The sequence below is a fragment of the Triticum aestivum genome, chromosome 6B (genome assembly GCF_018294505.1).
Source record: "Triticum aestivum cultivar Chinese Spring chromosome 6B, IWGSC CS RefSeq v2.1, whole genome shotgun sequence".
NCBI lineage: Eukaryota > Viridiplantae > Streptophyta > Magnoliopsida > Poales > Poaceae > Triticum > Triticum aestivum.
Window position 1 is genome coordinate 281,750,439 of NC_057810.1, and position 72,089 is coordinate 281,822,527.

Consider the following 72,089-nt stretch of genomic DNA (forward strand, 5'->3'; position numbering starts at 1 on the left):
CCTTAACCATGAGGTTAACCTGTGAAATTGTAAGAGAACCAGTTAAGCCTCCGTAACCTTGCACAACACTGGGTTCATGTGACGCCCGGATACTTAAGCTACAGTAACCCTTTATGAATGATGCCACATCATCACGATTACTGTTGGTAACCTCGCAACGATCCAATCACGATCGAATTCAAAATTTAGAATTAAGTCAAAGAACAAAAGTTTTTTCAAACATAAAAACTAAAGTGTTCAAAGTGTGAAAAATAATCTCTGGTTATTTGTCATGTTGAAACCTATATTTTAAAATGTGTTTTTAATGCCCTAAAATAAATAAAACAGGGGCTAAAACTATTATTAAATGCTTTTATTTATTAAACAAATGCAAACTACTTTTTTTAATGTGCCAAATTATATGTGGCAGTAGGCTATTTTATAATATTATTTTAGGTGCAAGTCCTCTATATAATATAATTAGTTTTGTTTTAAAAAGTTTAGGAAAACATGAAAGCTTTTAAAAGAAAAACAAAAGTAAAAAAACAAATAGAAAAGGCCCCTGCCCCCTGGGCCTAACCCACCCGGGCTAAGCCCCACAAGCCAGCCGGCCCAGCCCACTCCTCCTCCTCCTGTCGTCTTCCCCGCCCTGTTTGACCGACCGAGCGCCCGCGCCCGTGGGCCGCAGCGCGACCACCTCACCGTCCCCACCGACGAGGCGATAAGATCGCCACCCCCACCGACGCCTCGAACCCTTCCCCCACTTGCCTACTCCCCCTTGCCCTCCCCCTCTGCCTACCCACTCAGATCCCCTTCCCCCACACACTGCTGCTTCTCCTCTCCGCCATGGCCTCGCCACCATGAAACCGCAGCCATCGTTGCTCGTTCGCCACCCCGACAAGTCCAGGAGCTCTATCGTGGTCCACCTCTTCTTCCTCAACACTAGATCGGCACCGGGAGCGCCACCACCGTTGCATTCTTCCTCTTCCTCATCTACAGCCATTGGATGACCTCGCCGTTGATCTGCTCCATCGGTTCTCCCCGCACCCACTGCCTAGACCCTACGCTCTCACAGTGAGCTCCGCCTCCCTCTCCCCCTTTTCCTCGTCGTCGATTTCGACCGATAGTGCCCGGTCCTAACTCGCCCGAGCTCACCATTGCGCAACCTCATCGCCGGCAGCCGGCCGGCGACCAAATGGTCATGTGCAGCTGCTCATCGTGTTCGCCCGCGCGCGTAGATGCTTCCTGGCCTAGCCGTTTAGTTCGAACGTGCCCGCTTTGCCGTTTTCCTCTCGTGACCGATTCTGTCCGTGCGCCATTGTGCTCGCCGCCATCGCTACGCTGCGTCCCCGGCCTCGCCACTGCGGCCATCCGATGCGGCCCACCGCCAGCTTTCCAACGCACCCGAAAACACGGCAGATGGCCACCCGTACGCGAGATCCGGGCTAGCCGCAGTCTTCACCGCCGTTCGACCTCGCCGGCGCACTCTAGTGGCCACGCTGACTCGGCGCCGACGTGGCGCCGCGGGCCCCATCGCTCAGCCACTGACCCTGGGTCCCACTTGGCTCAGTTGACCCAGCCAACACGCTGACGTGGTAGTACAGTGCCACTGACGAGCCGGTCCCACCGCTTAAATAACTAATTAAAATGTTTTATAATTAAAAGTAATTAGTTTAACTAATCAGCCACTAACATGTGGGGCCCAGCAGCTAATTAACCTCGGTTTAGTTTAAAATAAGCTTTGTTAAGTAACAGAGGCTGGCAGGTGGGACCCACTGGTCAGGTTTGACCTGGTCAGCCGCCATGCTGACTGTTGATGTCACTGTGATGTCATGTTGGTGGAATAAACCTTTTCTGTTAATTTAAAATAATTCCAGAAAATGTTTTAACCTTTGAAAATTCATAGAAAATTAACCGTAACTCGAATGAAAAAGTTTTCTACATGAAAGTTGCTCAGAATGACGAGACGAATCCGAATATGCGGTCCATTTGCCTGACACACGTCCCTAGCATAGCGAACATGCAACCTTTACCCTTTGGTTCATTTGTCTGACAGATGTCCGGAACCGGGAAAACTTCCGGGATGTTATCACCCTTCACCGGTATTGTGTAGCACCACGTTAGAACATGTCTAGCTCTGCATGTTATCCTGTTATGCTCTTGCTTGCTACGTATTTACTGTTTTCTCCCCCCCTTCTCTTCGGTAGACCCCGTGACGGCTGCCTATGCCGCTGTGATCGACTACGTCGACCACGACCCCTCCTTCTCGCCTGAGCAACCAGGCAAGCCCGCCCTTTGAGCATCCTGATATCGCCCATTCTATACTCTCATGCTAGCATTAGATTTTGCTACTGTTATTTGCTCCTATTCTGATGCATAGCCTGCTTTTGTACCTGCTATTGTTACCTACCTGTTTATCCTAAACTTCTTAGTATAGGTTGTTTAGTGATCCATCAGTGACCCCCACTTGTCCTTGTTGCCCCTGCTTCATCTTTGACGACTCGATCAACATGATCGATGACCAGAGCCCGACACCTCACATCACATCACGTCCCTTTAGTTACTCAGCTCTGCAGAGCTACTATCAAGTGCTGAGGGTGATCCCTCATAACGCACTCCTGATGATAATTCTGTAGTGTAGCTATTTGGTCATGGGCAACAAGGCTGGTTCCTCGTTCACCATTCCCAATATGGCTCTTTCGTGCAACACGTCAAGTGTGAACCTCGAGGGTGGTCCCTCGTACGTTTACCTTGATGATTACACTGAGTGGAATCCACCGGGGGTGATTCCTCGGGTTTTCCCCTTGATGTTTGGACACACGGTTACCTTGACTTTACTTGAGACCTTCGTGAAAGTCGGGTGGGCCCGGAGAGCACTCGCAAGATGGTTACGTGGCACGGCCGGGCAATCTAGGCCCTTGTCGTAAGTCCATGAGACGGGGCGACGGGGTCACTTGCGATCGTGAGTCTCTGCTCGTCTCCGCAAGCTAATAATACACTATGGTTTGGGTACTTGTTCTGAGTTGGCCTCTGGCCTTTACAAACCAACCACCACGCGAGAATGGTTATGGGCCTCGGCATCGTGGTATCACCCGAAGCTTTGTCAGATGTCCAGTTCAGCAGTGCGGCACGGCTGGGCCGCCACCATCCATGTAGAGGTGGAGCCTGGACCCGCCCCACGCGCAACGACCCGGAGTGCAACGGGCGATGGGCCCAGACCCCGGAGTGCTTAGGAGGTAGATCGGCGGGGACCTCTCTACTGAGCCTAGGTAGGGCTGCGATGTGTTGATCTTCCGAGGCCGGGCATTGACCCCAGAAAGGTGTGTCCGGCCAGAGTGATCGAGCGTGTTGGAAAACATGGTGCACCCCCTGCAGGGAAGATTATCTATTAATAGCCGTGGCCATGGTAAACGGACGTTCAGACTTATATCCTGATCTTATACAACTACAAATGGATACTTGAGATATGTGGCTCCGGGATTAATTTCTCGCAGGAAGTCGAGGAAGGATCTCTGGGTATTAATGTTACAACATCCTTGTTAATTATAAACCGCTATTCTTTACTCTCCTACATGCTGCAAGATGCTTGGAGTTGCTTGAAGATGCTAGTCTTTGATAGGCTAGGCCTCCCCCTCTATTCTGGTATTCTGAAGTTCAGTCCACAGATATAAACCTCCATTTGATACCAGTGCATACCTAGTATAGATCTGATGCTTGCGAGTACTTTTGATGAGTACTCACGGTTGCTTTGCTCCCCCTTTCCCCCTTCTTTCTTCTTTCGGGTTGATGCAACCACATGGTGGATCCCTGGAGCCCGATGCCACCGCCGACGGATTCTACTACGTGGAGACCGCAGACGACTAGGAGTAGTTTAGGAGGTCCCAGGCAGGAGGCCTTGCCTCTTCGATCGCGTTGCTTTTGTGCTAGCCTTCTTAAGGCATCCTTGTTTAACTTATGTCTGTACTCAGATATTGTTGCTTCCGCTAACTCTTGTGTATCGAGCTATGTATTTGAGCTCTCGAGGCCCCTGGCTTGTAATATGAAGCTTGTATTATTATATTTGTGTCTAGAGTTGTGTTGTGATATCTTCCCTTGAGTCCCTGATCTTGGTCGTACACATTTGCGTTTATGATTAGTGTATGATCGAATCGGGGCGTCAGAAGTTGGTATCAGAGCCGATTGCCTGTAGGATCCCCTTTCCAACTCCTTGGCCGAAGTTGAGTCTAGTCTTTGAAAAACTGTTTTACTAACATGGCTGTGTGGCTTACGGGCCCACGTCGCCATTGGGTGGTATTAGGATCTTTTACTCCGCATCTATACTCTGGGACTCTAATCTCTCTTCTATTTGGGTTAAATGATTTTGTCAACTCTAACTCTAGGATCTCGTAAATACTTTCTCCCGGAGAGCGCCTCACTCCAGATGATTACTTGGTGCACCAGAAGATTCTGAAGATACTCTCCGATGTTTTACCAAGTCCCTTGTACCTTCGCCGTTGCGATCCCTAGCACTGATAATTCCTTATGGGTAACTACCTATAGTTGTCGTTCATACCTTCATCTCCAGTTGCCCTTGTTATTACAAGATGTCCTGAAATACTTGCTGATGTTCCGAGAATCCTTTATGCTTACTGCCCTGCAGTTCCTTGCCGCATGAATACCCCCATGTATAATTCCTCACACTTTTTGAGGATTTGTTCATTCCTAGTTGATTATGTGAATCATACTTTGAAGTACTATCCGATCTTCCGATAATCCTCTCCAAATATTGCTCGGCAAATACTTATCTGCTTGCATTATGGTTACTCTATATGTCTATTAATACTCATCAACATCCTTTGTCATCGTGATTTCGAGCATTTGATTCAATTTGTTTACGAATGCTCACGATCATCAATCCTATTTATAAATTCTCCCCTTGGTTCAGATATCACTCCAGACATGAGCTGGTGTTCGACAGATCAAACCTTGATTGATTGTCGATCTATGTCTTTTCAACTTACTTGTCTTTGGGCAAAGCCTCTGCTTCTGATGCCCCGATTTGGGAATCATAATTCCATTGCATTTGAGCTTTGATTTGGTCTGTTGTTTCTATAACCTGACCTCCTTGCATTCTTTCTTCTTCTGGTTGAGTACCGATACTCACATCAGATCCATTGTGGATCTCCAAGTCCTTTGTTGGGTTCTTTCCGACAACGTCCTTCATTTTTAGTAACCTTGTGAGCTTTTCCTTCGATACATAATGCCTTATATCCCCTGCTTTTGTCAACCATGCTCTGCTTCCGAGCTTGAGTTATTTATTCCTAAGTTCGTGGTATATGCTCCTAAGATGCCCCGATGGGTTGAATCTATGTCTTCCCTAAATCTGTGTGAACTCGAAAGTTATGCAGGTTACACTCTACTGGCTTTTCGTTAGGTAAAATTTCAATGCTACAACTTCTTCGAATGCGAGAAGTGAATGGGAAGTTGTTCATTACAGAAGTGGGAGTCGACCTTGAACCTTTGTGTTTATGCCCATGGACCCGATGTGGAACTTATCATGGAAGCTTCTTGTAATCATAATAATCCCCCTGTGATAAGTTCATCTTGAATCTATATTTGATCCTTGGCAACCGTGGTTCTGACCATGATTGTTCTCCTTTGATTCCATTTCTCGGACAAGTTAACATACTTGTCTTCTTCAGATCTTTTCACCCGTCCAACCTCTACTTTGATCTACCTTCGAGTATTACCCTCTGGTATCTCGAGAATATCATGGAACTACATAACCTCTTATGAGTTCTTCATCAACCATTATTTCTTGCTGATTCCAATTTTCCACGGTTTTTGAGTTGTTAGACACTCGAGAACACCAATAATTAGTTTGAGTCAACACTTTCCTTTCCATTGTTTTGTTTAACCTTTCATGCAACCTAACATATCCGAGCAGTGATGATTCCCTGCTTATGTAAACACCTCGGTGTACAACCTCTGTTAGTAAGACCTTGTTGCTATTGTTGATGACATTCCGGTAGCCACTGATGGACGAGAACTTTGCCTATTGGTCCGCCTCGTCTTAACGAGCAGGAAAATGGTTCTCTTCGTCACTCGCCCTTGGTACCAATGTTGTTACCAACATAACTGACAGGTTGTCCTCTGACCGGCCTTTCTATCATGACCGTGCAAATGTTAGCACCCTTCCTTCTCTTAACCCACATGGTGGGCCCATAACCCATAGTTCCACATGATCGAAACCTGACTCTCCTGTACATTCCAATTTTTCAAAATTGTTTCTCGTGCTTGGCTTTGTATGTAAATCGCGAGCCATCTTCCTAGTGATCTATTCCGGTATCAGACGCAATACTTATTCCCATTGCTCTGAACCCCTTTCACCCTCTGTTTCAGGTAAGGAACAATTTCCTACCTGGTTGAAGCTTCTTATTGCACCTTGCTCTCAATGACTTTCTTGAATTTCAACTCGACAGATACCTCTATGCCATGTTCATTGAGATAGCCCCCAGGTACCTATCTTGTATCGAGCTTCGCCCTTCCCGAGTCCTTCCACCTTACTCCATCTCTTAAATCTTGGGACGAGATTTCTTGTAGTGGAGGAGAATTGTGACGCCCGGATACTTAAGCTACAGTAACCCTCTACGAATGATGCCACGTCACCGCGATTACTGTTGGTAGCCTCGCGATGATCCAATCACGTTCGAATTCAAAATTTAGAATTAAGTTGAACAGCAAAAATTCTCAAACATAAAAACTAAAATGTTCAAAGTGTGACAAATAATCTCTGGTTATTTGTCATGTTGAAACCTATATTTTAAAACGTGTTTTTAATGCCCTAAAATAAATAAAACAGGGGCTAAAACTATTATTAAATGCTTTTATTTATTAAACAAATGCAAACTACTTTTTTTAATGTGCCAAATTGTATGTGGCAGTAGCCTATTTTATAATATTAATTTAGGTGCAAGTCCTCTATTTAATATAACTAGTTTTGTTTTCAAAAGTTTAGGAAAACAGGAAAGCTTTTAAAGGAAAAAACAAAAGTAAAAAAAACAAATAGAAAAGGCCCCTGCCCCTGGGCCTAACCCACCTGGGCTAAGCCCCACAAGCCAGCCTGCCCAGCCCACTCCTCCTCCCCCTGTCGTCTTCCCCGCCCTGTTGGACCAACCGAGGGCCCGCGCCCGTCGGCCGCAGCCCGACCACCTCGCCGTCCCCGCCGCTAAGGCGATAAGATCACCACCTCCACCGACGCCTCGAACCTTTCCCCCGCTCGCCCACTCCCCCTTGCCCTCCCCTCTGCCTCCCCACTCAGACCCCCTTCCCCCACGCGCTGCTGCTTCTCCACTCCGCCATGGCCTCGCCACCATGAAGACTACGGCCATCGTCGCCCGTTCGCCGCCCCGACAAGTCCGGGAGCTCCGTCTTGGTCCGCCTCTTCTTCCTCGACACTGGATCAGGACCGGGAGCAAAACCACCGTCGCATTCTTCCTATTCCTCATCTACGGCCATTGCGCGACCTCGCCGTTGATCTGCTCCACCGGTTCTCCCCGCCCTTGCTGCCCAGACCCTACGCTCTCATAGTGAGCTCCGCCTCCCTCTCCCCCTTTTCCTCGTCGTTGATTTTGACCGATAGTGCCCGATCCTGACTTGCCCGAGATCGCCACTGCGCAACCTCATCGCCGGCAGCCGTCCGGCGACCAAATGGTCATGCGCAACTGCTCATGATGCTCGCCCGCGCGCGTAGATGCTGCCTGGCCTAGCCGTTTAGTTCGAACGCGCCCGCTTCGTTGTTTTCCTCTCGCGACCGATTCCGGCCGTGCGCCGTTGTGCTCGCCGCCGTCGCTATGCTGCGTCCCTGGCCTCGCCATCGCTGCCATCCGATGCGGCCCACCGCCAGCTTTCCAACGCACCCGAAAACACGGCAGATGGCCACCCGTACGCGAGATCCAGGCTAGCCGCAGTCTTCACCACCATTCGACCTCGCCGGCGCACTCCAATGGATGCGCTGAATCGGCGCCGACGTGAAGCCGCGGGCCCCATCGCTCAGCCACTGACCCTGGGTCCCACTTGGCCCAGTTGACCCAGTCAACATGCTGACATGGTAGTACAGTGCCACTGACGAGCCGGTCCCACTGCTTAAATAACTAATTAAAATGGTTTTATAGTTAAAAGTAATTAGTTTAGCTAATCAGCCACTAACATGTGGGGCCAGCAGCTAATTAACCTTAGTTTAGTTTAAAATAAGCTTTGTTAAGTAACAGAGGCTGGCAGGTGGGACCCACTGGTCAGGTTTGACCTAGTCAGCCGCCATGCTGACTGCTGATGTCACTGTGATGTCATATTGACGCAATAAACCTTTCTATTAATTTAAAATAATTCCAGAAAATGTTTTAACCTTTGAAAATTCATAGAAAATTAACTGTAACTCGGATGAAAAAGTTTTCTGCATAAAGTTGCTCAGAATGACGAGACGAATCCGAATATGTTGTCCATTTGCCCGCCACACGTCCCTAGCATAGTGAACATGCAACCTTTCCCCTCCGGTTCATCTTCCATCACCCTTCACCGGTATTGTGTAGCACCATGTTAGAACACATCTAGCTCTGCATGTTGTCCTGTTATACTCTTGCTTGCTACGTATTTACTGTTTTCTCCCCCCTCTTATCTTTGGTAGACCCCGTGATGGCTCCCGACGTCGCTGTGATCGCGTACGTCGATGACGACCCCTCCTTCTCGCCTAAGCAACCAGGCAAGCCCCCCCTTTGATCATCCTGATATCGCTCATTCTATACTCTCATGGTTGCATTAGATTTTGCTATTGTTATTGTTTGCTCCTATTCTGATGCATAGCCTACTTTTGTACCTGCTATTGTTACCTACCTACTTATCCTAAACTGCTTAGTATAGGCTGGTTAGTGATCCATCAGTGACCCCCACTTGTCCTTGTTGCCCCTGCTTCATCTGTGATGACTCGATCAACGTGATCGATGACCAGAGCCCGACACCTCACATCACATCATGCCCCTTTAGTTGCTCGGCTCTGCAGAGCTACTATCGAGTGCCGAGGGTGATCCCTCATAACGCACTCCTGATGATAATTTTGTAGTGTAGCTATTCGCTCGTGGTCAACAAGGATCGTTCCTCGTTCACCATTCCCGATACGGCTCTGTCGTGCAACACCTCAAGTGTGAACCTCGAGGGTGGTCCCTCTTACGTTCACCTTGATGATTATATTGAGTGGAATCCACCGGGGGTGATTGCTCGGGTTTTCCCCTTGATGTTTGGACACACGGTTACCTTGAATTTACTTGAGACCTTGGTGAAAGTCGGGCGGGCCCAGAGAGCACATGCAAGATGGTTACGTGGCACGGTCGGGCATTCTATGCCCTTGTCGTAAGTCCACAAGACGGGGCGACGGGGTCACTTTCGATTGTGAGTCTCTGCTCGTCTCCGCAAGCTAATAATACACTATGGTTTGGGTATTTGTTCTGAGTTGGCCTCTGGCCTTTATGCACCAACCACCACGCGAGAATAGTTATGGGCCTCGGCGTCGTGGTATCAGCCGAAGCTTTGTCAGACGTCCAGTTCAGCAGTGCGGCATGGCTGGGCGGGCACCATCCATGTAGAGGTGGAGCCTGGACCCACCCCGCGCACAATGACCTGGAGTGCAATGGGCGATGGGCCCAGACCCCGGAGTGCTTAGGAGGTAGATTGGCGGGGACCTCTCCGCTGAGCCTAGGTAGGGCTTCGACGTGTTGATCTTCCGAGGCCGGGCATTGACCCCAGAAAGGTGTGTCCGGCCAGAGTGATCGAGCGTGTTGGAAAACTTGGTGCGCCCCTGCAGGGAAGATTATCTATTAATAGCCGTGGCCATGGTAAACGGACGTTCAGACTTATATCCTGATCTTATACAACTACAAATGGATACTTGAGATATGTGGCTCCGGGATTAATTTCTCACAGGGAGTCGAGGAAGGATCTCTGGGCATTAATGTTATAACATGCTTGTTAATTATAAACCGCTATTCTTTACTCTCCTACATGCTGCAAGATGCTTGGACTTGCTTGAAGATGCTAGTCTTCGATAGGCTAGGCCTCCCCCTCTATTCTGGCATTCTGAAGTTCAGTCCACAGATACAAACCTCCATTTGATACCAGTGCATACCTAGTATAGATCTGATGCTTGCGAGTACTTTGGATGAGTACTCACAGTTGCTTTGCTCCCCCTTTCCCCCTTCTTTCTTCTTTCGGGTTAATGCAACGACATGGTGGATCCCTGGAGCCCGATGCCACTGCCGACGGATTCTACTACGTGGAGACCGCAGACGACCAGGAGTAGTTTAGGAGGTCCCAGGCAGGAGGCCTGGCCTCTTCGATCGTGTTGCTTTTGTGCTAGCCTTCTTAAGGCATCCTTGTTTAACTTATGTCTGTACTTAGATATTGTTGCTTCCGCTAACTCTTGTGTATCGAGCTATGTATTCGAGCCCTCGAGGCCCCTGTCTTGTAATATGAAGCTTGTATTATTTTATTTGTGTCTAGAGTTGTGTTGTGATATCTTCCCGTGAGTCCCTGATCTTGATTGTACACATTTGCGTGTATGATTAGTGTACGATCGAATCGGGGGCGTAACAGTTCATTATGGAACTAGTGGACATAGTGAACAAGCACATTGTCATCCTAGCATAACACAAGAACTGGTGATGCCATAGGGAAGAGAATTTGAGGATATAAGAATAGAGGACAAATGACTTGATGGAGCTATACTGGTAACCTTGAGGAATTATCTGACACTCTTTGGTGGATTATGAGGTTTTCATGTTGGTAAATGAACTTGGTTGGATCATGATAATAGGGTAGCATAACCTTCGTTTCCCCTGAGTAAATTGGATTTAGATTAATGACCTCTATCATCATACCATGTTTATCGATGGACAATGAAGTAGGAGATTGATTAATTGTCGGAGTTTATTTAGGAATCTTTACGAGCTTGACCTTGGAGTTTACTTAATCGTGATAATGGGAATTTGTGGACTTACTATAATACAGATAGCCCATTCAAGTATTTGGGGATTATAGGACATTAGTAGATCATGTGAAACACCATAGACATTGGATTTGTAGAATTAACGGATTATGTAGTGATTGATGCAGGTTAATGGGCTGTTGGAGTTGATTCATAGGAAGGAAACAAGATCTTGGAGTGGCATACGACATGTTTCCTTAGGATAGAGATGCAATATCTTGGACCTTGTAAGAATAGGCTGAGCACTTGTATTGTCATGTTCAATTCAAGTTTTGCAGTTGTATGTTCTACCCATGGATTTTTACATCAGGATAGCGAGACACATGAGTTTGGGGATAGTAGAAATGTATGATTTTGTTAAGACCTCCTCTCGGGAGCCATGAGGATATAAACTGCATGAGAGATGATTGGAATTGACCTATACGGGATGTTTCTTTCAGAAATATGATGTGATTTGTTTGGAAGACTAGATAGAACAATTGGCATCTCAGAAACTGTGCTCAAGGATAAGATGACAGACGTTCACTCGCACCGTAGAATCCTTGAAACCCTTAAGCCTTACCAAGCCACAACATGGTCAGATCATGACCATGGGTTTTGGATCTAGGTCGAGAACACCTTGACCCATACTCAACCGTGACCACCACCAGTACCCCAACCTACTTTATGTACCCCATGAACAAGTCTTCATAGAGTACTTGGACAAGTTGGTTGTCATCTTTATTTGGTGACCTACTTGCCTACCCGAGGATGGAAGAAGAATTGTTCATGTGGTTAGGGAACATCTGAAGACCGCCATGTCAAGGAGGAGGAACTATACCAACCACCATCATCAAGAAGTGAGCTTCCTCGTCGAAGACCGTGCGTATCTGCAAACCAGTCCTCTCAAAGGAACCAAGCATTTCCATGTCAAAAGGAAGCTCACACCAAGATTTATCGTCCCCCCTTCGAGATCAATACAAGACGAAGAGAAGACGGTCACAAGCTGGAGTTACCACCTGAGTTACCCACTGTGCACAACGTTTTCCACACGACACAACACCAGAAGTGTTTCGAACTTCCTAACTAGCCCGATCACTAACAAGGACATCAATCACCAAGCCATCGACCCCCAGCCCAACCTGACCAATGCAAGAAACCCCTTAGCAACCTAGATCAAGCAGAACGTCATACACAAAGCCACACCATCAAGTACCTCAAGGTTAAATGGAGCACCACTCGGAAGCAGAAGCAGTATAAGGACATGAAGATCACCCTAGATCCAAGTCTCCATACCCTTTTCCGCACCTAGTTTGGGAATCTCGGGGACAAGATTCTTGTAAGGGGGGTAGGTCTGTCACACCCTGATTTTCATGCCACTACACTTAAGCTAACAATCATGATAAAATGTGGTTTGACAAAAACTTTTGCGTGCTTTGGACTCTGCTTGATTGATTTTTTGTCTGCTGTTTGCAAGTGCTCCAAAAATCAAATAAATCCTCCAACTCCTATACTTCATCTCCTTGCTCAAAACTCTTGAACCAATGATCATGCCATATGTATAATACATTATAGAATTTTCTTACAAAAATAATTTGGCCAAAAAGTATTTTCTAAATTTAGTTTTCCAAAACCCCCTGAATTAAGGTTTGCACTACAAGTACTAGATTTGGGGTATGAAAAATCTTTCCAGAAACATATTTTACTCCTATTAGATATAATACTACCATAAACCACTAATATTTAATTTTTAAAAGTTATTTTCCTATTTTATTTAAAGGCTTTTTCTTAAGGCCAGAAATGGTCTTTAATAGGATAAAATTATTTAACTCTTTCAAAAATATTTTTACAAAATTTAGGGAAACTCAGTGGACATATATTGGCCATATATAAGAGTTTCAACACATGGTCATGTTCAAAATATTGGTCAAATCCCTCAAAAACCCTTTATAGATATTTCAAGATTTTGAAATATTTATAAAGGAAAATTTCTCTGTAAATTCCAAGAAAATTCTAGCATGTCACAAATGCCCTATTTGGTGTTCTTGCGAAGTCTCATGTCTTGGAGAACAATATAACATCATCCAATCCCCTCAAAACCATTTATGTCCATTTTGAAGTTTGAGCAACTTTACATTGCCAAACATGTCCAAATGTTCTCAAACTTGGTGCACATGCTCAAATGGTCTAATTAATCATCTATACCAAATGGTACAAGTTGGGGATAATGTTATCTTGATCAAAGTGCCCCCAAACCCTCTCTGTCCAGAACCAAATTTGAACAACTTTACATTGCCAGCTTTCTCCTTTTGCTCTTAACCTTTGTGGGCATGTTCTAAACCCTCAATTATGACAGTACACCAAGTGGTGCAACAAGGAGAATAGTTTTGCACGACTAGATCTTGGAAAACTCATTTTTGTTGATTTATAGGGTTTACAAAAGTTGCATTGGCAACTTTGCCCAAATGGACTCTATATTGGTGTAACCTCTTAGTTTCTCATACCATTTGACCCTGTCAAGCCTTATGACAAGAGGAGTTCATCTTCTTTCCCAAATCATCAACAGACACCTTCTGCCATCTTTCTAAAAACACCAATTTGACCACTTCCACTAATCTCCATGAGTTCTACTTTTTACCACAACCCATCCTAGTCCCCCTCTAGCACATGTATCCTTTTCTGCCCGAGGAAGCAATGATGAAGGGGGAGAACCCCATTTTTCCTCTCTGGACAGCAGCATTTCCCCTCTCTCTCAACCTCACCTCTCCTCCAGAGGCTCCCCCGCGCGTCCAATGCCATTTCCACTTTGTTTACTCCCTCATAAAGCTCCCAGACACAAGTGGCCGCGCCCACTCCACAAAAATACATGCCCATGTTGGCCAAAGTCTCGCTCTGGAGCACCAGAACAATGTGGCTCGGCCCTCCCGAGGTCTCCGGCAGGACTTGGGCAGAGGGATGATGTCCCCCAAGGTAGCCTCGAGATCCTCGGTGCGTTAGCATGCTGGCCCCTCCTTCCCCTCTCCCTCTTACCTCCTGCGGTGCGTGCCTGACGCCGCCCGGCTAGGCCAATGCATGGCCTCGCACGTGTGAGCGCTAGAGCCCTGCCCTTCCTCCCCTCTCTCTCCCCCACGACCTAGACGACTCCCACGTATGCCTCAGACACGCTCACCCCCCCTCAAACGATCGCCAGCGCCGTTGCAGCGGAGGCCGAGTGCTCTGTCCATGGTGCACCTCGCCCCTCCTACTCAAGACCGTCCCAGGCCCTCCTCTCTGCTTCATTTGCTCCCTCTCTCTCCCGTACACCACCCAGAACATGTCATTCTCCTCCCCATGCCCTGCTTGCTCCTCCATGGCTGAAACCGAGCCACCAGCCATCGCCTAAATTCACATTGTCCGAGCCCCCTCCTCTCCACCTTTGGGGGTCATTGCATCACCACAACCACCACGGAGCTCTCCCGCTCTCCATTTACACTACCCGGAGGCTGTGGCGTCAAGTTCATCCTTGACGATACCCCGGTTCGCCGCACCCGAAGCTCCTTCTCTTCCCGGGCTCCCCCATGGGCATGAAGCACCTGGATGGGCACGCCTAGTCGCGCTGGACCCACCGGTGTGTCGTACGCTGCAGGAGGTAGCCCGTGCCGCCCGGGAGAGCGCTGGCGCCCGCTCGACCTCACCTTCCCTGCCTCTTCTCTTTTTGAGTGGGAGGTAGGCGATGGCCTGAGCGCTGGGCCCCGCGCGTTAGTGACCCAGCGGCTGGGGCCCGCAGTTGAGGTGGAGATGGGCCGGGAGAAATCTGCTTTCCCCGTGCTAAGGCGCACTCCTGGAACACGCCTCCGACGTCACCTCTCCCCACCCGCGCGGCTGAGCCACTAGGCCGGCCCACTGCTAAACTGCGTCCAGTGTGCTGGATAAGGGTAAAGCCCTTCCCCTTTTTCTTTTTCCTTTTCTTTTCCAGATAACTGGTAAAATCTCAATAGAATTCAAATAGTGTCCAAATTTGATGAATCAAATTTCTACTGACTCCATAAATCAAGGTCTATTTAATGGGCCATAGTGGACATTTTTGGTGTTCTTGGTTTTCACCTGACCCTTTAAAAGGGTCATTTATCCACATACGTCCACTTCAAAAATCCATATTATATTCATTTCAACTCCAAATCCAGTGAAACCATTTTTCTAAATGTTTCTAAAATCATGCCTGATTTAATGGGTACTTTTACTAATTTTTTATAAAAAGGCATTTTGTAGACAACTTGCGGATCCATTAAATCACTTGTTTCCATCATATTGAAATGTTCAAAAGTCCTCACTGATCCATTTCCAATAAAACAACTTTGGTAATTTTTCATATGACCAAAGGCATCCTAGAGAAGTCCAACTCACATTTTTAGAGCACTTTTATTTTTTGCCTTGTTGTGTTGCTTATTGTGTTTGTTTCCGGCGTTAGTTGACGAAGTAGACGGAGTACTTGGAGAAGGACCAGAAGGATTGAAGACTCTAATGAACTAGGCAAGCAGCCCTTTGACCATGACACCCTCTTGTTCATCGGTACCCTTTTCTGATTGCATGATGATGAAATATGACGGTGGTAGACTTGTTGTGAACCACCACATGATGCATACCCCTACTCATGACTTTACCTTGCTCATGAATGCAATGTCAAAAGACTAGTTGATGCATAATGATGCATGTGTACCATGAACTCTTCGTGGTTACATTCTTTTGAAAACCCCATCGGGTGCCCCTAATGCCCTTAGGAGATGTTGAACTAAGGCCACCACTTGAGGAACAAGTGGTGTACCAAAGAGAGATTTTGGTGTGTGTGTGTGTGTGTGTAAAATGATGGATTAGATTATGTGTGATTACCGTCCCAACCATACATGCACAACCACTCTACCCTTATATGGGAAAGGGCATTATTGATTAACTAGTTCGTGCTAACATGGATGCCCGCATTACTAGTGACGGGAGTGATTTGTGGTCACTCTCGGGACGGGGTCGTGCTAGGTAGGGCGGCCATGACTGTTTTTACAGGGCACTAGACACACCGTTGGTACCCCGTGCTTGTGATATGTGATGAATATGGGAGCGAGGCTCCACAAAAAGAATTTATTTTGTGACGATGTTGGGCACGGGGGCTACTACCAGTGGAGTGGGTTCCTTGTTAGTCACGGCTAGGGAAAGGTAGTGATCGGGGGCTTACCCCGGGTACTTGAGGTACCGCGGGTCGTGGATGACACGAAAGTTCCCCGGATCTTGTGGGTAAAGTGTGCAACCTCTGTAGAGTGTCAAACTATTCGAATAGCCGTGTCCACGGCCATGGACAGTTGGGAGGTGCTACATAAACTATGTCCAGAAATTTTACAATCTCAGTGCATGTGTGTGTAGAAGAGAACTAATTGTGTCAAGGTGGTGACTTAACATGTTGAATGAAATGACATTGATCCAAACTCTATTTATGTTGATATCTGTAACCTGTTCTCAAGGTTACCCATGTTCATCGATGCATATATCACAAGTTGATAGGACATCTCAACTAGCTTGAAGCTAGGTTGCTTACTTGTTGTACAATTGCATTTTACTTTGAACCAAATCATGGGTTGCTTGCGAGTACATTCAAAGTACTCATTGGCTTGCCACTAGTTATTTAATTGGCCAGGCATGGAAGAACATGAATTTGAAGAAGAGTCCTTCAGAGACGAACATGCGAACTAGGACGCTTCCCCTATCAGAATGCCTGTAGGGTTAAGGCAGATGGCATGGGTCCAAGTCATCGACGAAGATTTCCGCTGCAATGTTATACTCAAGACTTGACCGTAATTGTCATAATTTATGTAAGACGGTATGTACGGACGTAAGACTCTTGCTATTCAGCTCCTGTGTGTTTAGTGAGCATTGATCTCTAGGATCACTGTACACGTGCATTCAGTGATAACGACTTATGAGTCGGGGTCCCCACATGGATCTTGGGCTTAACCCCGATAAGTGTGTGTTCGGGGTCCCTTCTAGCAAGCTGTTGGGCTTCTTGGTGTCACACAGAGGGATCAAGGCCAACCCAGAGAAGGTCAAGGCGATAGAGGACATGAACCCCCCACAGACCCTGAAGGAGATGCAGAAGCTGGCGGGCTATGTAACCTCACTTGGGCGTTTCATTTCCAAGATGGGGGAGCACGCCCTCCCTTTTTAAGTTGATGAAGAGGAAGGAGCCATTCGAGTGGACCCCAGAGGCAGACACAGCCTTCCAGGACCTCAAGAGATATTTGACCAGCCCGCCAGTCATGGTGGCACCGTGCCCTCTCGAGCCCTTGGTGCTCTATCTGGCAGCGACCCCTCACTCAGCCAGCGCTGCCCTGGTGGCACTAAGGAAGGAGTGCCTAATCAAGAAGCCGCAGCAGGATGCACAACCGTCAAGCAAGGCGCAACACCCCCAGGGTGAGGCATCTGATGTCTCGGCTGGCGTAGTGGTCGACATTCCTCCTGAAGCCACGTTTGACCCCATGGCCGTCAAGGCTCTTGAGAACGGGCCTTGTGAGGCCATAACAGACCTGTGCCCTCGTGAAGAACAAGATTCCGCTGATGCTTCCCCCCTCGTCGAGCACCCTGTCTACTTCATTAGCACAGTACTGAGGGAGGCCCGGGCGTGCTACCCCATGCCCCAGAAACTCTTGCTCGCACTTCTAGTCGCCTCCAGGAAACTGCGCCACTACTTTCAAGGCCACCCCATCAAGGTTGTTTCACCATACCCGCTGGAGAGGGTGCTCCGGAGCCTGAATGTAGTCGGGCGAGTTGCTGAATGGAACATTGAGCTTCAGGCATTCAATCTCGAGTTCAGCACCACCAGGGTCATCAAGGGCGCGAACCTCGCAGACTTCATGGCCGAGTGGACTGACGCTCCTGACCATGGAGTAGGCGAGGATTGCTCCCTCCTGCCAGGAGACGAAGAGCCGGACAGATGGGTCAGGTACTTCGAGGGGCGTTTGCGTGACAAGGCGCAGGAGCGGGGGCCATCCTCATCACACCCACCAAGGACAAGCTTTTTTATGTAGTGCAACTCTACTTTCAGCAGGGCGAGAAGGTCTCCAACAACATCACATAATTCGAAGGCTTGCTCGCCGGACTCAGGGTCGCGGCCGCGCTGGGAGTGAAGCGCCTCACCATCAAGGGTGACTCTCAGCTTCTCGTCAACTTCTCCAACAAGGAGTACACGCCTAAGGAGGCACACATGGAGGCGTACCTGGAGGAGATGCGCAAAATGGAGAAGCGATTCATGGGCGTGGAGCTGCAGCACGTGCCGTGCGGGACGAATAAGGAAGCAGACAACATCGCCAAAAGAGCCTCTCGCAGGCTCCCTCAGGAGCCAGGGGTGTTTGAGGAGCGTCTCTTCAAGCCGTCTGGGACCCCACACATCATAACTCCAGCACCACCTCAGGAGGACTAGCCACAGGCACCCGAGACGGGCGCCCCAGACTATGGTCACCCCACGGGAGCCCGCCTGCTACTCATGCTCGAGCCTCGGGAGGGGTGCTGGACCGAAGAGTTCAAGGCGTACTTGCTTCAAGGGACCCTGCTGGAGAAGGAGGATGCCGAACGCATGGCCCGTCAGGCCACCGCCGCGTACTACATCAAGGATGGTGACTTATATCGCAGGAGGCCCAATAACGTTTCGTTGCGATGCATCTCCAGAGAATAGGGGCTCGAGCTACTGGCGGACATACATGGTGGGGACTGCGGGCATCACTCCTCGTCGCGCACCCTGGTGGGCAAGGCGTTTCGCAGCGGCTTCTATTGGCCCACCGCACTCACCGACATTGCAGAGCTGGTGCTCTCTTGTGAAGCATGCCAGTTTCATGCCAAGCAGATCCACCAGCCCGCGTAGGGCCTCCAGACGATCCCGCTCACGTGGCCGTTCACGGTCTGGGGGCTGGACATCTTGGGACTGTTCCCTCGGGCGCCAGGGGGCTACCGATACCTCTACGTCGCCATCGACAAGTTCACCAAGTGGGCGGAGGTAGAAGCCGTGCACACCATCCTAGCTGGATCGCCTGTCAAGTTCATCAAGGGAATTGTGAGCCGGTTTGGGGTCCCCAACCGCCTCATCACCGACAGCGGCTCGCAGTTCACCAACAACCTTTTGAAAACATACTGTGCTAACCTTGGAGCGCAGATCTACTACGCCTCAGTAGCTCACCCGCGGAGCAATGGGCAGGCTGAGAGGGCCAATGCAGAAGTCCTGAGGGGCCTCAAGACCCGGACCTTCAAGAAGAAGCGCAAGGCCTACGGCAGGGGCTGGCTCGACGAGCTGTAGTCCGTGCCGTGGTCCATCTGCACCACCGCGACGAAGCCAATAGGAGAAATTCCGTTCTTCCTCGTCTATGGAGTAGAAGCGGTTCTCCCTCACGAGGTCAAGCATCGCTCCACGTGGGTCCTGGCATTCGATGAGACGCAGCAGGACACCACACGGGGGATGGATCTCGTGCTGGGGGAGGAACGCCGCCATCAAGCATCACTCCGAGCAGCGAGGTATCAGCAGGCACTGCGGCGGTACCACTAACTCAACATCCACTCCAGGACGTTAGAGGTGGGCTACCTCGTCCTGAGGTGGGTGCTCTCCAGGGAAGGGCTGCACAAGCTCTCTCCCATTTGGGAGGGACCGTTTAGGATTGCCCGTGTCTCCAGGCCTGGTGCCGCGCGCCTGGAGACATAGGACGGGGTCCCCATCCAGAACGCCTGGAACATCCAGCACCTCTGGAAGTTCTACCCCTGAAGAAAGGCTCCGCCCTGTGAATCAAGGCTCCGGCCTATGAAGGTCTCATGTCGTGACACTCTCACGTAATAACGAGTGGGGCTGTACATGCCCCGGAGTCTCCTGAGAGCCGCCCTGGGGCCTCATGGGGGCTCCCTCCCACGTCCTAGTGGCAGCACTTAGCTCCGCGCTGGTGAGAAGACTAGATTAGGTGTCGGACGCGGTTGTTCATTTGCTTTCTGAAGTTGCTTGCAGTTTCTTAGTAATCTTTCAATGGATTCGGTAAAGTCGAACGCTGGTCCCTCGAGCTGTTTTCTTCTCCTAAGCTATTTTTGGTCTAAGGACATGAGAGAGGTGGCAGTCGCCCACCACTTCTCCTCACGCTCCTCGTGCGTGGGGCTAGGTAGGTGTGTGCCAGGGCTTGCCCTTGTGCGCACACACCACGCTGAACCGTGGTATTTCGGCTTCATCCTCGCGAGGATCCCTCGATCAAGTCCACGGGCACCAGCATCCTGATATGTCTCCAATGTATCTATATTTTTTGATTGTTTCATGCTATTATATTACCTGTTTTGGATGTTTATGAGCTTTACATTACACTTTTATATCATTTTTGGGACTAACCTACTAACCGGAGGCCCAGCCTGAATTGCTGTTTTTTGCCTATTTCAGTGTTTCGAAGAAAAGGAATATCAAACGGAGTCCAAACGGAATGAAACCATCGGGAGCAATCTTTTTGGAACAAATGTGATCCAGGGGACTTGGAGTGGACGTCAAGCAACAGAGAACGCGGCCACGAGGGTGCCCAGCGCGCCCCTGGAAGTGGGCGCGCCCCCCACCCTCGTGGGCCCCTCGAGCGTCCACCGACCTACTTCTTCCTCCTATATATATATCCACATACCCCGAAAACATCCAGGAGCACCACGAAAAACTATTTCCACCACCGCAACCTTCTGTATCTGCGAGATCCCATCTTGGAGCCTTCGTTGGCGCTCCGCCAGAGGGGGAATCGACCATGGAGGGCCTCTACATCATCTCCAAGGCCTCTTCGATGAGTTGTGAGTAGTTTACCACAGACCTTCGGGTCCATAGTTATTAGCTAGATAGCTTCTTCTCTCTCTTTGAATCTCAATACAAAGTTCTCCTCGATCTTCTTGGAGATCTATTCGATGTAACTCTTTTTGCGGTGTGTTTGTCGAGATCCGAGAATTGTGGGTTTATGATCAAGTTTATCTATGAGAAATATTTGAATCTCCTCTGAATTCTTTTATGTGTTATTAAGTTATCTTTGCAAGTCTCTTCGAATTATCGGTTTGGTTTGGCCTACTAGATTGATCTTTCTTGCAATGGGAGAAGTGCTTAGCTTTGGGTTCAATCTAGCGGTGTCCTTTCCCAGTGACAGCAGGGGCAGCAAGGCACGTATTATATTGTTGCCATCGAGGATAAAATGATGGGATTTATATCATATTGCATGAGTTTATCCTTCTACATCATGTCATCTTTCTTAATGTGTTACTCTGTTCTTATGAACTTAATACTCTAGATGCATGCTGGATAGCGGTCAATGTGTGGAGTAATAGTAGTAGATGCAGGCAGTAGTCGGTCTACTTGTCATGGATGTGATGCCTATATACATGATCATGCCTAGATAATCTCATAATTATTCTCTTTTCTATCAATTGGTCGACAGTAATTTGTTCACCCACCGTAATACTTATGCTATCTTGAGAGAAGCCACTATTGAAACCTATGGCCCCCGGGTCTATATTTTATCATATAAGTTTTCTATCTGCTTTTATTTTCATCTTTACTTTTCCAAACTATATCATAAAGTACCAAAAATATATTTATCTTATCATATTATCTCTATCAGATCTCACTTTCGCAAGTGGCCGTGAAGGGATTGACAACCCCTTTATTGCGTTGGTTGCGAGGTTCTTGTTTGTTTGTGTAGGTGTGTGGGACTTTTGAGTACCTCCTACTAGATTGATACCTTGGTTCTCAAAAGCTGAGGGAAATACTTGCGCTACTTTGCTGCATCACCCTTTCCTCTTCAAGGAAAACCAACGCAATCTCAAGACGTAGCAAGAAGGATTTCTGGCGTCGTTGCCGGGGAGATCTTCGCTCAAGTCAAGACATACCAAGTACCCATCACAAACTCATCTCCCTCGCATTACATTATTTGCCATTTTCCTCTCGTTTTCCTCTCCCCCACTTCACCCTTGCCGTTTTATTTGCCCTCTCTTTCCCAATCTCCTCTGTTTTTCGCTTGCCTTTTTGTTTGCTTGTGTGTTGGATTGCTTGTCACAATGGCGCAAGATAATACCAAATTGTGTGACTTTTCCAATACCAATAATAATGATTTCCTTAGCACTCCGGTTGCTCCTCTTAATGATGTTGAGTCTTGTGAAGTCAATGCTGCTTTGCTGAATCTTGTTATGAAAGATCAATTCTCCGGCCTTCCTAGTGAAGATGTCGCTACCCATCTAAACAACTTTGTTGATTTGTGTGATATGCAAAAGAAGAAAGATACGAATAATAATATTGTTAAATTGAAATTATTTCCGTTTCACTTAGACATCGTGCTAAAGTTTGGTTTTTGTCTTTGCCTAAGAATAGTATTGATTCATGGAATAAGTGCAAAGATGCTTTTATCTCTAAGTATTTTCCTCCCGCTAAGATCATCTCTCTTAGGAACAATATTATGAATTTTAAACAACTTGATCATGAGTATGTTGCCCAATCTTGGGAAAGAATGAAATTGATGATTCACAATCTTGGGAAAGAATGAAATTGATGATTCACAATTGCCCTAAGAATGAACTTATGGATGATCATACAAAAATTTTATGCCGGATTGAATTTTGCTTCTAGAAATCTTTTAGATTCGGCCGCGGGAGGCACTTCTATGGAAATCACCTTAGGAAAAGCTACTAAACTCCTTGATAACATTATGGCTAATTATTCTCAATGGCACACCAAAAGATCTACTAGTAAAAAAGTGCATGCTATAGAAGAAATTAATGTTTTGAGTGGAAAGATGGATGAACTTATGAAATTGTTTGCTACTAAGAGTGCTCCTAGTGATCTAATGATATGCCTTTGTCTACTTTTATTGAGAATAACAATGAATCTATGGATGTGAATTTTGTTGGTAGGAATAATTTTGGTAACAATGCTTATAGAGGAAACTTTAATCCTAGACCGTTCCCTAGTAATTCCTCTAACAATTATGGAAATTCCTACAATAATTCTTATGGTAATTTTAATAAGATGCCCTCTGATTTTGAGAATAGTGTTAAAGAATTTATGATCTCTCAAAAGAATTTTAATGCTTTGCTTGAAGAAAAATTGCTTAAAGTTGATGGTTTGGCTAGGAACGTTGATAGATTTTCGCTTGATGTTGATTCTTTGAAACTTAGATCTACTCCTCCTAAGCATGATATTAATGAGTATCTCAAAGCTCTGAGAATTTCCATTGATGAGTGCAAAGAAAGAACCGCTAGATTGCATGCTAAGAAAGATTGCTTTGTAAAAGCGTGTTCTTCTAGTTTCCATGAAAATAATGATAGAGATCTAAAAGTTATTGATGTGTCCCCTATTAAATCCTTGTTTTGCAATATGAATCTTAATAATGATGGGACTGGAGATGAGTCAACTTTAGTTAAAAGGTGTCCCAATGATTCGGAGTTTTTAGATCTTGATGCTAAATTTGGTAAAAGTGGGATTGGAGAGGTCAAGACTTTAAATAGCATTGAACCCACTATCTTGGATTTCAAGGAATTTAATTATGATAATTATTCTTTAATAGATTGTATTTCCTTGTTGCACCGTGTTGAATTCTCCTCATGCTTATAGTCAAAATAAAGCTTTTACCAAACATATTGTTGATGCCTTGATGCAATCTTATGATGAAAAACTTAATTTGGAAGTTTCTATACCTAGAAAACTTTATGATGAGTGGGAACCTACTACAAAGATTAAAATTAAAGATCATGAGTGCTATGCCTTGTGTGATTTGGGTGCTAGTGTTTCCACAATTCCAAAAACTCTATGTGTTATTCTAGGTTTCCATGATTTTGATGATTGCTCTTTAAATTTGCACCTTGAGGATTCCACCATTAAGAAACCTATGGGAAGGATCAATGATGTTCTTATTGTTGCATATAGGAACTATGTGCCCGTAGATTTTATCGTTCTTGATATAGATTGCAATCTTTCATGTCCTATTATTCTTGGTAGACCTTTGCTTAGAACGATTTGTGCAATTATTGATATGAAGGAAGGGGATATTACATTCCAATTTCCATTAAGGAAAGGCATGGAACACTTCCCTACAAAGAAAGTTAAATTATCTTATGAATCTATCATGTGAGCTACTTATGAATTGAGTGCCAAAGATGGCACTACTTAGATCTATCCTCGCTTTTGTGCCTAGCTTGGGGCGTTAAACAATAGCGCTAGTTGGGAGGCAACCCAATTTTATTTTGGTTCTTTGTTTTTGCTTCTGTTTAGTAATAAATATTTCATATAGCTTCTGTTTAGATGTGTTTTCATGTTTTAATTAGTGTTTCTGCCAAGTAGAACCTATAGGATAACCTATGGTGATAGTTAATTTGATTCTGCTGAAAAACAGAAACTTTGCACGCACGAAAATAATTTTAGTAATTCACAGAAACATGATTTTGCGTTGATCCTTTTTGTTGTAGATCAATAGACAAATTTGCCAGGACTTCCTATTTTGGTAGGATTTTTAGAGTTCCAGAAGTATTCTATAGTTACAGATTTCTACAGACTGTTCTATTTTTGACAGATTCTGTTTTTCATGTGTTGTTTGCTTATTTTGATGCATCTATGGCTAGTATTGGGGGGTATGAACCATAGAGAAGTTGGAATACAGTAGGTTTAACACCAATATAAATAAATAATGAGTTCATTACAGTACCTTATGTGGTGGTTTTTCTTTCTTGCACTAACGGAGCTTATGAGATTTTCCTGTTGAGTTTTGTGTTGTGAAGTTTTCAAGTTTTGGGTAAAGATTTGATGGACTATGGAATAAGGAGTGGCAAGAGCTTAATATTGGGGATGCCCATGGCACCCCAAGATATTCAAGGATAACCAAAAGCCTAAGCTTGGGGATGCCCTGGAAGGCATCCCCTCTTTCGTCTTCGTCTATCGGTAACTTTACTTGGAGCTATATTTTTATTCGCCACATGATATCTGTTTTGCTTGGAGGGTCTTGTATGATATTAGTCTTTGCTTTTTAGTTTACCACAATCATCCTTGCTGAAAACACCTTTTGGGAGAAGCCCACTTTATTAGAATTTATTAAAATACTCTATGTGCTTCACTTATATCTTTTGAGCTAGATAGTTTTGCTCTAGTGCTTCACTTATATCTTTTAGAGCACGGTGGTGGCTTAATTTTGTAGAAATTGTTAATCTCTCATGCTTCACTTATAGTATTTTGAGAGTCTCTTAGAACAGCATGGTATTTGCTATGGTTATAAAATTGGTCCTAGAATGATGGTCATCCAAGTTGGGTATAAAAAAATATCATAGGAAATGAATTGGATGCTATGATCAATTTGATACTTGATAACTGTTTTGAGATATGGAGGTGGTGATATTAGAATCATGCTAGTTGGGTAATTATGAATTTAAAGAATGCTTGTGTTGAAGTTGGAAAGTCCCGTAGCATGCACGTATGGTAACCGTTGTGTAACAAATTTGAAATATGAGGTGTTCTTACATTGTCATCCTTATGAGTGGCGGTCGAGGACGAGCGATGGTCTTTTCCTACCAATCTATCCCCCTAGGAGCATGCGCGTAGTGCTCGGTTTTTGATGACTTGTAGATTTTTGCAATAAATATATGAGTTCTTTATGACTAATGTTGAGTCCATGGATTATACGCACTCTTACCCTTCCATCATTGCTAGCCTCTTTGTTACCGTGCATTGCCCTTTCTCACCTTCAGAGTTGAACTTCGCCAGTGCATCCAAACCCCTTGATACGATACGCTCTATCACAAATAAACCTCCTTATATCTTCCTCAAAACAGCCACCATACCTACCTATTATGGCATTTCCATAGCCATTCCGAGATATATTGCCATGCAACTTTCCACCGTTCCGTTCATCATCATGACGCGCATCATCATTGTCATATTGCCTTGCATGATCATGTAGTTGACATCGTGTTTGTGGCAAAGCCACCATGCATAATTTTTCATACATGTCCCTCTTGATTCATTGCCCATCCCGGTACATTGCCGGAGGCATTCATATAGAGTCATATCTTGTTCTAGTTTTGAGTTGTAATTCATGAGTTGTAAATAAATAGAAGTGTGATGATCATCATTATTAGAGCATTGTCCCCAAATAAAAAAAGAAAGGAAAAAATAAAAAAAATAAAGGCCAAAGAAAAAAAGAGGAAAAAATAAAGGCAAAAAAAGGCCCAAAAAGAAAAAAAAAGAAAAAGAAAAAGAAAATAAAAAAGGGGGGCAATGTTACTATCCTTTTCCCCACTTGTGCTTCAAAGTAGCACCATATTCTTCATATAGAAAGTCTTTTATGTTGTCACTTTCATATACTAGTGGGAATTTTTCATTATAGAAGTTGGCTTGTATATTCCTACGATGGGCTTCCTCAAAATACCCTACGTCTTCGTGAGCAAGCAAGTTGGATGCACACCCACTAGTTTCTTTTGTTGAGCTTTCATACATTTATAGCTCTAGTCCATCCATTGCATGGCAATCCCTACTCCTCATATTGACATCAATTGATGGGCATCTCCATAGCCCGTTGATTATCCTCGTCAATGTGAGACTTTCTTCCTTTTTGTCTTCTCCACACAACCTCCATCATCATATTCTATTCCACCCATAGTGCTATATCCATGGCTCACGCTCATGTATTGCGTGAAAGTTGAAAAAAGTTTGAGATAACTAAAGTTTGAAAAAATTTATTGGCTTGTCATCGGGGATGTGCAAGATGAGAGCATTCTTGTGTGACGAAAATGGAAGCATGACCAAACTATATGATTTTGTAGGGATGAACTTTCGTTAGCCATGTTATTTTGAGAAGACATGATTGCTTAGTTAGTATACTTGAAGTATTACTATTTCTTATGTCAATATGAACTTTTATTTTGAATCATTTGGATTTGAACATTCATGCCACGATAAAGAAAATTACATTGAAACTTATGCTAGGTAGCATTCCACATCAAAAATTCTGTTTTCATCATTTACCAACTCGAGGACGAGCAGGAATTAAGCTTGGGGATGCTTGATACATCTCCAACTTTCTATAATTTTTTATTGTTCCATGCTATTATATTACCCGTTTTGGATGTTTATGGGCTTTACTTTACACTTACATATCATTTTTGGGCTAACCTACTAACCGGAGGCCCAGCCCGAATTGTTTTTTTGCCTATTTCAGTGTTTCGAAGAAAAGGAATATCAAACGGAGTCCAAACAGAATGAAACCTTTGGGAGCGATCTTTTTGGAACAAACATGATCTAGGGGAATTGGAGTGGACGTCAAGCGACAGAGGAGGCGGCCACGAGGGTGCCCGGCGCGCCCCTTGGAAGTGGGCGCGCCCCCCACCCTCGTGGGCCCCTCGAGCATCCACCGAGCTACTTATTCCTCCTATATATATCCACGTACCCCGAAAACATCCAGGAGCACCAAGAAAAATTATTTACGCCACCGCAACCTTCTGTATCCGCCAGATCCTATCTTGGAGCCTTCGTCGGTGCTCCGCCGGAGGGGGAATCGACCATGGAGGGCCTCTACATCATCTCCAAGGCCTCTCCGATGAGTTGTGAGTAGTTTACCAGAGACCTTCAGGTCCATAGTTATTAGCTAGAAGGCTTATTCTCTCTCTTTTATTCTCAATACAAAGTTCTCCTCGATCTTCTTAGAGATCTATTCGATGTAACTCTTTTTGTGGTGTGTTTGTCGAGATCTGATGAATTGTGGGTTTATGATCAAGTTTATCTATGAGAAATATTTGAATCTCCTTTGAATTCTTTTATGTGTGATTAAGTTATCTTTGCAAGTCTCTTCGAATTATCAGTTTGGTTTGGCCTACTAGATTGATCTTTCTTGCAATGGGAGAAGTGCTTAGCTTTGGATTCAATCTTGCGGTGTCCTTTCCCAGTGACAGCAGGGGCCGCAAGGCACGTATTGTATTGTTGCCATCGAGGATAAAAAGATGGGGTTTATATCATATTGCATGAGCTTATCCCTCTACATCATGTCATCTTTCTTAATGTGTTACTCTATTCTTATGAACTTAATACTCTAGATGCATGCTGGATAGCGGTCGATGTGTGGAGTAATAGTAGTAGATGCAGGCAGGAGTCGGTCTACTTGTCACGGACGTGATGCCTACATACATGATCATGCCTAGATAATCTTATAATTATTCACTTTTCTATCACTTGCTCGACAATAATTTGTTCACCCACCGTAATACTTATGCTATCTTGAGAGAAGCCACTAGTGAAACCTATGTCCCCGGGTCTATCTTTTATTATATAAGTTTTCTATCTTCTTTTATTTGCATCTTTACTTTTCCAATCTATATCATAAAATACCAAAAATAGATTTATCTTATCATATTATCTCTATCAAATCCCACTTTCGCAAGTGGCCGTGAAGGGATTGACAACCCCTTTATTGCGTTGGTTGCGATGATCTTGTTTGTTTGTGTAGGTGCGTGGGACTTTTGAGGAGCCTCCTACTGGATTGATACATTGGTTCTCAAAAACTGAGGGAAATACTTACGCTACTTTGCTGCATCACCCTTTCCTCTTCAAGGAAAACCAAAGCAAGCTCAAGACGTAGCACACCCCTCATGCCCGTGGCCCCCGGGCAGCGCGAGACGGTGCATCATGTCCAAACTAATCTGTGGCAGGGGGCTCGCGTAAGGGGGAGTGAGCTGCTCGACAAGTTTTCTCTTCCTTCAAAGGACATCTTTGCCCTGTCATGGCTCCTGAGAGCACAAGGCGTATCTTCCGAGGACCATGTCAAAGACTCCTCGAGGAAGGGGGCCCCGTCAAGTACCTAAGGTCAGGTTCTCGTGAGGCGAAAAACGACTACACATACCAAGCTAAGCTTTCCTAACTTAATTCACTCATATCGCAAACATTACAGCACAACATCAGGATGGCGATTATAGCATAAAAGGCATAACAGCAGCAGTTCATTACACGCCCCCGCAGGGTACATCTTTTTTTTCGTATTGCAGGAGAAAGGAAAAGCTAAACAAAGAGGGCCCGAAGGCATACAAGCTCGGCACCAGCGCTGCATCCTCAAGTAGCGCCTCAACGTGACCCTGCGCTCCACTAGTTCCCCCGTAGGTGACCTAGGGCCGCCGGCCTTGAGTCCAAGTTTGCCGGCTCTCAGCTTCACGCTGGGCTCCTCTCCAGCTTCACTGGAGCGCCACGGCGGGACGAAGCCCCGACATCCTCGTCGCGAGCACGACGACGCGGGGGCCGGTCGTAGCTTCCACTGCTTCAGTTCTCATCCGAGGATGAGCTGTCGTCGCTGGAGGAGGAGCGCGCGTCGCCAAGACCAAGCTCGCCGTCACCACCATCATCGTCACTCCCATCCTCCGGGCAGCACCCCACGCGGCAGCCGTCCTCCCTGAACACCCTCACGTAGAGGGTCACCAGGCCATCATACTTGAAGTGGAGGGTGCACCTTCCGCCCAGGCCATGCGCGCAGGTGAAGGTTTGCTAGCCGCGGGTCAGGACCACTCTACGGAGGCGGTGACCTTGGTACCAACACACAAAGCCCTGTTGTAGCAACCGTCGGCCTGCAGCCAGAGATCATCGGGCCCCTAAGAAGGAAGCTCACCAGAGAAGAAGCGCGGGAGGCGAAGCAAGGTCCCAGCCGGGCTCTCCGACCACACCACAAACTCGGGGAGCACGTCCAGCAAGGAAAAGCGCGGCCGAGGTGGGCGCACGATCATGGCGTGCCTCCCTTCATCATGGGGGCTACTCCGCAGCCGGTGGCCCCCGCCGCTGAAAGAGGTGCCATTGCGGGCGCCTAGAGCAACGCTGCCTCTGGGGGGCGCGCGCCCGCGCCCCCTGGAAGCTGCCGGAGGGACCGCCAGGTGCCCGCGGGGGCGGCCGCGGCCCCTCTTAGGAGGAGGAGAGGCTGGCCCCTCCTTGGAGGCCTTCCTCTTCTCGGCCGCTGAAAACCTCTTCGGCGACGCCATGGGAACAAGATGGAGAGGAGAAAAGCAGGCGGGAGCAAGATGAAGGAAAGATGGGCGGGGGGCTCTGCCCCTCCTTCACATTTATATCCAAGGGAGGCCAACCGCCGGCCTCCACGACCTTGCGCCATCATGACCTTCTGCATGCCTCATCGACCAGTCAAGTCGAGCGGTTGCCGAGGCACCATTGGGGAGCGGAGTCGCTCACGTCCCGTCAGTCGCCACGCGTCATCAAGGCCGCAGGCAGTTAGGGCCCGTGGTGCTCCGCACTTGGCCTTTGGCTTTGCCTGGAAGCCAAGTCCGAGCGTGCCTTGGGCCCGGGGGCTACTGTCGGTGTACTGGATTCAGGGGTATCCAGCCCTGCCTGCCTGCGGCCCACCACGTGGCTTCATCGATGGACTGGTGCAGCCCAGCTTCAACATCAGCAACACAAGACCCTCGTGAGGGGCCAAGCCTCGCAAGGTGGACGACGCCAAGACCCTCGAAGGAGTCGGCAGAGTTCTATGCAGCTACCTCACGAGGCTCAGCTGACGTGAGCCATGACTACCAAGGCCAGGCGGGCGCCAGGCGGGCGCAGAGTGCTGGTTTCCTCTTTGGTGCAAAGGAAGCAGGGCTCAAGCGCGGAGTCCCGAGGAATCAGCCAAAGGTTGCCATTCTGGTGCAACGAGACCAAGACCGCCACGTCGGCAGGACGGAGGTCATTGACAAGCCCAATGCAGTATCACGACCAGAGGCTTTTCGCAGGCGAAGACTACTTTTCTCAGGAGAGACTTTACTACTTGTCCCCTTTCAAGTCCGGCCGTTGTGGGATCCCTTCCCGCTCATATTTGGAAAGAGGACCAAGACCACTATAAAGAGTACTAGCCACCACCATAGGAGGGGGACGAAATCAGAACAAGTAGAGCTAGCATACACCACACCAGCTCAAGAACACCTCACCTCCTAAGGCTAGTTCATCCTCTGTCCCACTTCATCCATAGCCCTTCCAGGCAATCCACCACACCAGACTGGATTAGGGTATTACACCACAACGGTGGCCCGAACCAGTATAAATCGTTGTGTCTTTGTGTCTCTTTGAGGTCGACGTGCTAGGCTTAGGAGGATCGCGAGTAGGCAGGCTGGGCAGGTTGAGATCTCCGCACGCACCCCAGAGTTCAAACCTCTCAAGGGTTTGCAGATCCCTAAATCCGTTAGGTCGGGACTGGGGCGGAGGCCGAATTGCTAGTTAAGCTCTTGATGAGCTGGACTGTCCTGCTGCAGAGTAGTTCAGACTCGTTTGACAGTGTTCCGTAGCTTGGCCACTGAATTAAGGTTCTTCCTGAAAAGGCCACTCTGTGCTTCTGCTGCGAGGGCAGCGGTGTGGTCCTCGGTACGGAGGGAGCATTCCGTGTTTCTTTTGACTGTTATGACACCCGTGGTCCAGGCATCTTGAGCTTAAGATAAGCGTAGTGTGGCACTGCATCGAATTGAGCGAATGCGGTTCGTCTTAGCAGTGCGTGATAGCCACTACGGAAGGAGACGATATCGAAGATCAACTCTTTGCCTTGGAAGTTGTCCGGGGATCCGAAGACCACCTCCAGTGTGATTGAGCCCGTACAGCGGGCCTCTACACCTGGTATGACACCTTTAAAGGTGGTTTTTGTGGGCTTGATCCTTGAGTGATCAATACCCATTTTGCACACTGTATCCTGAAAGCGCAGGTTCAGGCTGCTGCCACCGTCCATGAGGACTCGCATAAGATGGAATCCATCAATGATTGGGTCGAGGACCAGTGCGGCTGAGCCACCATGACAGATACTGGTCAGATGGTCCCTGCGATCGAAGGTGATCGGGCAGGACGACCATGGGTTGAACTTTGGGGCGATTGGCTCCATCGCGTAAACGTCCCTAAGCGCGCGCTTGCGCTCCCTCTTGGGGATATGGGTAGCGTATATCATGTTCACCATTTTAACTTGGGGGGGGGGACTTCTTCTGTCCCCCTGTGTTTGGTGGCCGGGGATCCTCATCATCGTCCTTGCTTTGTGACCCCTTCTCCTTATTCTCGGTATTTAACTTGTCGGCCTATTTAAAAACCCAGTAGTCTCTGTTGGTATGATTGGCTAGTTTATCAGGAGTACCATGGATTTGACATGGATGATCGAGTATGCGGTCCAAGCTGGACGAGCCCGTATTGTTTCTTTTATATGGCTTCTTTTGCTGACCGGACTTAGAGCCGCTGAATCCGGCGTTGACCCCCGTGTCCTCGGTGTTGTCACCATTGCTTTGACGCTTGTGTCTGTTGCGTCGGGGCTTGCCGTTGCTATTTCTAGCTTCAGAAGTGTCAGGTTCGCTTGTATTGTTATTGCTACGGGCTAGCTAGCTATCCTCACCCGTGCAGAAGCGGGTCATAAGCATCGTGAGGGCTGCCATGGACTTTGGCTTTTCTTGGCCGAGGTGTCGGGTGAGCCATTCGTCACAGATGCTATGTTTAAAGGCCGCTAGGGCTTCGGCATCCGGACAGTCGACGATCTGGTTCTTTTTAGTTAAGAACCTAGTCCAGAATTTCCTGGCTGACTCTCCGGGTTGTTGAACTATGTGACTTAAGTCGTCGGCATCCGGAGGTCGGACATATGTACCCTGGAAGTTGTCGAGGAAGGCGTCTTCCAAGTCTTCCCAGCTGCCAATTGAGTTTTCGGGCAAACTGTTCAACCAGTGCCGAGCGGGTCCCTTGAGTTTTAGCGGGAGGTATTTGATGGTGTGAAGATCATCACCGTGGGTCATATTAATATGGAGGAGAAAATCCTCAATCCATACCACGGGGTCTGTTGTCCCGTCATATGATTCGATGTTCACGGGTTTAAACCCTTCCGGGAATTCATTTTCCATTACTTCATCAGTGAAGCATAGGGAGTGTGCGGCACCTCTATATCAGGCCAAGTCGTGACGTAGCTCGGATGGAGTTCGTCTATGGTTTTTGGCCCTGGCGTGGTTATGTTTGTCACGTCCGGCCGGATGGCCATCTCGCGCATCGGGGCACGCCCCCGCAATCCATAGATTGATCTGGTCTGACCTGCTCTGTTTTCCAGGTCATGGCGCAGGTCATATGTGTATCCTTAAGCTGTTGTGTCTCTATTTTTACGGCGAGGTAGTGCGGGATGGTGTTCGGCCTGAGTTGCCGCTTTGTCCTGACCACGTGGTGGTCGGTCGGCCGCATTATGCGCTGGTAGGATGGGCTCCAGTGCCTCATCGTCAAATTGGGATAATAATTTGCGTTTCGGGTGACTTTTGGTTGGGCGCTCGAGGCCGTATTCCTCAGCTGCCAGGACATTAGTCCATTTGTCATTGAGTAGATCTTGATTACCTTGAAGCTGCTGCTGCTTCTTTTTCAGGCTCCTTGCAGTGGCTATTAGCCGGCGCTTAAAGCGCTCCTGATTGACAGGCTCCTCCGGCACGATAAAGTCTTTGTTTCCGAGGCTCGCCTCGTCCTCGGAGGGTGGAAGATAATTACTGTCCTCCGAGTCTTCGTTAATGGGTTGTTCATTAGGGCTGACTCGCCCATCCTCCCGTTCATTCTGTTCGGAAGTTGGCTCAACGGGGTCTTCATTGTGTTTGGCATCGTCCGGAGTATTATTTTCTCCTGTGCCGGTATTGCTGTTTTTTCACAGCGTGGTTTAGAGCAGCACCGCTAACGTCGGTGCTTTGGCTGTATCTCAGGAGGCTTATCCTTGACTGGATCCTTTTCATTGTCGTTGTTGTTCTCTTCGAGTGTATCCACCATGTATGCGTCATATGAGGAGGTGGCTGTCCAGCGCCCTGTAAGTGGTGGTTTTTGTGCCTGCTCCTCTCCGGCATCATCGTCCATACTATCGATGTCTTCGAAGCCGTAATCGAGCATGTCGGTTAAGTCTTCGACAGTGGCTATGAAGTGGGTGGTGGGTGGGAAGGGGAATTCTCCACCATCAGCTTCCAATCCAAACCGGATATAGTTCGGCTAAGAGTCCCCTAATAAGGAGAGGGCTTTTAATGAGTTTAGCACATCGCCTAAAGGTGAGTGCCAGAAGATGTCGGCGGAGCTGAATTCAACGATCGATGCCTGATCAGGTTCGATGTGCGCAGATGCACGCGGTTCAGAATCTATGGCCGGAGACGAATCCGAGGTTCCGGTGACATAGGCCCCGCTTGAGGTTGGATCTGTGTGCGGCTCTAACGCCGCTGAGTCTGCGGCCTCCGCGGCGGGGTTGAGCTTCGCATCCTCGGATGGCGCAATCTGCTCCGGATCCAGGGCCAGAGTAGTTATAGGCGCTATCTCCTGGGCACGACCGATGACAGATTTAGGTCATGTTCATCGTGTTGGCAGGGAGCGGCTGCCGTGGGCTCGAATCCATCAAAGATCAAGTCTCCGCGGATATCGGCAACGTAATTCAAGCTCCAAACCTGACCTGATGGCCAGGGCCGTAGCTGTCGATCTACTCTAGATGGCCAAGCGAGTTGGCCCACAGTGCGAAGCCACCGAATACTAAGATCTGTCCAGGGAGGTAAACCTCCCCCTGGACTGCATTGTTGTAGATGATTGACAGAGCCATCAAACCTTTTGGTGACGGAGTAGCGAAACTCTCAATGAAAGCACCAATGTCGGTGTCAAAACCGGCGGATCTCGGGTAGGGGATCCCGAACTGTGCGTCTCAGGTTGATGGTAACAGGAGGCGGGGGACATGATGTTTATCCATGTTCAGGCCCTCTCTATGGAGGTAATATCCTACTTCCTGCTTGATTGATCTTGATGAATATGAGTATTATAAAAGTTGATCTACCACGAGATCGTAATCGCTAAAACCCTAGAAGTCCATCATGTATGATTATGATTGCCTCTACGGACTAAGCCCTCCGGTTTATATAGACATCGGAGGGGACTAGGGTTGTACAAGGTCGGTTACAGAGAAAGGAATCTACATATCCGAGCGCCATGCTTGCTATCCACGCAAAGGAGAACCCCATCCGAACATGAGAAGAAGTCTCCTGTCTTGTATCTTCATACCCCATCTTTTCGGCCCACATCACATAGGCCGGAAGGCCGAGGAACCCTTAAAACAGGACTCCCTCAATTTTTCTTATTTCGTCATGCAAGCCCTTCATAAATCGAATCATCACCGAGGAAGTTCCATGCTTTCAAGAGAGAAATCACCAAGATTGAAGGAGAATCCAAATTTTCTTTGTTCTTTGCCCTTGAGTTTTTTCCTACGGCGAACATACACCCTGCAAATCACCGTGTTCAAATTTGGCATTTTTCCGGGCTCATTTACCATATTTAGGGGATTATGTGCATTTTCTAGGCATTTAGCGCATATAAATCCAATCCAGCTACAGCTGCACGGGTGTGATGTGAGGGACGTAGATTGCCATTCGATCGCGGCGCATCCTACCGTGCACACGCGCGATCCGCGTGGCAGGGGTTGTCAGCATTCTGGGAACGGGGTTCCCCAGACTTGCCTGCCTGCGGCCCGCGGCGTGGCTCCACCAGTGGCCCAGTAGGGCCCGTCTTTGTCGACCAACACTCAAGACTCTCGCGAGGGGCCAAGCCTCGCGGGGCGGACGACACGAGGCCTCCTCAGGAGCGGCCTCACCAGGCGGGCTCGCGAGGAGGCAGAGAGATCAAGGCAAAGGGCACCTCGCGAGGTTCCCATGACACAAGCCATGACGACCAAGGCCAGGCAAGCGCCAGCGCGCGCAGTGTCCTCATTTCCCCTTTGGTGCTCACAGGCGCGGAGTATCGAGGCATCAGGCAAAGGTTTCCATATCGGTGCAACAAGACCAAGACCAGCAGGACGGCATGACAGAGGTCACCGTGGAGCCCAGGACGGCGTCACCGCCAACGCCTTTGACAAGGGAAGACCACCTTTAGTCAGGATAGCTTGTACTAGCTGTCCCCTTTCAAAATGGCCATTGTTGGATCCCTTCCCGCTCAATATTTGGGGAGAGGACTGATAACCCACAAGTATAGGGGATCGCGGTAGTTTTCGAGGGTAGAGTATTCAACCCACATTTATTGATTCGACACAAGGGGAGCCAAAGAATATTCTCAAGTATTAGCAGTTGAGTTGTCAATTCAACCACACCTGGATAACTTAGTATCTGCAGCAAAGTATTTAGTAGAAAAGTAGTATGGAAGTAACGGTAACAGTGGCAAAAGTAACGATAGCAGTTTTGTAGTAATTGTAACAGTAGCAACGGTAAAGTAATAAGCAAAGCACAATATGTGAAAAGCTCGTAGGCATTGGATCAGTGATGGATAATTATGTCGGATGCGATTCCTCATGTAATAGTTATAACATAGGGTGACACAGAACTAGCTCCAGTTCATCAATGTAATGTAGGCATGTATTCCGAATATAATCATACGTGCTTATGGAAAAGAACTTGCATGACATCTTTTGTCCTACCCTCCCGTGGCAGCGGGGTCCTAATGGAAACTAAGGGATATTAAGCCCTCCTTTTAATAGAGTACCAGACCAAAGCATTAGCACTTAGTGAATACATGAACTCCTCAAACTACGGCCACATCGAGAAGTATCCCGACTATTGTCACTTCGGGGTTGTCGGATCAAAACACATAATAGGTGACTATAGACTTGCAAGATAGGATCAAGAACTCACATATATTCATGAAAACATAATAGGTTCAGATCTGAAATCATGGCACTCGGGCCCTAGTGACAAGCATTAAGCATAGCAAAGTCATAGCAACATCAATCTCAGAACATAATGGATACTAGGGATCAAACCCTAACAAAACTAACTTGATTACATGGTTACTCTCATCCAACCCGTCACCGTCCAGCAAGCCTATGATAGAATTACTCACGCACGGCGGTGAGCATAATGAAATTGGTGATGGAGGATGGTTGATGATGACGCTAGCGATGAATCCCCCTCTCAGAGCCCCGAACAGACTCCAGATCAGCCCTCCCAAGAGAGATTAGGGCTTGGCGGCGGCTCCGTATCGTAAAACGCGATGAAACTTTCTCTCTGGTTTTTTTCTCTGCGAAAGCAAATATATGGAGTTGGAGTTGAGGTCGGTGGACGTTCAGGGGGGCCACGAGGTAGGGGGCGTGCCCAGCCGGAGGGGGCGCGCCCCCACCCTCGTGGACAGGGTGCAGGCCCCCTGATGCTATTTCTTTCGCCAGTATTTTTTATTAATTCCGAAAAGTTGCTTCGTGGAATTTTAGGTCATTCCGAGAACTTTTATTTCTGCACAAAAATAACACCATGGCAGTTCTGCTAAAAATAGCGTCCGTCCGGGTTAGTTTCATTCAAATCATGCAAGTTAGAGTCCAAAACAAGGGCAAAACTGTTTGGAAAAGTAGATACGACGGAGACGTATCAACTCCCCCAAGCTTAAACCTTTGCTTTTCCTCAAGCAATTCAGTTGACAAACTGAAAGTGATAAAGAAAAACTTCTACAAACTCTGTTTGCTCTTGTTGTTGTAGATATGTAAAGCCAGCATTCAAGTTTTCAGCAAAGATTATGAACTAACCATATTGAAAATACCACTTATGTCTCATGTTTACTCATATCAATGGCATAATCAACTAGCGAGAAATAATAATAAAACTCGGATGACAACACTTTCTCAAAACAAACATAATATGATATAACAAGGTGGTATCTCGCTAGCCGTTTCTGAGACCGCAAAACATAAATGCAGAGCACCTTTAAAGATCAAGGACTGACTAAACATTGTAATTCATGGTAAAAGAGATCCAGTCAAGTCATACCCAGTATAAACTAATAGTAATGCATGCAAATGACAGCGGTGCTCTCCAGCAGGTGCTTTTTAATAAGAGGGTGATGACTCAACATAAAAGTAAATAGATAGGCCCTTCGCAGAGGGAAGCAGGGATTTGTAGAGGTGCCAGAGCTCGATTTTGAAATAGAGATGAATAACATTTTGAGCGGTATACTTTCACTGTCAACATAACAACTATGAGATCTCGATATCGTCCATGCTACACACATTATAGGCGGTTCCCAAACTGAATGGTAAAGTTTATACTCCCCCACCACCAACAAACATCAATGCATGGCTTGGCCGAAACAACGGGTGCCTCCAACTAGCAACAATCCTGGGGGAGTTTTGTTTAATTATTTCGATTTGATTTTATCTTTTGATCATGCGACTGGGCATCCCGGTTACTAGCCATTTTCTCGTGAATGAGGAGCAGAGTCCACTCCTCTTGAGAATAACCCACCTAGAATGGAAGATACAGACAACCCTAGTTGATACATGAGCTGCTCGAGCATACAAAACTTTGAAGATTTGGAGTTTGGCACATACAAATTTACTTGGAACGGCAGGTAGATACCGCATATAGGAAGGTATAGTGGACTCATATGGAATAACTTTGGGGTTTATGGAGTTTGGATGCACAAGCAGTATTCCCGCTTAGTACAGGTGAAGGCTAGCAAGAGACTGGGAAGCGACCAACTGAGAGAGCGACAACAGTCATGAACATGCATTAAAATTAATCAACATCGAGTGCAAGCATGAGTAGGATATATATAATCTACCATGAACATAAATATCGTGAAGGCTATGTTGACTTTGTTTCAACTACATGCGTGAACATGTGCCAAGTCGAGTCACTCAATTCATTCAAAGGAGGATACCACCCTATCATACCACATCACAACCATTTTAATAGCATGTTGGCACGCAAGGTAAACCATTATAAACTCTTAGCTAATTAAGCATGGCATAAGCAAATGTAATCTCTAATTGTCATTACAAACATGTTTATTCATAATAGGCTGAATCAGGAACGATGAACTAATCATATTTACAAAAACAAGAGAGGTCGAGTTCATACCAGCTTCTCTCATCTCAACCAGTCCATCATATATCATCATTATTGCCTTTCACTTGCACGACCGAATGGTGTGGATAATAATAATAGTGCACGTGCATTGGACTAAGCTGGAATCTGCAAGCATTCAATTCAAGGGAGAAGACAAGGTAATATGGGCTCTTGGTTAAATCTACAATCATGCATATTAGAGCCACTAAACATTTTCATTATGGTCTTCTCCTCTCGACCCCCAAAGGAAAGAAAGGAAAATAAAACTATTTATATGGGAAAGCTCCCAACAAGTGAAAGAAGAACGAGAAATCTTTTTTGGGTTTTCATTTTAATTACTACTACAAGCATGGAAATTAAACTATCTAATTTTTTGGTTTTCTTAAGGTTTATCGAACACACAAGAAGAAAGCTAGAAAAAGAAATTAAACTAGCATGGATAGTACAATGAAAAAGTATGAGCACCGACAACTAGAATGAGTGTGTAAACATGAATGTAATGTCGGTGAGAAATACGTACTCCCCCAAGCTTAGGCTTTTGGCCTAAGTTGGCCTATGGCCATGGATAGCCTGGCTGATATCCGAAGTTGTAACTGGGGTCGTACTGAGATGCAACAGTCAATGCCTCCTTGGCTGCAGCACGGCGGCGAGTTGCCTCCGTCCTCCTCTCGTACCCGGTTGCCTGATAATCAAAAAGGGAAGGAGCAGGGAGACTAACATGGACAGCGCGACGTCTGTCAAAGATTAGTCGATATTGGAGGAATTGTTCATTCCTCTCAAGAAAATGATGACTGACCATAGCATTATAATCTAAATAAGCGGGAGGCAACTCCCTATCACCCTCATGTATAGGTATACCAAGATAATTAGCAACATGGGTCGCATAAATCCCTCCAAACAAATCTCCAACTAAACCATTATTACGCAACCTACATGCAACAATTGCCCCCAAGTTGTATTCTTTATCACCTAATACATCACTCTTGAGAACACAAAGATCAGGAACACACATGTGACATGCTTCATCTTTACCGTTAATGCATCTACCAATGAAAAGAGCAAACTAATGTATAGCAGGAAAATGAATGCTCCCTATGGTAGCTTGTGCTATTTCTCTAGATTCTCCCACAGTGATACTAGCAAGAAAATCTTTATATTCCGATTTACGTGGTTCATTAACACTACCCCACTGCGGGAGTTTGCAAGCAGTAATAAAATCTTCTAGGTCCATGGTATATGATTGATCATACATATCAAACAGGACACTTTGAGAATTACGCAAAGATGTAAATTTAAACCTTCTCACGAATGAATCAGTCAAATAGTAGTACTGAGGACACTTATCTTGCATGAAGTCCTCAAGATAGGCATTATGCACATATGCATCAAATTCATCCTTGATGCCTGCATTAACCATAAGCTCTTCTAACGACCATTCACAAGGCCGCACGTCAACTTCCCTTGGTGGTTCGTTGTCCTGCTCGTGCATTGCGAGCCTGGGTGCTTGCTTTCTTGAAGAACCACCTTGGTACATTTTCTTGGACATATTTCTACCTCAAGGAACAATCTCCCAAAGAAGTTTTGTGAATGGAGCTTTGAGCAAGGAGATCGAAAATCGCAGCAAAATGAGTTAGAACTCGTGCTTGAGCTGGATGTTGATTTTTTGGGAGGAAGATGGAGTGTGTGGGTGTAGGAATAAGTGGAGGGGGGCCACCATGGGCCCACGAGGCAGGGGGTGCGCCCTGTAGGGGTGGGTGCGCCCTAGACCCTCGTGGCCAGGTGCCAGCTCCCCCTGCTGTGTTCTGAGTGCCAAATATTCTCAAATATTCTAGAAAAAATCATACTAAATTGGCAGGGCACTTGGAGAACTTTTATTTTCGGGATATTTTTTATTGCATGGAAAATTCAGAAAATAGACAAAAAAATACTATTTTTGCTTTATTTAATCTAAATAACAGAAAGTAAAAAGAGGGTACAGAAGGTTGTGCCTTCTAATTTCATCCATCTCATGCTCATCAAAAGGAATCCACTAACAAGGTTGATCAAGTCTTGTTAACAAACTCATTCCGAATAACATGGAACCAGAGAAATTTTGAATAACACTAGGTTACCTCAACGGGGATATGAACATCCCCAATAATAAGAATATCATATTTCTTCTTAACAGTACGAAGAGGAAATTCAAAACCTCCAGTAATGATAGTTGGAATTTTTCGAATAGAATTGATGCTATGAACTTGAGGTTGTTTCCTCAGAAAGTGTATCGTATGCTCATTACCATTAACATGAAAAGTGACATTGCCTTTGTTGCAATCAATAACAGCCCCTGCAGTATTCAGAAAGGGTCTACCAAGGATAATCGACATACTATCATCCTCGGGAATATCAAGAATAACAAAGTCCGTTAAAATAGTAACGTTTGCAACCACAACAGGCACATCCTCACAAATACCGACAGGTATAGCAGTTGATTTGTCAGCCATTTGAAAATATATTTCAGTAGGTGTCAACTTATTCAATTCAAGTCTGTGACAGAAAGAGAGAGGCATAACACTAACACTGGCTCCAAGATCACATAAAGCAGTTTTAACATAGTTTCTTTTAATGGAGCATGCTATAGTTGGTACTCTTGGATCTCCAAGTTTCTTTGGTATTCCACCCTTAAAAGTATAATTAGAAAGCATGGTGGAAATTTTAGCTTCCGGTATCTTTCCCTTATTTGTAATGATATCCTTCATGTACTTAGCATAAGGATTAACTTTGAGCATATCAGTTAAGCGCATACGTAAGAAGATAGGTCTAATCATTTCAGCAAAGCGCTCAAAATCCTCATCATCCTTTTTCTTGGATGGTTTAGGAGGAAAAGGCATGGGTTTTTAACCCATGGTTCTCTTTCTTTACCGTGCTTCCTAGCAGCAAAGTCTCTCTTATCATAACGTTGATTCTTTGATTGTGGGTTATCAAGATCAACAACAGGTTCAATCTCTACATCATTATTATTGCTAGGTTGAGCATCAACATGAACATTATCATTAACATTATCACTAGGTTTGTGTTCATCACCTGATTGTGTTTCAGCATCAGAAATAGAAATATCATTGGATTCTCAGGTGTGTCTACAACAGGTTCACTAGAAGCATACAAAGTCCTATCATTTTTCTTTTTATTCTTTTTAGAAGGACTAGGTGCATCTAAATTATTTCTCTGAGAATCTTGCTCAATTCTCTTAGGGTGGCCTTCGGGATACAAAGGTTCCTGAGTCATTTTACCAGTTCTAGTAGCCACTCTAACAGCAAAATCATGTTTATTATTTAATTCATCGAGCAATTCACTTTGAGCTTTAAGTACTTGTTCTGCTTGAGGTGGTAACCATAGAAGCATATTTACTAATGAGTTTAAGTTCACCTTTAACTCTAGCCATATAATCACTCTAGCGTCCAATCATGTAAGAATTACTCTTTAATTCTCTACCAACATAAGCATTTAAATTTTCTTATCTAGCCATAAAGTCATCAAATTCATCCAAACATCGGCTAGGAAACTTAGTAGAGGGGATTTCAATTTTATCATATCTATAGAGAGAATTTACCTTTACTACCTGTGTCGGGTTATCAAGACCATGTGTTTCTTCAATAGGTGGTATATTAATACCATGTATTTCTTCAATGGGAGGTAAATTCTTAATATCTTCAGCTTTAATACCTTTTTCTTTCATAGATTTCTTTGCCTCTTGCATATCTTCAGGAATGAGAAATAGAACACCCCTCTTCTTCGGAGTTGGTTTAGGAGTTGGCTCAGGAATTGGCTCAGGAAGAGTCCAATTATTTTCATTAGTCAACATATTATTCAATAGCAATTCAGTTTGGTCAACTATTCTTTCCCTGAAAACACAACCAGCACAACTATCCAAGTGGTCCTTGGAAGCATCAGTTAGTCCATTATAAAAGATATCAAGTATTTCATTTTTCTTAAGAGGATGATCAGGCAACGCATTAAGCAATCGGAGAAGCCTCCCCCAAGCTTGTGGGAGACTCTCTTATTCAATTTGCACAAAATTATATATTTCCCTCAAGGCAGCTTCTTTCTTATGAGCAGGGAAATATTTAGCAGAGAAGTAATAAATCATATCCTAGGGACTACGCACACAACCAGGATCAATAGAATTAAACCAAGTTTTAGCATCACCCTTTAATGAGAATGGAAATATCTTAAGGATATAATAGTAGCGAGATTTCTCATCATTAGTGAACAGGGTGGCTATATCATTAAACTTAGTAAGATGTGCCACAACAGTTTCAGATTCATAGCCATAAAAAGGATTAGATTCAACCAAAGTAATTATCTCAGGATCAACAGAGAATTCATAATCCTTATCAGTAATAAAGATAGGTGAAGTAGCAAAAGCAGGGTCATATTTCATTCTAACATTTAGAGATTTCTGTTTAAGTTTAACAAGTAACTTCTTAAGATCAGAACTATCATTGCAAGCAAGAATATCTCTAGTAGTTTCTTCATCCATAACATAACCCTCTGGAACAACAGGAAATTCATACTTAGGGGGAGAACCTTCATCGTCACTATCTTCAATAATATCATCTTCAATAATTTCATTCTCTCTAGCCCTAGAAAGTTGTTCATCAAGAAATTCACCTAATGGCACAATAGTATCAAGCACCGAAGTAGTTTCATCGTAAGTATCATGCATAGCAGAAGTGGCATCATCAATAACATGCGACATATCAGAATTCATAGCAGTAGCAGGTTTAGGTGTCGCAAGCTTACTCAAAACAGAAGGAGAATCTAGTGCAGAGCTAGATGGTAGTTTCTTACCTCCCCTCGTAGTTGAGGCAAAAATCTTAGTTATTTCGTCTTTCAAGTTCCTCATAGTGACCAGCAGATATAAATCCCAAGTGAATCAAAGAACAGAGCTATGCTCCCCAGCAACAGCGCTAGAAAATAGTCTTGATAGCCCACAAGTATAGGGGATCGCAACAGTTTTTGAGGGTAGAGTATTCAACCCAAATTTATTGATTCGACACAAGGGGAGCCAAAGAATATTCTCAAGTATTAGCAGTTGAGTTGTCAATTCAACCACACCTGGATAACTTAGTATCTGCAGCAAAGTATTTAGTAGAAAAGTAGTATGGAAGTAACGGTAACAGTGGCAAAAGTAACGATAGCAGTTTTGTAGTAATTGTAACAGTAGCAACAGTAAAGTAAATAAGCAAAGCACAATATGTGAAAAGCTCATAGGCATTGGATCAGTGATGGATAATTATGTCGGATGGGATTCCTCATGTAATAGTTATAACATAGGGTGACACAAAACTAGCTCCACTTCATCAATGTAATGTAGGCATGTATTCCGAATATAGTCATGCGTGCTTACGAAAAAAGATCTTGCATCACATCTTTTGTCCTACCCTCCAGTGGCAGCGGGGTCCTAATGGAAACTAAGGGATATTAAGGCCTCCTTTTAATAGAGTACCGGACCAAAGCATTAGCACTTAGTGAATACATGAACTCCTTAAACTACGGTCATCATCGAGAAGTATCCCAACTATTGTCACTTCGGGGTTGTCGGATCATAACACATAATAGGTGACTATAGACTTGCAAGATAGGATCAAGAACTCACATATATTCATGAAAACATAATAGGTTCACATCTAAAATCATGGCACTCGGGCCCTAGTGACAAGCATTAAGCATAGCAAAGTCATAGCAACGTCAATCTCAGAACATAATGGATACTAGGGATCAAACCCTAACAAAACTAACTTGATTACATGGTCAATCTCATCCAACCCATCACCATCCGGGAAGCCTACGATGGAATTACTCACGCAAGGCGGTGAGCATCATGAAATTGGTGATGGAGGATGGTTGATGATGATGACGGTGACGAATCCCCCTCTCCGGAGCCCCGAACGGGCTCCAGATCAGCCCTCCCGATAGAGATTAGGGCTTGGCGGCGGCTCTGTATCGTAAAATGTGATGGAACTTTCTCTTTTGATTTTTTTTCTCTATGAAAGCAAATATGGAGTTGGAGTTGAGGTCGGTGGATGTTCAGGGGGGCACGAGGCAAGGGGCGAGCCCAGGGGGAGGAGCACGCCCCCCACTCTCGTGGACAGGGTGTGGTCCCCCTGACGCTATTTCTTTCGCTAGTATTTTTTATTAATTCTAAAAAGTTGCTCCATGGATTTTCAGGTCATTCCGAGAACTTTTATTTTTGCACAAACATAACACCATGGCAGTTCTGCTGAAACAGGGTCAGTCCGGGTTAGTTTCATTCAAATCATGCAAGTTAGAGTCCAAAACAAGGGCAAAAGTGTTTGGAAAAGTAGATACGACGGAGACGTATCAAGGACCAGGGCCTCTATAAATAGGGCTAGCCACCACAGTAGAAGGGGAGGGATCGATTCCTCCCCGAGCAAACCACCAGGCACAAGAACACCTCTCCTTGCGAGGTTGTTATTCCCTTGTACTGTTCATCATCTGCCCAAGAGGCAATCCACCACACCGCACACAGGAGTAGGGTATTACACCACAACGGTGGCCTGAACCTATATAAATCTTGTGCCTCTTGTTTCATGAGTTCATCGAGCTAGCTTAGATATCATGGCGAGGCTGAGGGCGAGTTTCAGTAGGGGGAAATCTTCGTGCGCACCCCAGTGTTTGAACCTCAAGGGTTTTGCCGGAACCCGATATCCGACATTTGGCGCGCCAGGTAGGGGTGCGTCGAAGTTTTCCTTCCGCTGATCCGCGTCTCATCACTTCGTCGCATCCATGTCAGGTGACCCGATGGCCGGTGCCGACCGCTAGGCAGCCTAGCCAGCTTGGGCCACGCCGCCTACCCAAGAAGACCTCAACCTTGCGCCCCAGGCAGCCCGTGCACCGCAGAGCGCTGCGGGGCATGGGCGGCGTGGTCACGCACTGCTCGCCCTTACTCCGTGGCAGGTGCAGGCAGCCGCAAGGGCCTCAAGCCATGCTGCGGCCATAGCGCCGCACACCCGACGGGAACAAGCAAACATGAGAGCCACGCTCACTGTGGCCCGGGAGCTGCTACGATGCAGGTTGATGGAGAGCGGTCGAGATGCCTTGCTCGAGCGTGTTGCCGAGCTCCTGGATGCCACGGCCTCGGGGGCACCTCCTTTCTGCTTCCAGCTTCCACCCCGGGCCCCGGTCGGATCACGGGACGGACCTCTCCGCGCCCATGTGCCTCCAGGTACGCCCCAAGGCTTCATCAACACCAGCTCAACCATCGGCGCCGGACGCCAGGTCACACCCACACCACCTTCGGTGAATGAGGGCACGCGCGCTGCCACCTACGGGCCGGGCGGGATGCTATCCTACCATCCTCAAGACGGCATGCTAGGCCAGGCAACATGGAGTGTGGGGCACTACGGCGAAGTCTTCAAGGCGGCGGCTTCGGAGGCTTACGTGCCCCGCATGGTGGATCGGGAGTACGCGCTGGAAGATGACCCTGGCTCGTTCCTCGGGCCAGGCTGGGAGGAAGAGACGCTAGAAGCCGAGCCTTTCCAAGAGCCTCAACAACCGCGCTGGCAGCAGCAACTACCGGGTACCACTAATTGCTCAGGAGCAAGCTTCTGCTAACCATGGGTAGTAGGAGGGTTAGGTCACAGCAGCGGACGGCTACCCCAGCTCAGCAGCCTCCCTCCCACCAGGAGGAGCACACTGGGGGCTGCAGGAGAGGGGCCGGGAGCCAGGCCCCTCCCCACGGCACGCGAAGCAAGGTGTCCCCTGGAGGTAGGCTCTCTGCCGGGGAGGTGCTGCAAAGCCTACCCCTGGCAGAGGACCCGTGGTTGCCGAGGGCGCCGCTGGCGTCCCCTTTGCCCCTTTGGCGTCGTCCTGGTATCCGATTGCCGCCAATGGTGGTCGAGGGCGGCGCAAGGCGGGGCCCTCATCTGGCAATATGAAGCAAGGCCCATCGCTTGTGAAGAAGGCCCAGTGCCTGTGAAGCTCGCCGCCCGTGACACTCTCACGTAATAATGAGTGGGGCTGTACACGCCCCGGAGTCTCCGGAGTGCCGCCCTTGGGCCTTGGGGGCTCCCTCCCACACCCAGTGGCAGCACTTAGCTCCGCACTGGTGAGAAGACGTCAAAGACTAGACTAGGCACCAGACGTGGCCAGTTGCTTTTTGACTCCCTTTCTGTAGTCGTGCTTCCTTGCTTCGGATTTAAGTTGGAGTTGAATTTTCGTTTGTGTGTGCGGGGAGGGTGACTTTTCTCGTTCCTATGATTTCTTGAGTTCTTGTTCTTGCCTTAATTTGGAGTTTGCACCGGCTGCCTCCCCCTCGCGAGCCCCTCGCGGGTGGGGTTGGGCGAAGCGCACGCACACCACACGCATGCCGTACTATGGAAGGCACTTGCTCTCGCGAGAACCTCTCAACTGGGTCGACAGGTCCCTCAGGAGACCCTTGGGAGCTCACGACCTCACGAGCCGAACTAGGAATTTTCCTGGCTAAAGGTAAACCACAACAACAAGCTCACCGCAGGGCTCGTAGGCTCATGGAGGCACATATTCAACATCTGTCGTATTTCGGGTTCCGGCAGACCCTTGAGGTTCGAACACTGGGGTGCGCATGAAGATCTCTCCCCTACCAGCTCACACGCCGAAGTCTCGCAAAGATCTAAGCAAGAAAGATGAAACACACAAGGGACACGAGATTTATACTGGTTCGGGCCACCATTGAGGTGTAATACCCTACTCCAGTGTGTGGTGTGGTGGATTGCCTCAGGGGCTGATGATGAACAATACAAAGGGGAGAACAGCCTCGCGAGGGGCTGTTCTTGAGATGGTGCGGTGAACTGCTTGGATGAGTTCAGTCACCTCTCTCTCTGGTCGATCTGTTCTCTCGGTGTCTTCAGATGATCCGTCCTCGTGGTGGCTAGTCCTATTTATAGAGGGAGGCCTTGGGACTCTTCCCAAATAATGATCGGGAAGGGCGCCAACAATTGGCCATTTTGAAGGGGAACATCTAGTACACTTATCCTGACTAAAGTTGGTCTTCGGCTGCCAAAGGCTCTGACGATGACGCTGTCCTGGGCTCCACGATGACCTTCATCCTGCCGTTCTGCTGGTCTTGGTCTTGTTGCACCGAAACGGTAACCTTTGCCTGATGCCTTGGCCTGTGCTTGCCTCCTTTGCACCGAAGGGGAAACAAGGACACTGCGCAGGCCGGCGCCCGCCTGGCGCCTGCCTGGTCTTTGATCGTCATGGCTTGCGTCACGGGCTCCTCGGGAGGTACCCCGCCTTGATCTCTCCGCCTCCTCGTGAGCCTGTCTGGGGAGGCCGCTCCTGACGAAGCTTCATGTTGTCCGCCCCGCGAAGCTTGGTCCCTCGCAAGGGTCTTGAGCTTGAGCTGATGAAGCTGGGATGCACTGGGCCTCCACTTGAGCCACGCCGCAGGCCGCATGCAGGCAAGTCTGGGGACCCTCGTTCCCAGAACGCCGACAGTAGCCCCCGGGCCCAAGGCGCGCCTGGACTTGGCTTAGTAGAGAAGCGAAGGGGCAAGGGCGAAGTGCCGCGGGCCCCAATAGCCTACGGTGTTGGGCGCCGTGTGGCGGTTGATTGGACGTGGGCGCCTCCGCTTCCCCCCGATGCCTCATAACACACCCGGCTAGGCGGACCCGTGGTTGTTCACAGCCATTCCCCTTTCGCTGCCCGCGTGCTTCCTGTCTTTCCTTCTTCCTCAGGCTCCAATCTCCGCCTCCAATCCAACTCGAACTCTCCCCCCTTCCCATTGCCATGGCGCCAACGAAGAAAGAAAAGGGGAAGAAGCCTGCGTCTTCGTCCCGCTTGCCTTCAGTGGTGGCCCCCACCGTTGACCGGTCAATCATACTCAATCCTGAAGCCTTGAAAAAGGTCCGCTCTGCTCTTGCCACCATCTTCAACGAGTGCGGCAGGACCACGGTGTAGCTTGCGTCCCATGCTTCTTTTGATAGGGTCATCACGGAGGTCCGGTTCTTCGCCGATGCCCTGTGGGCGGGTCTGGTTCCCCCCTTTTCCGCTTTCTTCAATGCGGTGCTCTCCCATTATCAGATCCACATGATGCACCTCGGGCCTGAGTCCGTTACCCTTCTGTCTGTCTTCTCTTTTGTTTGCAAGGCAATGGTGGGCATTCCCCCTTCCGTTGCCCTGCTGCGCCATTTCTTCTCCTTGCGACTGAGCGCCCCCTGTAAGTGCATCTAGTGCCCCTTAGTGATTTTGGTGTATTGAAGACTTATAGGTTAAGGGACTAATGCGTTTGTGAGTGCACACAGGTCTATAAGTCTATGAGGAGTTTGATATTTATAGAGAAAGTCGACCCCTAAAAATGAAGTTCTTCAACTGAAGACTTTGATATTCTGAAGACTTTTTGAAGACTTTGAAAGTGAAGAAATTGGTGTGACCTTGAAGACTTGGTATTCATTTGTGGAACATGAAGCGTGAAGACTTTTGTTTTTGTAGTTTCATTTTCTCTTTCTTGAGTCATAGGAAACACCATACTGTTAAAGGGGGTCGAGGAAATACTAAGGAAAAATTTCCATGTGATGCTCAACTCAAAATCCTACACCTACCAATCCCTTCGAGTGAAGCCTTTGGAAATCTCATACAGTTCACTCATTTTCTTCAGTGACAGAGACGAAGTTCTTCTGGTCACTGATGAATTTGTTCTGACTGAGGAGTTAGGAATTCGTCAGTGTGAATTACCTACACAGTGAGGTACATGATAGCCCTGAGGAATTTGAGAGTCAAATTTCCGACCGTTGCTGTGATGCGCGCCAGCTGTCCCAAAATATCGTATCCACCTAACAGTCTTATCATTGAGGGGCATTTATGTCTTATCATGTCGGGCTGCTCCCTAGGCTATAAATAGCTGCCCCCTACAACCACTAGCCGGTTGGCTGCTCCGAGAGAACTTGACACTTGTCATTTGAGAGCAACGCATCCTCCGAGGACTTTGAGCGAAAATCATCGAGTGAGGAAAACCCAAAACCAAAACCCTACAAACCCAAAGTGATTGAGCATCACTGAAGAAATTGATCCTGCGTGGATTCGACGCTTGTTACCTTTGAAGACTGTGCTTCTTCCAGACGGTTAGGCGTCAAGGTCTAGAGCATCCAAGAGGAATTGTCGATCGCCGAGTGACCAAGTCTGTGAAGGTTTAGAAGTCGCCTGAAGACTTACCACGAGTGATTGGACAAGATTTGTGTGATCTTAGTTCAAGGAGAATACGGTGAGGACTGGGTGTCCTAAGCTGCGTGCTCAGCGACTGGGTGTCCGGGACTGTGTGTCCTCGAGTTTAAATACTCAGCCGCTCCAACCAGACGTACAACTGAGACAGCAGTTGGAACTGGTCTACCAAATCATTGTCTTCACCAACCTACTGGTTCTATTTCCTCAACCCTTTCATTTCCTCATTACTGTGTTGAGTGTTTGTTCATATCCGTGTTTGAAGACTTTGACTGAAGACTTTCTTAATTTCCTCAGCTCAATTTCTTCAGTCTGATTGTCTTCATCTTGTGTTATCTTGTGATTACGCTTTCTGTACTCTGTGCTAGTCTTCATTTCATCATGATGACCATGCTTGTATTCTGATATGCTTACTTCTGAGTACTTATTCCGTTGCTAATAGTTCTTTGCTAAGGAATTTCCTCACCGGCAAATTCCTCAGTGAAGAATTCATAAAAATCGCCTATTCACCCCCCTCTAGTCGACATAATGCACTTTCAATTGGTATCAGAGCAAGGTACTCCCTTGTTCTGTGTGATTTTGGTTTAACCGCCTGGAGTTTTAGTTATGTCGACCGCAGGTATGATCAAGGTCTCGGCTGGGTGTCCTACCTTTGATGGGACGGACTACCCCTACTGGAAAAACAAGATGCGAATGCATCTCGAGGCTATTGACAATGATCTCTTGTATGTTGTGGAAAATGGTGTTCCCTCTGTCTCACCCTCACTGAACGCTACCGATGTGAAGAGATTCAAGCAACTCGATTCTCGAGCGAAGAATATCATATGTGGCCATCTGAGTAAAGGACAGTATGGAAGAGTGAGTGCTTTGGAAACTACTAAGCTTATCTGGGATAGGCTGTCCAAAGTGAATTAAGGAGTCTCAACTCAGCGTGACTCTCGAGTTGATGTTCTTCGGAATCTCTTCAACCGCTTCAAAAGACTCGACAATGAAAATGTCCAACAAACCTTTGATCGCCTCACTGACATCTCAAATGAGCTTCAAGCCCTCGGTGCCACTGACATCACTGACCATGAGGTGGTGAAGAAACTGTTGAGATCACTTGATTCCTCATTTGATACTCTTGGTCTGATGATACAAGAACGGGCTGACTACAAGTCTCTTGATCCTGCCGATATCCTCAAAAGGCTAAATACTCACGAGTTCCAACTTGCTGAAAAGAGATATCTCTATGGTTCGAGCTATGGCAAACCACGTGCCCTGAAGGCCAAGGTTGTGTCTGAGTCTGAATGTGAGGACTCTGGTAGTAGCCTTGGTGATCCTGAAGAATTGAGCCAGGAGCTAGCACTGCTCGTGAAGAAATTCCATAAGTTCTCAAGACGTGGTCGCTTTGGAAAATCCTCAAGAAGCAGTGATTCCTCATCAAGTGACTATAAGAGAAGGTTGTGCCACAAATGCAAGAAACCTGGTCATTATATTCAAGATTTTCCTCAGTGGGAAAAGAAATTGAAGAAGAAGAAATACAAGGATTACAGTTCTGATGATGCGAAGAAGAAGAAGAAATCGTCAAAATCTTCGTCATCAAAATCCTCGAAGTCTTCATCTCACAAGAAGAGCAGCTCCAAGAAGGCTCGGGCATTCATTGGCAAGGAAATGGACTCTGAAGCTGAATCTAAGGAAAATGAGGAAGAAGAGGCGTCCGAAGAATCCGAATCTGGTGTGGCGAGTCTGGCCTTCGCGACTGCTTTCGTTAGCAAGTCCATCTTCAACACTGAAGAAACTGACCCCACCGACAAGCCTGATGAAGATAATGATGACTACGCTCCCACCTATTGCTTCATGGCAAAAGGTGCAAAGGTACTCAAATACACCTCCTCTGAATCTAGTGAAAATGAATCTGATGAGAATCTCAAGCCCAGCTACTCTAAACTTGCAAAGATTGCTGTAAAACAACAAAGGGCTTTTGAAAAGGTTCAAAACATGTTAGACAGAAGTGATGATTTGTTGGGTGAAGAAATGGATCGCACTAAAGCCCTGACTGAAAATCTTCAAAGACTTCAGTCTAGGTTTGATAACCTTCAAAGTCATCATAACACTCTCTTATCTGATCATGAGATACTTTCTTATGAATTTCTTCAAAGAAAGCAAGATCTTGAGAAGCTAAGAGTGAGTTATGAAGATCTTCAGAAGGAGCGTGATTCATTACTTAGCTCAACAAATCAGCACTTCTCAGGAAGAATTTGTTCCTCCATGCTTAAAGTGCATTGAACGTGAATCTGCTAATTCTTCACCTGAAAGTTCAAATGCTTCAACTGTTACAAATTCTTCACCTGCCTCTGCTATCACTAATTCCTCATCTGAGGACATTGCTAGTATCACTGACGATGCAGGGCTGAAGGAGTTGTACATGACAGGCATGTACAAAAGCCTCAAAGGGCATCAGATTCTTTGTGATGTGCTCAAAAAGCAGATCCTCAACAGAAACCCTAGGAAAGAGGGTATTGCCTTTGAGAGGAAACTTAATGCTGATGGAACATATTGGAAGCCTGAGCAGTACCCCGAAACCTCATGGGTTGCTGCAAAGGGACCTCCAGTTGATCCATCCAAGTTATCTGGCTTTACATGTGAATCTCCTCATTCTTCTGATGAGTCATTTGACTCCAACTATAAACTATTCAAAAATCAGAATGGTGAAGTATTTGCTAGATATGTTGGGACTAACTACAGGAACGGTTCCCCTATGAAGAAAATCTGGGTTCCCAAAAGTTATGTTGAAAGTCTTCAGGTGAATGTCCTCATGACACCACCTGTGAAGAATAGGAACCCCAGAACAAACTCTTCATATGGACCTAATTCTTCATATGGATCCAAGTCCTCATATGGACCAAATTCCTCACGTGGATCAAATTCCTCAAATGGATCAAAGTCCTCATATGACTATCATCGTGCTAACAACTCTGTTTCGCAGGGTAGAGCTAAGGGCTATGAATATGCACATTATTCTTCAAATCATTATGTTCATAAGTCCTCGAAGAATTTCTCTGCTTATTCATATGCTTACTCTAACCCCTCTTATGTGAAACGAAATGGTTTGGCTTCTATGCCACCATTCTTGTATGATGCTCGCAGAGTGATGAACTCTTTGCCACACCTTCAGATGTGGGTGGTGAAGAAAAAGAACTAATCTCTTATGCAGGGTCAGGTCTCCAGACGTGCCTTAACGTCTGAAGAATTTGCTAGGGACCTGACAAAATTTCCTGAAAGGACGCAGGCAAATCATGATGAAATAAACTTTCACACGTCCTCCTCCTGCTATATCTGTTTACTGCTTGATGAAATTCATCTGATGAACTTGATATCATATTCTTCATTGATCAAGCATATGAGATTGTAAGTTACACTAATTCATCTGCAGGATGATCAACCCAAAACCACTGAATGGGTCCTCGATAGTGGATGTACAAATCACATGACTGGTGACAAGAATCTTTTGATGGATGCTCCCTTATCACCGTCACATCTGAAGCACATCATCTTTGCTGACAAAGGCAAAAGTCAGGACCACAACCAGCCGTGTGTCTACTTGCAAAAGCTTCAGAAGGCTGGCTATGGCATCGACGACTTGGTCACGCAGGCATGAGGAATTTGCACACGCTTGCGAAGAAGAAGCATGTCATTGGCATTGAGAATGTCAAATTCCTCAAGGATCACTCATGCGGAGCCTGTGAAGCTGGAAAAATGACCAAGGCCAAGCATCCAGCGAAGACTATCATGACCACTACTCGTCCATTCGAATTGCTTCACATGGACCTCTTCGGACCTAATCATTACTCAGCAGTCTCTAATGCTGCATCTCTATATGGTTTTGTCATTGTTGATGATTACTCTCGATATACATGGGTACACATTGTTACTTACAAACATGAAGTGCAGGAAGTCTTCAAACGATTTTCCTCGAGGGCTTCAACCAACTTTGGTGTGAAGATCAAGCACATCAGAAGTGACAATGGAACTGAGTTCAAGAATTCCGGCCTTGATGACTATCTTGATGAACTTGGTATTACTCATGAGTTATCTGCTCCTTATACTCCTCAGCAAAATGGCGTCGTGGAGCGCAAGAACAGAACTCTTGTTGAGATGGCTCGCACTATGCTTGATGAATACAAAACGCCTCATCATTTTTGGATTGATGCAATTGATACTATGTGCCACATCATCAACAGAGTATATCTTCACAAATTCTTCAAAAAGACAGCCTATGAACTCCTCACTGACAAGAAACCCAGTGTGAGTTATTTCAAAGTCTTCGGTGCTAAATGTTGGATTAGAGATCCTCACCACAATTCTAAATTTTCACCGAAAGCACATGAAGGTTTTATGCTTGGTTACGGAAAGGACTCGCACACATATAGAGTCTTCAACATCGCTCTTCACAAGATTGTTGAAACTGTAGATGTGCGGTTAGATGAAACTAATGGCTCGCAAAGAGAGCACCTACCTTCTGTGTTAGATGAACCAGCACCTGAGGATTCTATCAAGTTCAAGGCAACTGAGGATGTCATTCCTACTGAAGAATTTGCTGAAGAATTCATTCCAGTACATGAAGAACGTCGAGCTGATGCACCTAAATATAATGCTGAAGACAATGGTGCTGAGGAAAATGATCAAATACCTCGATGACAACCAGCTCATCCTCGCGTTGCAAAAGAAGTACAAGTTGACAAGATCATCGATGACATTGAAGCATCAGGTCCTCTCACACGCTCAAAAGCTTCACATTTATCTAACTTTTGTGGGCACTATGCTTTTGTCTCTATCACAGAGCCCACTAAGGTAGATGAAGCATTTTTGGAGCCGGAGTGGATTCAGGCTATGCAAGAAGAATTACATCAGTTCGAGCTCAACAATGTCTGGGAACTGGTCAAACGTCCAGATCCTCGCAAGCATAATAGCATTGGCACAAAGTGGATCTACCGCAACAAGCAAGATGAAAATGGCCTTGTGGTAAGGAATAAGGCACGACTGGTAGCTCAAGGTTACACACAGGTTGAAGGAATTTATTTTGATGAAACTTTTGCACCTGTTGCTAGACTTGAGGCTATTCGCGTATTACTTGCTTATGCTAATCATCATGATATCATCTTATATCAAATGGATGTGAAAAGTGCATTCCTCAATGGTAAGCTTGAGGAAGAAGTATATGTTGCTCAACCCCCAGGTTTTGAAGATCCAAAGAATCCTGGCAAAGTCTTCAGACTTAATAAGGCCCTCTATGGCCTCAAGCAAGCCCCTCGGGCGTGGTATGATACATTGAAGGAATTCTTCGTGAAGAATGGCTTCACACCCGGTTCACTCGACCCTACTCTCTTTACTAAATCTTATGATGGTGAACTGTTTGTGTGCCAAATATGTGTTGATGATATTATCTTTGGTTGTACTGACCAACGTTATAGTGATGAATTTGCCTATATGATGAGTGAAGAATATCAAATGTCTATGATGGGAGAGTTGAAATTCTTCTTAGGTCTTCAAATTCGTCAACAGCGCAATGGCATATTCATATCTCAGGAGAAATACCTCAAAGATGTACTAAGGAAATTCGGCATGCAAGATTGCAAAGGCGTCAAAATTCCTATGCCCACAAAAGGCCTTCTATGCACTGATGAAAATGGTATTGACTTCGATCACAAGGTATATCGCTCCATGATTGGTTCTTTATTGTACTTATGTGCATCTACGCCAGATATAATGCTTAGTGTTTGCATGTGTGCCCGATTTCAAGCTGCACCGAAGGAATCACACCATAAGGCTGTGAAGTATATTCTTCGATATCTAGCTCACACACCAACACTAGGATTATGGTACCCCAAGGGCTCTGTTTTTTATCTCATTAGATATTCTGACTCTGACTATGCTGGTGATCGTGTGGACCGCAAGTCAACTTCTGGCACTTGTCATTTCCTCGGACGATCTTTGGTCTGTTCGTCCTCGAAGAAATAGAACTGCGTATCACTGTCTACTGCGGAAGCTGAATACATTGCTGCTGGCTCTTGCTGTGCTCAACTGCTTTGGATGAAGCAAACACTCAAGGACTATGGCGTCAACATGAAGAATGTGCCTCTCCTCTGCGACAATGAGAGTGCCATCAAGATTGCTCACAACCCAGTTCAGCACTCGAAGACAAAGCACATTCAGATTCGTCATCATTTTCTTCGTGACCATGTGTTGAAGGGAGACATCTCCATCGAGCACGTGAAGACTGAAGAATAGCTAGCTGATATCTTCACTAAGCCCTTGGATGAGAAGAGATTTAGCAAGTTGCGGTGTGAGCTAAATATCTTAGAATCTTCGAACGTTCTTTGAAAAGAACACACATCCTAACACCTATGCAAAATTGATGACTTAGATGTGCAACACATGAAGAAACGTTTTTCTTCAATCAATGAAGAATAACACTCTAAGTGTGAAGAAATTAATGAAGAATTTGATTCTCAGAGCCCTACGACAATTGTAGGCGGTGTCTGAAATCATCATTCTTATACGGTGGGTCACGCCACCACAAAAAGTTGAAAATCTTCAATTTGAGTTTTTCCTCAGTTTTGAAATTCTTCAGTTTTTCAAATTCTTCAACTTTGCAAAATCTTCACTGTTTCCTTCGTTTTTCTTCATTGGCTATATATATATATGTGAGTTTATGTCCTCTACAGCATTCACTTATCGCTATTTCTTCAAGTTGTTTTTTCTGCTAAGTGAATGTGATCGGACCCTTCGCCCTCTATGCTATACTCAACCCAATCTATTCACAAATTCTTCATATGCGTTCTATTTGAAACTCGTTCAAAATCTTCATTATGTCCTGGTCAGCTGAAGAAATTGCGAACGAAACTTTAAAACAAATCTTATCCAAATTTTCGGTTTTGCCGCTCAAACTATTCCGCATCCAACGATGTAGTAGTCTATTCACCCACGATCGTACACGATCTCAACTACACAGTACGTGGGTGACACATGTCGCGTGAAGGAGAAAGGGCAGGGGCATGTTCGTCCCAAAATCTTCGGGCGAACAGTTTTTCACCGTGTCTATAAATACCCCTCTCCCCTTCTTCACTTCATTTACTCCGCTCGATCGCTACTCTCTCACTCGGGCTCCTCAAACCCTAGCGCCGCCGCTACTCCATCGTCGCTGGTGAGGAAGAGCTTCGCTGCCTCGACCTCGTCGCCGTCGTACTCACGCCGACCGCGGAAATCTTCACTTCGCCGCCGCCGTAGCTGTCTTCCTCCGCCGTGTTAGGGCAAGGAAGATCTAACCTGACGAACTTCCCATCTGTTCTTCTCGGTTCGTCGTGTTCTTCACTTCGGGTAATTAAAAGTTACTTTTATTACTCGCGTTGATTCTCAAGCTTTCCTGAAAATCTTCAAAGGTGTTTATTCTTCAAATCTTCACACATATGAACATCACTCACATCATATGATCTTCAACTGTTTCTCTAAGCAATCATTTTCTTCAAGATTCCCTAATTGTGTGGATCTTCGATCTGTACAACTCTGGAACCTAAGACAAGAACGCTTAGTGAAATTCCTCAAGGTTCATCTGGTCAAATTCCTCAAAACTTGTTCTTTTCGAAAAACCTTCTCAGAACGCATATGACCTCTCCGAATTCCCCGCACCTGTACTCTGTTCACAGGTACTCATGTCTGCTGCTGAATCAATAGGTTCTCATCAACTTAACTCATTTGCAGTGTTCCTCGAAGGAAAACTGCATACTTCTTCAGAGAACTCAATTGTTCAAATTCCTCAACTGAAGAATATGGCAGACGGTAAGAAGCCACAGAAAGGAGGAAAGAAACCTGAGGTTATGACTGCGTTTGAAATCCCTGAGGAAATTTATGCTGACTATTGCACACCTGATGAAGCAAAATTTGGCAAAGAAAACAAAAATTAGTGCAAGGTGCGCATTCAGAAGATTGAACGGAGATGGGCAAGGGAATGGAGGGAATACAGATATGTGACTCCAAAGTACATGAAGAAATTCGCCCTCAATCCTCCATGCCCAAGAGCTCCATTGGCACCTGGCCAAGTAGCTAACCCCACAAGTATCAAACGTGGTGAGGACTTTCCTGAATAAAGGGCTAAGCGCCAAGCTAAATTGGCAAGACAAGCCAAGGAGGCAGTGAAGAAATTCAATGAGGATTCTGCCACTGCTACTGCTACTGAGGCCTCGGTCAAACCAAGGAAATCCAGCAAAAAGAAGCCTGCTTGTAAGCCAAGTGCTTCACCAACAGCGCCCTCACGGCCAAGTTCCTCAGCAGCGCCCTCACGGCCAAGTTCCTCAACAGCGCCCTCACGGCAAATTCCTCACACTGCTACTGCTCCATCAAAGTCCTCAGCTCCTGTGCCTCTGGCTACATGTCAAAGGACTGCTGGTTTCTCGATTGCCTCTGGTGTTTTAGCAAGTTCCTCAGCTGCACCAAAGTCATCATCTGGCCCGACTCTGCTGAAGAACAAAGCAATAGCTGGACGAGGTCCTCGGCCAAGTCCAAAGAAGAAATAGGTCGCATTCCATGTGCCTTCTGATGATGAAGCTTCTGATGATGAACTTGCAGAAATCATCAGAGACAGACAGGTGAAGGCCGCTAGAGCCAAAGCCACATCTGTGCCACTGCTGTTGGATCCGAGGAAAATCCTCGATTATATTGATCTCTAGCACAAGGATCCAAACACCCCAATGCCTGATTTTCATCTGACCCCTGGACAAAGTCATATGTTGATCCATTTCATCACTGAAGAGAAATGGAAGTTTGAAAAGGAAAGAGAGATTAAGAAAGCCCAATACAGAAAGGAGAAGCTCCTGAAGAAAAACGTTGTCAGAATGACACCTGAGGAACTTCTCCAGGCTCAGTCTGAAATTCAAGCCCTCAGCAATGACTTTGATGCCTACTATGCTGGTTGGCAAGGAGCCAAAGTCAGATTCGTCAACCTGACGAAGAAATTCACCAATGTTGCTGCCCCAACGCAACATGAAATTCCTCAGGCTGGAGTCTCAGCTCAGCCGACTGAAGAACATGCCAGCACCGCTAATGAAGTTCAGGCTGCTGATGAAAATGCCAGTTCTAGGGCTGATGATCCCATTCCAGCCGCTGAAGAAATTGCCAGGGCATCCACTAGTGGTGCACCTGAAGAAACTGAAGAAGTCAGGGCAACTGCATCAGTTGCGCCTGAAGAAAATCAACCAGATTCCTCAGCTCCATCTACACCTACGCCAACTCCAATTCTTCCATGTGCATTCGATGTGAAGAAGACCAAGGCTACAGAGCGAGCTGCAGTGAAGAAAAGGAAGGCATCAGCTGCGTCAAACTCTTCGGCTGCGAAGAAAATGAAGCCAACGACCAGCTCAATCGAAAATCCAATTGATGTTGTTCCGATTTCCTCCATGCCATCAAAGGACCTTGTTCCTTTTGGAGAAGACTATGAGATCCCAAGCGGATCTGATGAAGAAAATCATTCTGCTGCTTCGTCAGAGCAGATTGATGAAGAAATTGAAGTGGAAGCAATCCCTTCAACCCCAATCATTTCCTTGCCTATGCCTCAGTTCACAGCTGAAGAGGCCCGTGTTGAGGAACTTGAAGAAGATGTGGATATTGGAAGCACAACGCCAGTGATGAACGATGACTTTTGGGAAAGTCAACATCCAAATTCTCCACTCTTCACCCCACTCCAACAGATACCTCAGTCCCCTGCACCAACTGTTCAGATGGGCTCTGAAGAAACTCATCCCACTTCATCTGTCCATGAAGAAATTGCAGCCATTAGTGCTGATGAACCTGCTGCTGCTGATCCTCAGACTGCACCTGTTGAGGAACAAGAAATTCCTCAGCCTAAAGAGCCTGAGCTCGCGATTCCTGAGGTGGTGATGCAACTCACTGACACCCCTCTCCCAAAGCAAAAGAATCCGTTCTCAAGCAAACAGAAGTTCAAGGCTGAACATTTCTTTGCCGAGCACGTATTCTTCACTGATTATAATCCATATGATTCTGCTCGCATAAGGAAGAGGCGTTTCTGGACTGCCAGCCAAGCCAATTTCTATTCCTCAGTGCTCTTCAACAAAGACAAAGTCTTCGATCATGCACATATTCCTCATGTGGACATGGAGTCTCTGCCCGGCTTTGAGCCAGTCCTTAGTGTTCTTCACGATGCAGGACTTCTGAATTTCTGCATTGATACCTGTGACTGGAATGAAGAAATCATTCTTCAATTCTATGCAACTCTGCACATCACCGGAGACGCTCAAGACGTGAAATCATGGGTATTAGACTAGATGTCGGAAAATACTCACTACAAGGCACCAGCAACTGAATTGCTTCGTGCTCTACCACTCAGTCCTCTACTTGATGGTGCTCGTTGTATCTACAACGAACCAGAACTTCCAAATCACTATATGCAAGTGCTGATGAAGCCTTTGAAGCCAAGGCAGGCCCCAAGAACCAAATTCCTCGTCAAGGAATTATTGTATGTGCCTCGGACTGTCTATCGAATTCTGACGAAGAAAATGAGTCCTGTCAAAGGCCACGACTCAAATGATGAAGAAGTCGTTGGCATCATGAAGAATATGCTTTTCAACATCATTCATGGCGTTCCCATCAACTTCCATGATTTCTTCATGAGGACTCTGGCCAATATTGCTATGTCACCATTCGAGCTGAAGCCCTATGCTCCTTGGATTATGAGATTCATCAGGGCAAGATCTTCACTGAATTACAAAGCTGACACTCTGAACCACGGTAGCTACTTGCCTCCCATTGAAGTCCTCAAAGGGACAGTTTCATCAGCTGATGATAAAGGCAAGGCCGCTGCTGTGATCGATGAAGGCATTCGTCCATTGGATGGTCAATTTCGCAAGGCTGCATCTTACTCTACCAATGACGATTCTGCCACACATGACTCTGCCGCAAATACCTAAGCCAAGCAAAATCCTCAAGCCACAGCACCCAGGGTGATGACTGACCGTGAGTTACTCCTCAGTCTTCATCAGAAGGTTGATCGCAATCATAAATGGGTCAAGCGTCAGTTTGGTTCAATTCTTCACAACATGACCTCAACACACAATGCAGTGAAGAAAAACCAATACTACCTCCATGAAACCTTCAACCGTACCTGGGTTGTTCTCTCTCATGTCTACAACGCTGCAGATCTGAAGAATATGGGTCTCAAGGAAGAATTTGACTGGTCTGCACCTCCACCGAAGAAATTCAAGAAGGTCAAAGTTCCTTCCTTGGTGGCCAGCTCTTATTCTTCATCGCGTGACACTGATGAGTATGAAGACTTGGACGACACTGCGGCAGGCCCTACTACAACAACCGACCCCAACAACGCTGGCGCTCCTCCATCAACTTGATATTCTTCAGGGGCGTTAGTCCTCAGTTTCAATCCTTTTGGTCATTTGATGACAAAGGGGGAGAAATCTGATTTAGTCTTGAAGCGGGTTTATATTAAGGGCATTTTTTTAAGTTACAACTCTCGTTCTTCTGAAAATTCTATTTGGATCGAGTTGTAATCTTAAACCCGATGGTGCGCTGATACTTTTGTTGCATTATGCTTTGCATGCTTATTCCTCGTTAATGACATTGCACGCATGCTGAATCACATCAGGCACCATATTTCATCAGGCATTTCAAATTCTTCATATTATATATCAAATGCGTGTATGAATTACAAGATATAGGGGGAGATCTCCATGATTCAACTCTTCAAATGTGCATTGCCTCAAAAGCAAATTCCTCACTATGCACATCTTCAAGGGGAGTTCTACTATATCTTGTAATCAAATTCCTCAATATCAGTATATACACTTCATATGTTTATCCCCGTTGAAAACTTAACCTATGTGGTCATCAATCACCAAAAAGGGGGAGATTGTAAGTGCATCTAGTGCCCCTTAGTGATTTTGGTGTATTGAAGACTTATAGGTTAAGGGACTAATGCGTTTGTGAGTGTACACAGGTCTATAAGTCTATGAGGACTTTGATATTTACAGAGAAAGTCGACCGCTAAAAATGAAGTTCTTCAACTGAAGACTTTGATATTCTGAAGACTTTCTGAAGACTTTGAAAGTGAAGAAATTGGTGTGACCTTGAAGACTTGGTATTCAGTTGTGGAACATGAAGCGTGAAGACTTTTGTTTTCGTAGTTTCATTTTCTCTTTCTTGAGTCATAGGAAACACCGTACTGTTAAAGGGGGTCGAGGAAACACTAAGGAAAAATTTCCATGTGATGCTCAACTCAAAATCCTACACCTACCAATCCCTTCGAGTGAAGCCTTTGGAAATCTCATACAGTTCAGTCACTTTCTTCAGTGACAGAGACGAAGTTCTTCTGGTCACTGATGAATTTGTTCTGACTGAGGAGTTAGGAATTCGTTAGTGCGAATTACCTACACAGTGAGGTACATGATAGCCCTGAGGAATTTGAGAGTCAAATTTCCGACCGTTGCTGTGTTGTGCGCCAGCTGTCCCAAAATATCTTATCCACCTAACGGTCATATCATTGAGGGGCATTTATGTCTTATCATGTCGGGCTGCTCCCTAGGCTATAAATAGCCGCCCCCTACAACCACTAACCGGTTGGCTGCTCCGAGAGAACTTGACACTTGTCATTTGAGAGCAACCCATCCTCCGAGGAGTTTGAGCGAAAATCATCGAGTGAGGAAAACCCAAAACCAAACCCCTACAAACCCAAAGTGATTGAGCATCACTGAAGAAATTGATCCTGCGTGGATCCGACGCTTGTTACCTTTGAAAATTGTGCTTCTTCCAGACGGTTAGGCGTCAAGGTCTAGAGCATCCAAGAGGAATTGTGGATCACCGAGTGACCAAGTCTGTGAAGGTTTGGAAGTCGCCTGAAGACTTACCACGAGTGATTGGACAAGATCTGTGTGATCTTAGTTCAAGGAGAATACGGTGAGGACTGGGTGTCCTGAGCTGCGTGCTCAGCGACTGGGTGTCCGGGACTGTGTGTCCTTGAGTTTAAATACTCAGCCGCTCCAACCAGACGTACAACTGAGACAGCAGTTGGAACTGGTCTACCAAATCATTGTCTTCACCAACCTACTGGTTCTATTTCCTCAACCCTTTCATTTCCTCATTACTGTGTTGAGTGTTTGTTCATATCTGTGTTTGAAGACTTTGACTGAAGACTTTCTTAATTTCCTCAGCTCAATTTCTTCAGTCTGTTTGTCTTCATCTTGTGTTATCCTGTGATTACTCTTTCTGTACTCTGTGCTAGTCTTCATTTCATCATGATGACCATGCTTGTATTCTGTTATGCTTACTTCTGAGTACTTATTCCGCTGCTAATAGTTCTTTGCTAAGGAATTTCCTCACCGGAAAATTCCTCAGTGAAGAATTCATAAAAATCGCCTATTCACCCCCCTCTAGTCGACATAACACACTTTCACCCCCGCTCAATGCTCGGGGTGTGTGACCTTCCTCGCCGTGCCAGAGACGGCTGCTTCAGGGATTGATTTCAGCCTTCCTCCCTCCGAGGCTAGGTTCAGAGAGCGGTGGCTATACGTGGATGTCGCGGTGCCCAGCCCCCTGCTCTCGCACCCAACCTTGTCTGCTATTCCCAACTCAGGCTGGGGTCATGAGACGCTCGCGAGCCCCCGGCTCGCCTTCGTGTGGCGCCGCTTCGAGAGTTTGAGGGCGCTCGACGTGACGGCACCCAAGGTGGCGAAGGAGTTCCTCCAGTGTCGCATTGCTCCCCTCCAGCGCCACTCTCGCTGGATGTGGGATTTTGCAGGGCACAAAGACCGCATGCGACTTCAGGAGGAAGACCTGGCGCCTGAAGCGCTGAGGACAGTGCTCAAGGTCCTGACTGGCGATCCTTCCCCAGGCAGCCTTTGACATGATGGTGCCCTCTTGTATCTTTGTTTGGGAAGGGCCGATTTCGTGAAGCAGATGCCCAGCTTCGATGAGTGGGGGCTGCGCTCGGCTGGCCTCAGGGGGCCCCGCGAGAACCCAGTCACCGTGGTTACTCTTCCGGTCGCCCACAGCGGCCCTGTCTTAGCCGATGGAGCGGGGAGACGAGAACTGCCGGGAGCGGAGGGGGATGATGTTGAGGTGTTGACGCCGCATGGAGCTCCGGAGGCGGCATCTCCTGAAGTCCGTCCTGGAGCAGTGGCAGGCGAGGAGTTGCGGCCTGCGGCTCCTGAGGTTGGGGCTCCCGAGGACCCGGTCGTTCCTCATGAGGCGGCGCCCGGTGGCGTCCTTCAGGCCGGTCCCCTTAGCGATGACCGCCTTGACGCCTCTTCCATGCCACAGACCGACTCCTGCGCCAAGCGCTTAGGCCGGTTTCACGTAGACTTCGACGCCCTCTGCAAGAGGAACGAGGCCTTGGGCGGTGACGATCGCCCTGGCCGCCCGTTGAAGCGCAGGAAGTACTTTGCCTTGGACGAGTAAGTCCTCTTCTTTCTTTGCTCCTTTGCCTCTCTGTTCTTGCTGCTGATTGTGGCCTTTCAGGGCCCTTCCTACTGAGTTCGCGGAGACGGCCAAGGAACCACCCCCCAATCTTCGTCCTCTCTGCTGACCCTTGGCACGCCGAGCTTGAGCAGCGTCCCTGTCACTCGGTCGGTCAGAGAAGTGGCCCTTCCCGCTGGGCACCTCGAGCATGCGCGCCTGCTGTCCTCCCTGCACGAGTTCCCCTGCGGCATAGCTAGCTTGCCTCGTGCTCCCTCCGTGATCATGGACGGTGATTGGCTGAAGTCAGTCTTGAGCTTCTCTTCTGGGGATGGACCGGTGCCAGGCCGGGCCCCTGGCGAGGTTCGTCAGGCGATCGATGGGGCGCCAGCCCCCAGCCCCGCGCCGGGAGGGGGAATGCCTCCTCAGGGCCCTCCGCGTATGCCAGAGGCAAAGGGTGACGCGGAAGACGTACTCAGGCGCGCTCGGGACCATTGCACCCTTTGTCAAGAGTTCCTTCAGGGGGCGGCGGATGTCGTGAGCCGGATCGGGGCAGAATTTGCTGGTGAGGATGCACGCCTTGAGGCCGAGGGCCTGCGCCTCGCTGAGGAGAGGCGCAAGCTGAAGGTAGTCGTCGCCCTTGCGCGTCACCAGCGTGACCTTGATAACGCGAAGGTTGAAGCATCATTGGCGGCCTTGCGAGAGGTGTGCTCCCAGGCCATCGAGGAGGCCCGGGAGGCAGACCGACGGTGCAAGGATGCGGAGGAGCGCGCGTGGGGGATTCAAGCCTAGAGCAACTCCCTGGAGCAGCAAGTGGAACTGCGCCAGGCGGCCCTTGTGTCGCTGAAGGAGGCTTCCGTCGACCAGGCGGAGCTCCAGAAGCGCGAGGAAGCGCTGACGCTCGAGGCCGCTGAGCGCAACCTTGACCTCGAGCGGTTGGAGACGAGGGAGCGTCTGGTGACCCAGGCGGAGGATGATGTCGCCTCGTGCGAAGCCCGAGCCAAAGAAGAGATCGACCGTCTCGTGGCGGAAGCTCGCTCGGGCCTCGAGCGCCACTACGAAGCAAGGTTGGAGTTGATCAGGGCCAAAGCTGAGGCTAGGACCGCGGCCCTGAGGGCCAAACTAGCCGAAGTGACACGGGGTGCGGATTCCTCCGCAGCCGCCCTCGGCGCGGCGCAGGCGGTGCTGGCCTCCTCCCTCGCCGAGCTACTTCTTCTCCAACAGAGGGTTGATGGTGCCGAGGCCACCGCTTGGCGGTATGAGGACGAGATCCATCAGCAGCGGATTCTGGAGCACGAGCATGCCCCCATGCTCTGAACGCTCAGGGAACGGGCTAGCACAACCTTGAGCAACATTTGTGAGGCTGCTGCCAAGGAGCCGCATGAGACCAACTACGCCGGCAACCTCCAGTATTTTACTGACGTGGTGACGCTTCTGGAGAACCGCTCCGAGAGGTCTCGTCGGCTTGTCGAGGAAAGGAGCCGAGCCTTGCTCGGGCGTGCCTTCTCCCGTGTCTTCAGCTATCTGCAGAACAGGGACCCCCACTTCGACTTCGACGCCACCATCGCACCGGTGCCCGTAGCCATCCGGGGCGACTTGGAGCAATGGGTGGAGGACAATGTGGACGCCCTCCTCAGGGCCTTCGCGTCTGATGATGATGGTGTGATCATGGCCGCCGATGAAGGCGGCGTTGTGGATGGGCCTGGCGCTGACGGAGGTGCTGGCGGTGGTGGCGATGATGTCAGCGACGCTAGTGATGCCTCTGGACGCGCCCCAGAAGACGCGGTGAGTGACATGTCCGACTGATCGTTTGTCGCTGCTGTTTGCCCTGCATGAAGAAGGCTCGGGCTCGGCCCTGAAGACTGTAAGAGCATTTTGGGAGGGGAAGCCCCGCATGTGAAGGTTTGCGATCGATATCCTTGTAAGCGTAATGCTGCGTGTGAGCTTAGCTACTGGCCCGGTGATGGGTCAGCTGACCTGTTTACCTTTTGACCCCGACGAATCCCGAGCGGGCCTATGGGGGCCGCAGTGCCTCGAGTGTCTTCTGGGTAATCCTATTAATCCTGCGATGAGAACCTACGGAGAGGGTGCACTGACAGCGGTCCGGATTGGGGACGTGCTTGGCCTGGCCCGGCTCGCGAGGGGCTCGCGAGGGGAGGTAGCTGATGCTAACTTGGATGCAAAGCCGAAATCAGAACACGAGGGATTGCTCGAACGAGACTAAACACCCCTTCCCTAAACACACGCAAGTCTCAAGCTCAAATCCAACTTAAATTCAAATCAAAGAAACTTGCCTGCAGTGGAAAAGGCAAAAAGCAAAAAGCCGCGTCCGGCACCTAGTCTAGTCTTCAACGTCTTCTCACTAGCGCGGAGCTATGTGCTGCCACTGGGCGTGGGCGGGAGCCCCCGAGGCCCGAGGGCGGCTCTCCGGAGACTCTAGGGTGTGTACAGCCCCACTCATTATTACGTGAGAGTGTCACGGGGCGGCAAGCTTCACATGCACTGGGCCTTCTTCACAGGTACCAGCCTTGCTTCATATCGCCAGATGAGGGCCCCGCCTTAAGCCACACTCTACCACCATTGACAGTGACCGGAAACCAAGGACGACGCCAATGGGGTAGAGCGGTCGCCAGCGGTTCCCCCGACGACCACGGGTTCTCTGCCGGGGGCAGGCCTTGTGGCACCTCCCCGGCAGAGGGCCTACCTCTTGAGAACGCCTTGCGCCAAGCGCCGCGGGGACGAACCTGGATCTCGACCCCTCTCCTGCAGCCCCCGGTTCCCTCCTCCCGAGGGGTAAGAGGCTACTAGATTGGGGCAGCCATCTGCTATGGCGACCTGTACCTCCTGCGACCCATGATTAGCATAAGCTTGCTCCTGAGGAATTAGTGGTACCAAATAGTTGCTGCCACCGGCGCGATCATCGTTGCCCTCTGGGGGCTCCTGATAGAGCTTAGCTTATGGTGTCTCCTCGCTCCAGCCTAACCCGAGGAACGAGCCATGGTCTTCTTCCATTGCGCACTCTCGATCCACCACGCGGGGCACATAAGCTTCCGGGGCCACCGCCCCGAGGTTCTCGCCGTAGTGCCCCACATGCCACGCAGCCCGGCCAGGCGCGTTGTCTTGAGGGTGATGGCGCGATGGTCCGCCGAGGCCGAAGATCATGGTGTGCGCTCCTTCGCCGGCCAGAGATGGGGCCGGCGCGACTTGGTGCCCGGTGCTGACGGCCGGGTTGGCGTTGAGTAGGGCCTGGAGTCCGCTCGGAGTTGCGTGGGCGTGTATCGGGCCTCCGTATGGCCCGCCCTGGACCTGGGGTGGCAGATGGACGCAGAAAGGAGGTGCTCCTGAGGCGGGGGCGTCCAGGAGCTCGGCTACTTGCTCCAGCAACACGTCGCGGCCGCCCTCCAGCAGCCGGCATGATACGTCTCCAATGTATCTATAATTTTTGATTGCTCAATGCTACTTTATCTACTGTTTTGGACTATATTGGGCTTTATTTTCCACTTTTATATTATTTTTGGGACTAACCTATTAACCGGAGGCCCAGCCCAGAATTGCTGTTTTTTGCCTTTTCAGTATTTCGAAGAAAACAGAATATCAAATGGAGTCCAAACGGAATGAAACCTTCGGGAACATGATTTTCTCATCAGATAAGACCCAGGAGACTTGGACCCTTCGTCAAGAAAGCCACGAGGCAGTCATGAGGGTGGAGGGTGCTCCCTCCCCCCTGGGCGCGCCCCCTACCTCGTGGGCCCCTTGGAGCTCCACCGAAGTACTCCTTCCTCCTATATATACCTATGTATCCCCGTATGATCAGAGGGGAGCCAAAAAAACCTAATTCCACCGCCGCAACCTTCTGTATCCACGAGATCCCATCTTGGGGCCTGTTCCAGAGCTCCGCCGGAGGGGGCATCCACCACAGAGGGCTTCTACATCAACACCATAGCCCCTCCGATGAAGTGTGAGTAGTTTACTTCAGACCTTCGAGTCCATAGCTAGTAGCTAGATGGCTTATTCTCTCTTTTTGGATCTCAATACAATGTTCTCCCCCTCTCACGTGGAGATCTATTCGATGTAATCTTCTTTTTGCGGTGTGTTTGTTGAGACCGATGAATTGTGGGTTTATGATCCAATATTATTTATGGAAAATATTTGATTCTTCTCTGAATTCTTTTATGTATGATTGAGTTATCTTTGCAAGTCTCTTCGAATTATCCGTTTGGTTTGGCCAACTAGATTGGTAGTTCTTGCAATGGGAGAAGTGCATGGCTTTGGGTTCAATCTTGCCGTGTCCTTACTCAGTGACAGAAAGAGTTGCAAGGCACGTATTGTATTGTTGCCATCGAGGATAACAAGATGGGGTTTTTATCATATTGCATGAATTTATCCCTCTACATCATGTCATCTTGTTTAAAGCGTTACTCTGTTTTTAACTTAATACTCTAGATGCATGCTGGATAGCGGTCGATGAGTGGAGTAATAGTAGTAGATGCAGAATCGTTTCGATCTACTTGTCACAGTCGTGATGCCTATATACATGATCATTGCCTAGATATACTCATAACTATGCTCAATTCTGACAATTTCTCAACAGTAATTTGTTCACCCACCGTAGAATACTTATTCTCTTGAGAGAAGCCACTAGTGAAACCTATGGCCCCCGGGTCTATTCTCATCATATCAATCTATGTCACTTTATTTACTTGCTTTGTTTTTACTTTGCCTTTACTTTTTACTTTGCATCTATCTATCAAAAATACCAAAAATATTATCTCTATCAGATCTCACTCTCGTAAGTGACTGTGAAGGGATTGACAACCCCTAAGCGTTGGTTGTGAGTTGCTATCGTGTTGTGCAGGTACGAGGGACTTGCCCGTGACCTCCTACTGGATTGATACCTTGGTTCTCAAAAACTGAGGGAAATACTTACGCTACTGTGCTGCATCATCCCTTCGTGTTCGGGGAAAACCAACGCAAGCTCGAGACATAGCAAGAAGGATTTTTGGCGCCTTTGCCGGGGAGGCTTACGCAAAAGTCAACATACCAAGTACCCATCACAATCCCTATCTCTCGCATTACATTATTTGACATTTGCCTCTCGTTTTCCTCTCCCCCACTTCACCCTTGCTGTTTTATTCGCCCTTCTTCCGTTCGATCTTATGTTTGCTTGTACCTTCTTTTTGCTTGCTTCTTCGCTCGCTAAAAGTCCATGGATCTTGATCCGCTTGCCAATCTTTTTAAGGGATCCAATTATGATGAACCAATTCCTAATAATTTGGATGCACTAGATTATCTTTATAAGGTTTTGCCTGAAATCCGTGAAGTTACTCATGATAGATCTTTGAATAAAAAGCATGATTGGAATGATTTTATTATAAAATCTTTTTTTGTCAATTGTGCTAATAATATGCAAAATCCTAATCTTGGGGATGCTAGTTTTGCTATGTCCTCTACTTGTTACAATGATCATGATTGGGGTGATTCTTCTTATGATCTTGAAATTTATTTAATCCCCATGATGAATATGAGATTGATAATAGTGTTTGCAATAATATTGAAGGTGGGTTTGGAAGAGTGTCAACTTTAGATCCCACATATTTGGATAATGTTCAATCTTATGAAGTTTTTGATAAAAGTGGGTTTGGAGAGGTCATGACTTTAGTTAATGTTAATCCCACTATTTTGGAAGAGTGTCAACTTTGCATACATGTGGATCGTGTTAAGAATATGTTTTGTGATAGCTATATTGTTGAATTTTCTTATGATCCTTCATGTAATTATTATGAGAGAGGAAAATATGGTTGTATAAATTTTCATGTTACTAAATTACCTCTCTTCAAGTTGAGATTGCTATTGTTTCTTTCCGCCTCCTTGCATATGCTAGTTTTTGCTTGCCTTGATAATTTGTTTGCCTATAAGATGCCTATGCATAGGAAGTATGTTAGACTTAGATGTGTTTATCACGTGTTTTATGATGCTCCCTTTGTGCTTCAATTCTTGTCTTTCTTGTGAGCATCATTAAAATTATCAATGCCTAGCTAGGGGCGTTAAACGATAGCTCTTGTTGGGAGGCAACCCAATTTTATTTTGTGTTTTTTGTTTTTGCTTCTGTTTAGGAATAAATAATCCATCTACCTTCTGTTTGTATGTGGTTTTATGTTTTAATTAGTGTTTGTGCCAAGTAGGACCTATAGGATAACCTACGATGATAGTTGATTTGATTCTGCTAAAAAACAGAAACTTTAGCGCTCACGAGATTATCTGCCATTTTTTTACTGGAGAGTGCTTTTGCGTTGATTCTTTTTGCTGATGATCAATAAATAAATTGTCCAGGACTTCCTATTTTTGTAGAAGTTTTTAGAGTTCCAGAAGTTTACGTTAGTTACAGATTACTACAGACTGTTCAATTTTTGACAGATTCTGTTTTTCGTGTGTTGTTTGCTTATTTTGATGAATCTATAGCTAGTAAATTAGTTTATAAACCATAGAGAAGTTGTAATACAGTAGGTTTAACCAAATATAAATAAAGAATGAGTTCATTACGAGATTTCTGTTGAGTTTTGTGTTGTGAAGTTTTCAAGTTTTGGGTGAATTCTTTTGATGGATTATGGAACAAGGAGTGGCAAGAGCCTAAGCTTGGGGATGCCCATGGCACCCCCAAGATAATCCAAGGACACCAAAAAGTCAAAGCTTGGGGATGCCCCGGAAGGCATCCCCTCTTTCGTCCACTTCCATCGGTAATTTACTTGGAGCTATATTTTTATTCACCAACATGATATGTGTTTTGCTTGGAGCGTCTTGTATTATTTGTGTCTTTGCTTGTTAGTTTACCACAATCATCCTTGATGTACACACCTTTCGAGAGAGCCATACATGAATTGAAATTTGTTAGAATACTCTATGTGCTTCACTTATATCTTTTGAGCTTGATAGTTTTGCTCATAGTGCTTCACTTATATCTTTTGAGCGTGATAATTTTTGCTCTGGTGCTTCACTTAGATCTTTTTAGAGCACGGTGGTGGATTTGTTTTAAAGAAACTTGATCTCTCATGCTTCACTTAGATTATTTTGAGAGTCGTTAATAGCATGGTAATTTGCTTAATGTTAATATACTTGGTGTTTAAGATAAGTGAAACTTTCTTTTGAGTGCGTTGAATACTAAGATAAGTTTGATGCTTAATAATTGTTTTGAGATATAAAGGTGATAATATTAGAGTCATGCTAGTTGAGTAGTTGTGAATTTAAGGAATACTTGTGTTGAAGTTTGTGATTCCCGTAGCATGCACGTATGGTGAACCGTTATGTGATGAACTTGGAGCATGATTTATTTATTGATTGTCTTCCATATGAGTGGCGGTCGGGGACGAGCGATGGTATTTTCCTACCAATCTATCCCCATAGGAGCATGCGCGTAATACTTTGCTTTGATAACTTCTAGATTTTTGCAATAAGTATATGAGTTCTTTATGACTAATGTTGAGTCCATGGATTATACACACTTTTTCCCATCCTTCCACCTTTGCTAGCCTCTCTAATACCGTGCACCTTTCGCCGATATCATACACCCACCATAAACCTTCCTCGAAACAGCCACCATACCTACCTATCATGGCATTTCCATAGCCATTCCGAGATATATTGCCATGCAACTTTCCACCGTTCC